The sequence below is a fragment of the Xenopus tropicalis genome, chromosome 8, assembly GCF_000004195.4.
Source record: "Xenopus tropicalis strain Nigerian chromosome 8, UCB_Xtro_10.0, whole genome shotgun sequence".
NCBI classification, from domain to species: domain Eukaryota; kingdom Metazoa; phylum Chordata; class Amphibia; order Anura; family Pipidae; genus Xenopus; species Xenopus tropicalis.
The window spans coordinates 51,061,210-51,133,298 of NC_030684.2; the positions used below are offsets into that span (position 1 = coordinate 51,061,210).

General features: G+C 38.8%; 1 protein-coding gene across 1 annotated transcript; it reads right to left on the reverse strand.

Moving 5' to 3' along the window:
* Positions 1–7,228: 7,228 nt before the first annotated feature.
* gucy2f (guanylate cyclase 2F, retinal) lies at positions 7,229–59,248 on the reverse strand. Its single transcript, XM_002931816.5, has 20 exons — positions 58,650–59,248; positions 45,822–46,662; positions 40,160–40,461; positions 38,721–39,075; positions 31,310–31,394; positions 30,172–30,268; positions 27,994–28,137; positions 27,443–27,523; positions 26,777–26,953; positions 25,784–25,940; positions 25,237–25,386; positions 24,655–24,803; positions 22,061–22,224; positions 21,233–21,425; positions 20,483–20,657; positions 20,172–20,270; positions 16,767–16,861; positions 11,583–11,668; positions 11,396–11,484; positions 7,229–7,827 (listed from the first exon to the last, which is right to left on the reverse strand). Exons 2-19 carry the CDS (start codon positions 46,561–46,563, stop codon positions 11,397–11,399), a joined length of 3,339 nt encoding a protein of 1,112 aa, XP_002931862.2. The 5' UTR covers positions 46,564–46,662; positions 58,650–59,248; the 3' UTR covers positions 7,229–7,827; position 11,396.
* Positions 59,249–72,089: the final 12,841 nt, after the last annotated feature.

The window sequence follows — 72,089 nt, forward strand, 5'->3', positions numbered from 1 at the left end:
ATATCTATATTAATTGTAGATTTTAGTATCACAATAGCCTTGGATACTATGCTTGTTCAAGAACTCATCCAGCCCCCTCTTAAAAACATAAACAGAATCTGCCATCACAACATCACTCGGAAGGGCATTCCCCACACCTCAATGTGAAGCCAAAAAACGTGAGACTTCTTATCTTAGGCGGATATTGGCTACATGTGCCTGCACCAAGCGTATTCCATTCATTCGGTTGCAGGCACAGGTAAGAGCATATGGTGCTATTTTCGGCAAGCGATTTTCGGCTTGCCGAAAATATACGCCAAACGCCACGTTTGACATTAGCCTAAGATGAAACAATATTTCAGGGTGGCTTGCCATTTAAGTCACAAGGACCTTCTTATTGTTGATCCCAGTGAGATGACTGCTCTGTATTGTCCCATAAGAGTACCTTCCTCAACTCTTCCTTCACGTTTTGTTTTCTCTGTTCCAATTTCTACTTCATTCTGTCAGAATGTAGATGTTTTGGTAGTGTGTAGCCCCTTTTTCTGAGTTTCACAAGTTTATTTTATTGTATATTTAGCAGTCAATCACTAATGCTCCTTCTTAATCAATTTTAATTCAGCAGGATTTAATTGCTAATTGATTATTGAATACAGCTATAATGGAATATCCCTGGTTTTAATAGTGTTGATGCTTTAAAGCATTAACTCTCTCTGTAAAAGAATTCCATATTTGCTAGCCTCAACTATTGGCCAGCTATATACATGCTGTTGTAAATTTTGTACCAAGTAACTGTTAAAAAGGCTTTTATGCTGGGACTTTGAATACTAATCTTTAATTTACTGGGTGCTTGTTGCCCTGTTTCTTGCTCTGGACCTGTGGCCACTTTGTTGGCTTAGTCTAGTGGCTGCTGTCTGCCCAAGACCTGGATTCTTTCCTCTTCCCTTTTTGCCATCTGCCACAGAATGGGCCAGTTCTCTGTGATACTGGACACCATTAACCTCTCCTTTTTCCCTGATTCCAGCAAAGATAAATACCCAAATATAGAGGGTGCCACTCATAGGGAAATGTTGCTGTAATGGGCAATGGAAATCAGAAACAAGAACATGGACTGAGAAAAATATAAATAGGTCTATGCATCTGATTGTCCATTTACTGTATTTGCATAAAAATTAATTAAGGACCAATGCAAAAAAAGAAAGAACTATTTATTCATAATATTATTGACAGATTTTGTTCCCACAAGTGTAGACTGTGATGTACTCAGGTCCTTTTGTCCAACAAACACGGTGGTTCTCTGGGTGGCTTCTTGCAGTGCCACCAGTTCCTTTCAGTAGGTGGAATGTAGAGTACCTGTGACAGACACATTTTTCTTTATTTAAAAGAGATATAAAAAAACAACTGGAAAACTTGAAGTTTAAGATTAGAAGCTGCAGAATTCAGTCCACAGAGGCAGCTCATCCCTGTATTGTACAGTAGCTGTAAAGGTTAGCATTTAAGATACACTATGTATGCAGCCAAGAGATTAAGAATACACTAACAGCAAATTACAGGGTGCGGTGTGGACCATCTGCACACAGCTTATCTAAGGTAGTGCAATGTCTGCTCCTTTTAGTGGGATTTAAAGCCATATATCATCTATATTTTCAGTCATATAAGTAGAATAGATTCTTGCAGTTAGAAAAATCTCATTGTTTCTACAGTGTGAGTAGTGGAATCCCACCCCAATATATTGGAGGCCAGGATGTCATAGATAAAGAGGGCATATAGGTAGGAATGAGCAAATGGTGCAGTTTTAGAGGCAAAATTTGCATTTTCGTGAGTGGAGAAAATGTTAGCAAATATGCACTTTTATTTTGCAATGTGTTTTATTTAAGAAACTCCCATTGACTGCATTTGAAATGAGAAAAAAACTTGGGAAAAAGAAATCATGGTGATTACAATTTAAATTGCAGTTGTACATTATGGTGGTAAGTACCTTACCCTTCTAGTTTGGTGTCTGGGAGCAGGGCCGGAACTAGGGGTAGGCATAACAGGCACCTGACTAGGGTGCAAAACTGGTGGGGGAGCGCCAGGCAGGTACTTCTCCTGCCTACCCCTAGTCCGTGCTACCATTCCAACTTGTCTTTGAGGGGCATCCCCCCCCCCCCCCGCGAGGTCACTGCGCATGAGGTGGCCGGCCAGGCTGCCTGGGGTTGAGGGCCCCAAAACATTGGTAAATTGACTGATCCAGCCAAGATATACTGAAACTGCCCTTTAAATAGGGCCTTACTGGGCCCCCTACCCTCCTGCACCCCCCCAACCAGCAGAGTCTGCTTCCTCTGTAGTTATGCCCCTGAACAATAGAAACAAACATTTTGTTCCCTTTATAGATTGTCTGGCTTGAAAATGACACCTGTCACTGCATTTCCCATAATAAATTCCCCAATAGTGTTCATTGTGGCTGGTATTTACAATTATTTTGCATTGGATTTTAAATGCAATTCAATTTCAAATGACACTCCATACCTTTTTCTTGTTACATATTGCAACTGTGAGGAAATTGATTTGCCCCATACAAAGCTTGCCTGTGCATGATATGACAACATAGAACATTGATTGGACTGTTGCATCTGGGTTGTGAGATGCTTTGGGCTTATCCTTCTCTGTTGAGTCAGAGTGTTATGGGAATTTCCCTCTGAGCTGCTCTTCAGGGAAGTAAACCATAATTACCCAATCATCCCGGGTAAAGGAATCTCTCGACAAACATTCGGCTTCCCATCAAACGCATCACAGGACTTTCAGCATCCGTGTAGAGTTGCTTGAAAACACAAACCACCTTTGCATTTAGAAAATGATTGACTTATAGTTTTTGAAGATCCAGTACATACTTAAACTATGTCAAGTCACATCCTGTACAAGCTTTTAGCATCATTAGCAGACTGGAGCTATGTCCCATTTAAATGTGATGAGCCTTTAAATTATTGTTTCCTTTTACAGTGGAATGTGCATTACAGTAAAAATCGGTATGTGCTGGAATTCTAACTTTGAACCCATTAACATATCCCTACAAGTATGTACTTAAGTGCTTTATTGTTCAGGCAGCACATGTTGTTATATATCTGTGTGGCCAGACAGCCGAAACGTGGCACAACCTATGGTCCAGATGATGCTGTAGCCTGTAGGCTGTACTTGGGATGTTGCAGAAGCCTGACCACACACTGGCATAATGGCTGATACAGACTGTGTCCTACAGGGTTGTTTGGTAAGTGTGATGTGCACGCTGGCTGGCCCTTGAAAATAATGTCACTAAGCAGGCGCAGTTCCCTGACATAAAATGCAATGCTTTAAAGCTGCTGCAAAGTTGTCCACTGTGTTATATTTAATAGCCAACCCTGTATCTGTAATGAACCATAAGCCTAAAGGCTAATTACAAGTTAAAAGGATAACTTGTAAGCAAAAAGAATTACAGTCAAAGTTTCCTATACAAAGAAATACTGGCTGCTAAAATACAGCAAATTCTTGTTAATAAAGCAATGACAGTGTTAAAATGACACAGCCCAAGTCTAATAAAACAACATCTCAGACTGTTCAGAAATAGTTTAAGCAAGCACAGGGCACCCTGACCGCCATAGACTAACAATCTCCTAGCAGAAATCCTAATGCATTTTGTAATGTGTCTTTTTCAAAGGAGCTGAAGCTTGATGTGACTTCTTAATGTGACTCATTACAGTGTCAGCTCTACAGCAATATAGCAATATTCATGCTGCAGAATGTAATATATATATATATATATATATTTGATCAGGACATTCATATGACTTATAATTAGACCTTGCAAAGGTCTGTCTACCAAATCCTGTATGCAGGGTTGAGTATTTATGTCAACCTATTGGACACTATTAAAATACATTTGTGCCACTGAAGTGAGTTAAAACCATCGATGTAATTTCACTGAGCTTTGTGCATATTTACATTTTCCTTATGATAAAAACATGCCTGGATTCTTAGTCATAACAATGCAACATATTTATAATCTCTTTTCGCAGTATGGGATTATATGCAGTCAAATTAATGCCAGAAGAAATATTGGTCTATGCAAGCAGAACAACAACTATCATATTTAAAATAAAAAAAAATAAAAGCAAATTACATTTTATTTTTTTTCTTAAGGTTTGGGAGTTTTAAGTGGCATATAAAATGTGAAGTACCCTGTATACTGTATATATATATAAAATGTAGAGCAAAGGACAAATATGCATTTGGGGCATACTTGATCAAAATGCCTTAAACCACATGGCAACAATTTCCTATGACATTCTATGGAAGTCGAGTTCCTATGGCAGGGATCCCCAACCTTTTATACCCGTGAGCCACACAAGCATGGAAAAAGTTCCTGGGGGTGCCAATAAGAGCTATAATTGGCTATTTAATAGCGCCTATGTGGACTGGCAGCCTACAGTAGGCTGTGTTTGGCATTATACTTGGTTTTTATGCAATCAAAATTTGCCTCCTTACCAGAAATAAAAAATAAGCACCTACTTTGAGGCCACTGGGAGCAACATTCTAGGAGTTGGGAGCAACATGTTGCTCACGAGCCACTGGTTGGGGATCACTGCCCTATGGAATGCCACATTACAACACTGATCCAGATTGAAAATAAATATAGGGAATAGACAGTTAGAGTCCTTAATTATAGGTACAGAGGTCTAACGATAGCAAAATTGTAATGTTGTATAGTTGGGCGCTACCCACAGCTCAAACATTCCGAACCTTATAAAAGTGAATAAATCCATCACTGGGGGTAATGTCAATTATTTAAACATTAACAAATTCTACAGGTAACTTGAGCTACAATAGATAGATCAAGGGGGAGAAATACATTTGTTAGTATGAACAGGCGGGAGCAATGTATAACTTTTGTGAAAAAACACAAAATATTACATAAAGCATTGAACAATGATCACTAAACCATCTATTCCATGTCCCACACAAAGCATTATGGGAATAAGTAGTGTCAATTACCATGAACCTATAGGGACTAACAAGCAGGAAATCTCCTGTCTCCAAACCCATAGCTTGTTAGCAAGGACAGGGAATTAATTAAGGTAAGGGTGGTCAAAGATGATGTGGCCTTAGCTGGTTGAGCTCTGTTCCAACATGGAGCCTGACAGGCCCGGTTTCTGGCAAATCCCACTATAGGTCTGGAGCCTAGATTAATAGCCTACCTCTTTTCTGGGGCTCTTTTAACTAAGAATGCTTCCCTAGATAGAGTACACATTGATTATGCCCAGCCATGCCACCCTATGATCAAATTCCTTCCTAGCAGGTCCCACCCATTTTTGGGAGCTACAATATACTACTAAAGAAAATCAACATATGTGTACATACACAAACATGCACATGCATTGATATACATAAATACACACACACTAGGGTTGCCACCTTCCTGGTATTTAAATGGCCTAGCTGGTAAAATACCAGCCAAGATCGAGGTACTACAAATGTACCGGCAAGTATATTTGTAATAACTACTCAATCTGCCCCCTGCTGCCCTCTGATCCACCCCTATCTGCCATTCTTACCAAATCTGCCACCAATCCATGCTTCACAGCAGGACATCATAACTCCCCCCCTGTGGTGTCATAGCTCTACCCATTGACATCACAATCAACTCTTGGCCTGGCCTGCTCCCAGCCCCTCCCGGTACAATTCTTTTAAAAGGTGGCAACCATAACAAACATACATGTACATGGAGATTTGATGTTCTCCTGGAAGGAAAATAAGGTAGAAGTGTTTTTTACTTAAGGGGGAACTAAAACCTAAAAATAAATATGGCTAAAAATGTCATATTTTATGTAATAAACTTACTTCACCATTCTAAAGTTCAGCATCTCATTAGCAGCAATGATCCACAACTTCAAACTTGTCACAGGAACTTCCCATCTTGGAAAGTGACACTCCCGTGCTTAGTGTACCCCGAGCAGCTGCTGAGAAGCTAAGCTTAGGGGTTGTCACAAATTATCAAACAGAAAAGAGTAGTGATGAGCGAATTTGTTGTTTTGCTTCGGCGAAAGATTAGTGTAAAGTCAGAAAAATCGGAAAAACTGTGAAAAATTTGTGAAATGTGTTTGTTGTGTGGCTTTTTTTTTACTCGACTGCACCCATTTTGATGCAACCACAACTTTTTTTGAGGCGCAACAAATTTTTGCGTTAGTTTTGCAAAACAATTCACCAACGGTGAAATGTGGAAATTCGCTGCGAACCCATGCCTGCCAAAAAAATTTGCTTGTCACTAGAAACGTGTCATAAAAGCTGCTACAGGACTGATTATTAAAGTCTGATGCTAATTGCACTTGGTTTCTGAGCTGCCATGTAGTAATTATCTCTATTAATTTATAGTCAGCCTTATATTGTGGCACTTATTTTCTATATATATATATAGTAGATTGTGAGTCTGTCCTTAAAGCTCAGGTAAGTGAGAGCAACACAGAGCATGTGCAGGGAATCAGCAGAAAAGAAGATGGGGAGCTACTGGGGCATCTTTGGGGGCACAGATCTTCCCTGCTAAAGGGCTGTGGTTGCCTTGGGGCTGGTACTGAAACCCAAAACATAATGTGCAACATTTCTGCCCTACTTCTTTAATTAGTAGTACCCCATAAGGTACTGTGTAAATAGTGTTTTATGGTGCCAACTGAATAGCTGCCAGGGTTTAATGCTTGGTTCAGATTTGCCCGTTGTTAGTAAAAGAGCCTAATGTTCCAGTGATGGCCATAAAGCGCAGTGTTTCCTGAGCAACAAGCAAGTGTCACCAGGAAGCTTCTGCCTGTCAGCCAGATACCTGTCTATCAACTATGCTGCAAGCCGCTTACAGATGGGGTACTGCCCAGGTGACAATTTGCCCTTGTTGGTTAAATATCCTAAATGCATGGCATATTAATGCCACAATTTTGAAGAAATATTAAAAACTGGCAAACTGAGCCTGATGTTCTTTTACTAACACAAAGCATACTATAGAGTAGGCTGGCAATACCATCCGTTCCCTCTTGGTAAACTAATTGAATAACAATAATTAAAGATTCATGTTCTAATGAAGATGCAATGGCGCCCTCTTGTGTTTCCCAGATTGAGCTCAATAATCTCTTTCATTTTTGTCTGTGTGTATTAGCGGTAACACATCCCCTTCATTTATTGAACATGTTTACTTTTTTTCTTGTAAATTTTTCTGCGCTATCGATTATGAAAAATAAAAAACAATTCACAAAAGGCACAATTTGTTCCCTAAAATTTATTTATCTAGGAATAATTCCTTGAAGTTTGATTGTATCCATCCTAACAAAATATATTGTCATAAAAATAGCTGCTCTGAATATATGAAACATTGTTGCATTTGTATAAATCCATCATTTTCCATAGACACCCTGGTATAACTCCTCTTACCAGCCGAAGTGGCCTGCATTGCACTGCACAGCAATAGGTTGCAGGCTTTCCCCTTTATTCAGGGTTAATGCATTGATGTTCCCGACCAATTGAAAAGAAGTCCACGTGGTACCAATTTAAATACTTGCAAAGTTCACAGTTTTTGAGGATTGGAAAATACAAGGTTTTTTTTTTTTTGCATAGTAATGATCCATCCGGGGTTGGTTTATCTGGTGTAATATGTAAATCTTGTTAGGGATGACCTCCAGAAAGATGTCCTTCTTAACTGCATCAGACTTGAGTTAATCCAGAAGATTAAGGTCACCATCTGCAGTTGCATTTTACTCACTTTCTGTTTCAGGTGCCATTAGAGAAGTGATGTGTCGGACCTGTGATATTCGCTTCACTGCCGTCTTCAGAAGTTGCTTTAGATCTCGGAAGGCCACTTCATCCCTGCAAAAACAAAAATCATTAGGGGATTTCAAGGCATTACATCATTAAAGTTTACAAATTGTCTCTTCTCGTAGCAGTACAGTCTGTACCAAAACCACATAGAATATTCAAGGAAATGAGATTCCCAAGATGTTTTGTGCTTTGATAAATGTGCTGCAAAGTAACTGCATCAGTGCAGAGTACAGAAAATAGAGGTCATTATTTTCAAGGATGGATTGTGCTGGTTTTGGTAAGCTGGAGGAATTGATTTGCCTATAGACCCACTCCTGCTTCAGCTTAGACAAAAAACAAAGAGCCTATTGAAAAGCAGCATGTGGGGAAACTTAATTTTTGTCAGTCAGGCCAACAATCTATTGCAGTGCTTCTAGTGTTTCATATGCATACCATTAAATACTACAGAGCTGATAAAGGACAAGGTAATCCACTGTAATATTAGTGCAGTGACAGAGACAAATGAACATCTCTGTGTCTATATAGTGCAGCCAAACAGGCAGCATTCCCTTAGGGAATACCCTAGGGCTGTGGTTACACTATGACTTTTGGGGCCTCTTGCTGCACAAAACGTTTGATTGCAAAGGAGAAGCCTTGTGTAAAGGACTGATGCAGCTTCCCACATTTGCTGTATTAAGAGCCAGTCTAATGACTGTGCTTTGGGTGTTTTGGAGCGACACCGAGTCACTATGACCAGGATATGCTATATTGTAACCCAAGTCCTAGGAGTCTCTGGAAATTCAAGGTTGCTGAGTAGCACCTGATCTGCATCATTTGATTTGTTACTGCTGTCTTGAATCTAAGGCTTACTAAAGCAGAAAAATGTAAGCAGAGTAGTCCTTTCTGAAAAAGTTATGGCATCATTTTCTGCTTGCAGTGGGAGAGGAATCTCCTGTAGATTTTCCTTTTAGTAAACTTAGGTAATGTCATGCTTATCTAGAAAAATGATACTTTTATTTTTCTCTGTTGAAGATTACTATTATAAACATTATTTTTAAAGATATCAATGGTTGTCTACATCTGGCATTTATGTTTTCTACAGTTGAGGATTGGCTGAGATGCCTTTATTTTTATTTTCCTATCTGAAAACACCAGAAAACTGTTTGACCTGATTCTAAGCCTTGTTTGTATTTGTCAAGTTTTTTTTTGCTTAATAGCCTTTTAATATGCCCAGTCATAAAATAATTTGAAAAATGGCATGAATGCATTCACCAAAATGTAAAAACATAAAGAACATGTGATTCTTCTGCAAAACCCAACAGTTAATTTTTTATGACAATATGAAAACCAAATCACCCCATTCTAATGCTAGTGAATGGCATCGCCCAACCAGATTTCTCTTTTGCAGCAATTATTTGAATACACAATATTTTAATACACAACTATGTATACTACAACTGTGCACCTAAAAGTCAGCACATATTAGTATAAAAAATATTTCTGGCAACCAGGAGTTGTACACTTGCTGGCTGATTATACAAGAAATGAAAAAGTATACAACCTATAATTATATATTTAAATGGATGATAAACGCAGATTGTATTGTCAACACTGAACAGTGATTCAACCATTGATTTATTTTCTGTTTACATATTTTGCTGTGTTTTACCCAAATATCTGTGGTTGGAACAATTAAGAATCGCATAACAAGCACATTCTAAAACACATAAAGCTTATATACTTGTTATACCTTGTATTAATACAGAAAATGTCAAAATGAAGAAAAATCAATATTTGAGTTAAAGAGAATCTTTGAATAAAATGGGAAAGTACTAATAGAAAAGCACTCCCTAATCCCCCACCAAAAAAGCACATTATACTGTACAGCCTTCTTCCCCTTGTGATCAGCATGCATAGAGTTTTCTTAGATGAACAATATAAAATCTGTAGAAGTTTAATTCTTATAATATAATAACATTTCCTATTAATACTTTCCCTTTATGTCGTATACAGCTGTAAACAGATTTTCGATTTAATAAGCATTATTACCACAAAGAGTCAGTCTGTTTGCTGCAGGATGGCCCTGCAACATTTTGAGCCATATTTATCATGACAAAGCTGCTTCTCCATTGCCAATCTGTCCTCTATGTATATTCATGTTTGTAAATCATCATATTCATTTTAATAGAAACATCTGCACTGCAAAAACTGATTTTGCTTTGCACTGCTAAATATGGCCCTTTTGTGTGGACATGTTCCAGAACTCTCTTAGAGGCACAGTACTGAACATTGCAACTTGCTCACAATGGGGCTGGTTTCTAACATAGGTGCTCCATTGCAACCAATCAGCAATTAGTTTTGAAGAGTTAAGTACAAGATAGAAAATAAAAGCAAATACCTGATTGCTTGCTCTTAATTAAGCACCTATGTTCATAAACCAGCCATAAACCTCTCCTCATAGTCCTACTCAGTTTATAAAGACCATTGTCATACATTAAGGGGCTGATTTACTAACCCACGAATCCGACCCGAATTGGAAAAGTTCCGACTTGAAAACGAACATTTTGCGACTTTTTCGTAGGTTTTGCGATTTTTTCGGATTCTGTACGAATTTTTCGGATCCAATACGATTTTTGCGTAAAAACGCGAGTTTTTCGTATCCATTACGAAAGTTGCGTAAAAAGTTGCGCATTTTTCGTAGCGTTAAAACTTACGCGAAAAGTTGCGCATTTTTCGTAGCGTTAAAACTTACGCGAAAAATGCGCAACTTTTCGCGTAAGTTTTAACGCTACGCAAAATGCGCAACTTTTTACGCAACTTTCGTAATGGATAGGAAAACTCGCGTTTTTACGCAAAAATCGTATTGGATCCGAAAAATTCGTAAAGAATCCGAAAAAATCGCAAAGTACCGATCATTACGAAAAAAACGCAATCGGACTCCATTCGACCCGTTCGTGGGTAAGTAAATCAGCCCCTAAGTCTCAGAATTATATCAGTTTCAATGACAAATGTAAAACCCCAACAACTACTTTTTGTTGATTGAAAACATAAGTCATAACTGGTAGGAACAAAGAAGTAACAAACACTGACATTATGTGAGAAGGACAGCTCTATATCATGTCCATGAAAAGACATTGATATTCTGAGACAATTTGTAATTGGTGTAAATTTTTATGTTTTGTGGTTTTTCAGTTATTTTTGGAGCAGCTCTACAGTTTAGAAAGTTTTCTCGCTGCCAGGGTCAGTGACCCCCATTTGAAAGCTGGAAAAAGGAAGGCAAATAATTCAAAAACTATAAAAAATAAATACCAATTGCAAAGTTGCTAGAATTAGGACATTCTATAACATACTAAAAGTTCATTGTGAACTATCCCTTTAAGATGATATGGTTCAACTGATTTGTTCTGGTAACTGGTGCTCCAGTACTGAGATTTGTTCAATGTCCTAAACAGTTGGTCAGTGCATTTTGGTCATCAAACAGATGAGTAGCTACAGTCACAGGACAAGTTTAAACTGTAACGAAATCAGAACGTTCTGATTATTGCCAAACGATTCAGGGGACGTGTGCCGTGGGATGTGGTTTGAGCATGCAACAGATAAAGCATGTAATGTTATACATTTGCATGCATAACATTACCTCAGTTATTCTTCCTTGCAAGCTGCTTTTCTGCTTTTCTTCTTTTGAAAGCTGTTATCTCATCCTGCAGCAAACCATGACCCATCTGCCTGTGGACGATATCAAAATAGTGACGGAAAAACAAAAACCAGTGAGGTTAGTAGCAAGACGATATCCCGCGCCTTGACCACAAGGTCTCTCCGCTTACCCTGACTTGATCACTGGTGGGACAGGTAACGGTTTTGTAAAACCTTCTTTTCCAACCAGCCAGAAAGTCTCTTCAATACCTTTACCCTTATCCAAAAGAGACAAAGGACATAATTACCATGAGCCTATGGAAGACTTTGGAATGCCACCAAGGATGGACCAAAGAAGTCTCCATTTCGTAAATGAGAAGGCAAACTACAGGGTAGAAGCATTAATAGGAAGATTTGTAACAGCTATTTTCACATCAGACTTTGCAAGATCAATATAGTTTTACTTTATTTTGTTCTACCTTTAGTAATGTAACATCATTTTGGTGGTAGGCAAGAGACTCTGTCACATCTCATATTCTACAGATCACCAAATGGCTCCATTCCAATTCTATTCCAATTTCATATTTCTTCCTACATAGCATATTAAAGAAAGTGCTGTTGTGGCACTTCTCATTCTATATAGGGCAACCTAGAAAAAATATAGATGCAGCATAATGTCATGTGTGTTAATACCATTCTAAGAATCTAGGGGGGGTATTTATTAACACTAGAGACAAACATCAATGTGACCATTCAAATTTAATTGCTGATTGGTTGCTATGGGCAATATCACCGGTGATGTTGGTCTCCAATGTTTTTACCAGTGCTCTGCTTTCCTTTAGGCTGCATGAAATAATACGCTGGAATGACCTGATTAAGAGTTTAGGGGCTGGAAGGGATCTTTTATTAATACAAAAGTAATAAAAAATAGTGGTGCCTTGTGGATTCTGGCAATAATAGTAGTTTAAAAGCTATATTTTGCATATGGGGGGCACTGAGAAATGGCTTGTCCCAGTAACTTATCGGATAAGTGCTTTCCACATCCTTAAAATCCATCCTGGAATTTTTCCAGTCAGCACAAAACATGTCTGGCATTAGTAAAGTAAGCATTTGCTTTCTCAGAAGGCTAAAGGAGTTCTAGGAAACTCCCAGAGGTCTCCATTTCCCAAGAGGAGCCTCGTGGGAAATAGAGATGGAAATAAAGAAAGAGGGTCAGTGTGGGATGAAAGAGTTACAGTACCAGTCTCCTAAACCAAATCTGATTGTCAGGAAGGATTAGGAAGACCTAAGTAGCATAAACTGTGACATGCCTTGTGGGTTTTCTTGCTCCTAACACAACTGACTGTTAGATGTTACTGTGACTCGTGTATGGATGCTGTCAGGATCACGGCAAAAGTGTGAACAGAACTCTTTGGAATCTGTTATGTGAGAACATTGTATTCCCTGGACCCATGAACCAGTTAAGTGGATAAAGGATATCAGGACATATAGTACTGCAGACACAGGAAATCCTAGGAGTAACCCAGTTTTTAACAGATCAGCCTTGGGTTACAGGTGCCTATTATACTTTAAATATGTGTAGGTGTATGTCTGCCAGAATTATTTTTAAAGAGGGTGCCCAAAATTACATTCAGCCATCTATCAAGGCCACTTTGGATGGAGCCATTGGACTGATATACTTAATTTTACAGATTATTGCCACACTTTGGCTATCCAAAGGTTTACATCAATGAGTGAGTTGTGCTACCTTTACATTCTGCCAATTTAAAATTGAAATAATTTGCAGCTCATTTGTTGTTGTTACTACTTTGACTGTGGTACAGGTATGGGACCTATTATCCAGAATGCTTGGGACCTGGTGTTTTCTGGATATGGGATTTTTTCCGTAATTTGGATCTCCATAACTTACGCTTGCTAAAAAATAATTTAAATATTAAATAAACCTAACAGGATTGTTTTCCCTCCAATAAGGAATAATTATATCTTAGTTAGAATCAAGTACAAGCTACTCTTTTATTACTACAGAAAAAAAGGAAATCATTTTTAAAAATTAGAATTATTTGCTTATAATGGAGTCTATGGGAGATAGCCTTCCAAAATTCAGAACTTTCTGGAAAATGGGTTTTCGGATAACAGACCCCATGCCTGTACAAATGTAAAAATATGTGCTAAAGAAGGATTTGCAAATGACCTATAGACCAGTGATTTTCAAATGAGAATTGCTGCTCTAGGGGACCGCTAGAGATAACATTTCCCATTAAATTGCTCAGAAAATTATTAATGCTATAGTGGAGAATGCTTTATGTACAAGAAAGTGATGATGTTGATTTATGGAATTTTTCACACTGCTGCAGTGATGAGCAAATTATTGGAAATGCTGTTATTAAGTATTGGGTTATTGATTCTGAAGATTCTTATTCATCCAGATCATGGTATATCTGTAGTAATAAGTCAAATCAACTTATTAGCTGTGTTTTTCTTGAAGACGTTTCGCCAGTCATCCAACTGGCTTCTCAGTTCTGAATCAATTGTACAAAGATCTTCCTAGAATAAATCCCTGGAACAATGCTGTTTTGGCACCTCTCCCTGGAAGGTTTAATAACACCTCAAAGCTCCAATCATGCTAGTACAATCAACACCTCGTCTTCATGAGATCCCTGATCCCATGCTGGTTATGATAAACAGTTTTTGCTGATTGGAGCAACATTCCAGGGTATTTATTCCAGGAAGATCTTTGTACAAGTCATTCTGAATTGAGAAAGCCAGTTGGATGACTTGTGGAACGTCTTCAAGAAAAACACAGCAAGTCCAGTGGATTTGACTTATTACTACAGATATTGGGTTATTGAGTTTTTAAGAACCCCTAGCACCAATAATTATAATGTTTTACCACTTTCGCAAGTGAACAGCCTCTTTAAAAGAAATAACAACAGTTCACAAATCAAACTGTTTATGCATTATTATGTTTTCAGCCACTCTCCTGCATTTGCTTAGCTGTTTAGGAATACTTAGAAAATCAGTTTGCCTTTTCTTATCAACAAGGTGAATATAATCAGCAGAGGAATTCCTGACAGCCTCATTATAAAGTAAGCTACCCAAACAGAGACCTAGATGTTTCTCTGTACAGAAAAATGAAGTGGTTCACATCAGATCATAATGGCTGGGGAATTACTCAGGAAGTGCCTCATTGTCAGTGATCCAAGCTGAGAGACTTGATATGAAAAAAATTAGACAAGTAACATATCCAATTTAATTGACGAATTAAAAACCAACATTCTTTATAACTATAATAGAAAGAGCATTAATGCTGTGGTTATAAATAACTGGTAACACCACTTTGTTTATTCAGTAGTTCTTGTAATTTTTGCACAAGTAGCAAAACAGTCTTGGGTATACAAATCCAATGTATTTACAACAACAATAAAACCGCAAAAATCCTATTTATGTTACAGGGGTATTACTCAGTGTCTTTTGTAGGCTACATTATAGAGTGGACTTATGCTTTATATAGCCAGATCTCCTGACCAACCCATATAATGGCAGCTGCATTGTCCCACAATCTCTATATTGTTGGCTTTTAAAATCTGATCTAGTTTGTATTTAAAACTTTAACTCCTCACCCCAGCCAGTTGCTGAGTGCATAGAGTAGGTACACACTTATTCTTTAAATCTATGCTGGCTGAGGAATCTGCACGTAAACTGTTGTTAGAAACCCCCCTCATTTTATATATAAATGCTTTAAAATAAAAATTCAGTCCTTCCTGACTTCTATTTTGAATTGAGTGACACAGGGTTCCATTTGCAACCTACTTCATTGACTCAAGGGATGAAACCATAATTTTGCCCCTTTATAGGTCCCTGGTAAGGCCTCACCCTGAGTATGCAGTGCAGTTTTGGGCTCCAGTCCTTAAGAAGGATATTAATGAGCTGGAGAGAGTGCAGAGACTGCAACTAAACTGGTAAAGGGGATGGAAGATTTAAACTATGAGGTTAGACTGTCGAGGTTGGGGTTGTTTTCTCTGGAAAAGAGGCGCTTGCGAGGGGACATGATTACTCTGTACAAGTACATTAGAGGGGATTATAGGCAGTTGGGGGATATTTTTTTCCCATAAAAACGATCAACGCACCAGAGGCCATCCCTTTAGATTAGAGGAACGGAGCTTCCATTTGAAGCAGCGTAGGTGGTTTTTCACAGTGAGGGCAGTGAGGTTGGGGAATGCCCTTCCTAGTGATGTGGTAATGGCAGACTCTGTTAATGCCTTTAAGAGGGGCCTGGATGAGTTCTTGATCAATCAGAATATCCAAGGCTATTGTGATAATAATATCTACAGTTAGTACTAGTGGTTGTATTTATAGTTTATGTATGTGAGTGTATAGATTGGTAGGTGTGGGTTGTGTGTGCTGGGTTTACTTGGATGGGTTGAACATGGACTCTGGTCTTTTTTCAACCCTATGTATCTATGTAACTATGTAATAGGCGCAGCACAAGTAATAGGCGCAGTTTCAAGTATTGGTGCAGACATAATTTGCTCAGTAAATACCAGAAATGACACCTGCAGGTCTTTCGGAATTGTGTTAAATTTTCATTGAAATGCGCTTGCAGTTTGAGTGATTTGGGCAAATTGGCCACAATTTTGGTAGGCACAGCACAATCACCAAGTGCTCCTCCCACTTTTGACTGCAAAAATGAAATGCTGCATTGTGGGAAAACAAACATGGAGATTAAGCTTGAGATTAAAGAGACAGTTCAGTGTAAAAATTAAACTGGGTAAAATATATAGGCTGCACAATATAAAAAATATTTGTAATATAGTTTGTTAAGCAAAAATATAATCTATAAAGACTGGAGTGGACAGATGTCTAACCTAATAGCCAGAACACTACTTCCTGCTTCCAGCTCTAACCTCTTAGTTAGTCAGTGACTTTAGGGGGCACCACACGGGGCATAACTGTTCTGTTAAGTCACTGATTGGTTAGTGACTGCTAACAGCTTAGAGAGCTGTAAAGGACGAAGTAGTATTCTGGCTGTTATGTTAGACATCTGCTCACTCCAGCCTATATAGATTACATTTTTGGCTAACTAAAATTGAAAACATTTTTTTATTTTGCACGGCCTATCTATTTACCCAGTTTCATTTTTACACTGAACTATTCCTTTAATGCAAATTTCATTAGATACAGGTATAGTGGGAAAACAACCAATAGCCAAAGTTCATCATCTTTGTACATATGCAAAGCAGCACTGCAAGTGTTTAAGTACAATTACAACAAGTCTTTTAAAGGGCTTTTCATATAAACCTGATAAATGCGTTGTCCCTGCCTACTTCAATAAACTGCCACAGGAAATTTGACAAGGCATTTCCAAAAGTACTTACCTTTAGCTCAGTCCGTCCTCGTAATTCCAAAAGGTAGCCTTCATTTAAAGACCTAAGTGTTTTAACAGTACTTTGATTGACATGGATTCGATAGGCTGGAAGGGAAAAACAGAAGTTTATCAAGTCTGAAATAGTCAAAATAAAGTTCTACCAATATCTATATCGTAGCATCTTAGTTGATTGTATTGTATAGTGCAAAATTATTTACACCAGTTTCCAAAAGACACAAAATAAAAGTGGCAATAGATTTGTCGGATTTTCCACCTAATTCACAAATCTCTATCTCCACAGATTTTCTTCTAGTAAATCTGTCAGTGCCATCAAACCCAGTCCCACAGCTAAATGAGCCTTGGGGTAAGGATTTTACCTGCAGGATTTTGCATTTCATTTGCTATTTGTCATTTCACTTTGGGGGCATTTCCTGAGGGGTAATTTTAGTTTGCCCAGGGAAACTATACATCATTTTTTTCAGGACAATCTGGGCTTTCTAATGTTTTCTATATTTCTGTGTAATTCCACTTCTGTAACAAGATCTAAGGGTCTAAATACCTTCTTCTCTAGCCCCTACTCATTACTGGTCAGCAGCAATCCGTCCCACACACCAACATGCCTGGTGAAAAGGGGTCCAACAGGACTAGGGCCCAGCGGGTTTTTATCCAGTGCCCTGTTGGGCCAGTCTAACCCTGTACCCCAATATCCCAGTTTGGGTGCCAGTGTGCATGTGCTTCTTGCTGATTACCAATATGGCTGCTGGGAATAGAAGGGACACAGTTAAAGGTGGGGGCCAATGCTGTCAGGCAGCTCTGTAATTCTGGACATGTTATGGGGGCACAAATAAGTTGGGGCAAATGTCAGTGAAGTGATTAAAGGGGGGCACTGCTGCTAAAACTAAAAATTTGCAGGGAGGCTTTACTTTTCCTTTAAATATAAATGAATACAATATATTCACACAATGTTATTATTGTCTCATTCATTAAGCTAAAACTAGCATAGCAATGCAAATGTGAAGCAAAACCTTTTACATAAAAGTTATAAATTTAACTTTTTTTTTCAATTTCAGTGTTTTATTTGTTTATAAAATGTTAATGAGGTTTTTTGCACCTATTGTTCTAGGGTTAGACAGAGACTTGTTCCCTAACAATAGGCTGCTAATCCCCATTAATATGTTAAGGATGCCCTAATAGGGCCATACCAGAGGTGTGAAGTGGAGACTGGGTGAAACAAAACAGAAGACCTTAGAATTGATCTAACAGAGTTACACTGAGCTTTACTCCATTTTGAAAATGTCGGGGAAAATGTAGTTTAAATGAAAAGTGTCCACTATAAAACATTATCAAAAAACAGCCACCCACATAGGGCACTCTAGAAGTAAGATTTACAAGGTATAGACAATCGAATACTTAATGGAAAATGTAGATATGACTTGATGACAGCTTGCCTGAAAATGAAACTGTATAACAATGTAAAGACTAACATTTGCAATGTTCCCCTCCCTACCCCTCCCTTTTTTCCTTCTGTACCCTCTCCCCATATTTACAAAATGATAAATAAAGAATTTTCAAAAAAATGAAAAGTGTCTGTAAATTGTTTTTCTTTCACCAAACACGTTAAAGTGGCAGTTGAGTCGGAATTTAGGCGGATTTCCACCACTTCCAAAAAAGGGCTATCTCCACTTTTGTGAATTTCCCCCATTCAGTGGTCCCCCCAGAGTCAGTGGGCTACAGTAACCAAGAGCAACCATCCTATACTTATGACTGCACAAATTACAGCCAACTTCTGCTTGTTTGCTATGAGTTATTTTACTGGGGCAAAGGGTTTCCATTCATATTCACTATTGCCATAACCATTTTGCCTTCTTTTCTTCCCTTTTGTACTAAAAAAGGAAGATAAGGATAAAACTGATCACATATGAGTTCCAGCCCATCTGTATTATTGTCTGTTCATGAGTAGTACCAACCATCTATTTGGGTGATAAATGTATTACTGGTGTTGATCAGGTTCATCAACAAATCAATTCTTCATGGACCTTCTACATGTAAGGATCTTACAGGGCTGACTAACTGAATATGTAATAAGGCTACCTGAGTCTTTGGCTAAAAGCATAAATTACAGTACATGGCCCACTGGCCACTGGGCTGAATATATATTACTGAGATGGCCTTTGAATCTAAACTGAAAAGAGTGTTGCCTTGTCTAAACCAATCATAATTAAAATAGTTACTACCTATTACTGATTTATTTTAAGTGAAAAATTCCATTTGAAACAACAGTAAATGCAGTTTTATGTTTGAGTTGCGACTGAAATCTTTTGTGCTGTAAACTATTCTACTTCTATAAATGTAAGAAGTTTCTTTCCATTTAAATGCTAATGGAGGGGAACACTGCAGGAACAATGACTTGCTATATAATGGTTTTATTATGATAGATGTTCAATATGTACCTAATATTAAAATAATTTACATAGCACTAAAACAAAAATGGCCATTTGTCTTTTGTTTTTTTCTTTACTTGACAATCCAATAGCCGTAATGTTCTATACCGGAGCCCTAGATCTGTTATGAAGATGGAACAACTGGATTGTAAATGCAACAGCAAATATGGATATATAAGGTAACCAGACTTTCAAAGGGAAATGCGGGGACAGGAAGGAGCTGCAAAATTGTTATATGCCACACCCACTTTTGACCACTCCCCCACTGCCTTACTCCCACTCGAAATTAAAGCCACATATTTGAATCTTAATAGAAAAGCTCCAAAATAATTTTATACAATTGTATACTTCAGCAAAAGAAAAGCTATTGTGGAAAGTTTGGATGTCATGATAGGAGGGATTCCTCCTATCCTGGATTAGCAACGATTGACTGGGGGGGCAGGCCTCTTGCCACGGGGACAGCCAGGAACAGCTTTAAGAGGAAGGGATGTTTGCTGCAGTCTATTTTAAATGGGGACAGGGAATCTAAAAACGGGACAGTCACCCTAAAACAGGGACTGATAGTAACCTTGTGAAATTTAATGTCTACTTCCTGATATTATAGACTAAAATCTCCAACAATCTGGTAGCTTGTGAGCTGAAGTTTCCAAAGTCTGTACAAAATCTGGCATCCACAGAAAGCTACTGGAATATGGTTTATTGTTTAATTTCAGGGATGGATAGCTTGCTGATGGACTGAAAGTCCTTTCTTTTAAAACCGACGAATGGTGAATGCTGTCGAACAGAAATAACTGAGAAGCTTATTTTTAGTATATTTGTATTAACCCCTTTGTTGTTATTTTTTTTTCTTTTCCTCGTTGTATTAAAAAGCTATATTGCAAACATTTGCAACATTTTCCATATCCTATATTAATAACATTAACATGCCCAAGAAATGCTGTTAAGAAACAATGATGATTCTTTTCTCTACTCACGTAACCCAGTGGATTCCATACGAGATGCAGTATTTACTGTATCCCCAAACAGGCAGTACCTTGGCATGGTCAGACCCACTACTCCTGCAACTGCAGGCCCTAGAGGGAGAATATTATAAAGGAATTGTCATGCATTTGTATATTCATATCCAGTGTGCAAAGATTTATGTTCTGAATCTGCTCGAGAGGCCACTGACTTTACATAAGGGCCAAGAATGAGTTCTGAGTTCTTGACTTCAAATTTAAATAAAAGGGATACATTTTTTTTTAAGAATTGATTATACATGTATTTATTTCTTAAAGCCTATTACCTGAATGGAGGCCAATTCGTATCCTTACAGGAACATCAGGCATGTGTCGCATTTTGAAAGACCCAACTGAACTGAGAATATCAAGAGACATGTTTGCAATCTCTGCTGCATGTCTATTTCCATTTCTCTTTGGTAGGCCTGAAGCAACCATGTAGGCATCACCTATAGTTTCTACCTGCACAAAGAGATTAGGGAAAGTGCATGTTTTAATTGAAAACTAGAGAAGACATTACTTCCCACATGAAGCCAGTCATAGTCCTCTGTGTTGATAACCTTGTTTTGCAGGCTTTTGTATGAAAAATGATCTTTCTATTTCAATAGCAAAGTAAAATAGCCTGGGATAATTGCTTTGTAAACAATGAAACTCCGATCCTTCTTATCACATTTAACATGTAAAAATTTTCAGTTAGTCACTTGTTGAACCACTGAGGGTGAATGGAGTAAAATGATAATGTAAAATGATAATGTTGCAACATTGGTAACACTGACCAGTAAGGTTTTGTTAGGAAGTGAATATAACACTGCATTTATCCTCAGCCACCCACACATAACTGACATTAATTCTCTTGGTCAAGAATCCCAGCATTCCTAGGGGTGAAAACCTCAGAACCATTTTCATTCCAAACATATATGGTACAGTATGTATGTCATAAATGAAAAATGATGTAGACTATGGAACTATACTTTTATTACTTAATAGCATAAGCAAAACCTATCCTATAACAATGACTACTGCATCAAATAACTTACCTTATATACATCATGATTTCCTATAACAGCATCAAACAGTGTATACAAGTCATTGAGAAGGTCCACCACCTCAATTGGTTCACTCATAGCTGATATGCTGGTAAAGCCAACTATATCACTGAAATACAAAGTAACTTCATCAAAGCCCTCTGGTTCCACTGTGCAGCCCATCTTTAGAGCTTCAGCCACTGATCTGAAAAGCAGGTAGTGTGAGTAGAGTATACCAAGACTATATAAAGACTATGCTGTGACATGACAAAAAGACAAATTAAACACATCTAAATGTGTTTAAACATGTTAAAGTAAGCTAAAAAAGCTCTCTTTATATTTTGCCCTGAGATACTGTTGCAATCACATTGTTCAGCAAGGGCTTTCTCCCAATAAATCAATAAATCACACATCACCTTCCCAGTCTGCACAGTAAGAATGAATCTAAACTAGAAATTGCATTCACTTATTGACTGCTCCCCAAGAGCATCTTAATACTTTGCCTTTCTCTTTTAACTTAATAGTCATCAAGCAGTCTCACTGGTTATGGGCACTATGCCTGCTATCTCTTAATATCTCCCTCCTGCCCGCTACCCCCCAAAGTCCACAAGTGATTAGTTTAAAGTGCACAAACCAAAACTAAAGTAGAGCTAATACAATAACGATAGTAATGTTTTCTGTCTTCCAATCAATACACTATATGCAAGGAATATACATATTATCCCACTGACATTTTCTCTATAGCAAAGGTGACATTGTTAAAAAAATTTAACACATAACAGTTATCCTTGATAATCACAAGGACATAGACCCACAGGGATGGGCAGAGTATATACTTACGGAGGTAACATTTGTGTTAGGAGTTTCTCTGTTTTCTGTTTTTCTATCTCTAGTTCCTCTGTTCTCTCTCTGATCAAATCTTCCAAGTTGCTTGAATATTGTTCCAACATGCGCAGCATGGAATCAATGATGTTTGTCTTTCTTCCTTTATTGATGTTCTTAAACTGTTAAGGTGAATATTCACATAGTCTTTAGTTGGGTATCACTACAGAGAGATGTGGGGCAACCCATGGAAAATCCTTCATCCACCAGGGTCCCCGTGACAGACCATAAAAGCCCAAATGGTTGGTCAGTATGGTCGAAATCAAATAGGCTGCCTGACAAAATCTAAGCATGTAGAATCTAGGGCAGTGATCCCCAACAAGTAGCTTGTGAGCAACATGTTGCTCCCCAACCCCTTGGATGTTGCTCTCAGTGCCTCCAAACCAGGAAGTTATTTTTGAATTCCTGACTTGGGGGCAAGTTTTGGTTGAATAAAAACAAGATTTACTACCAAATAAAGCCCCCTGTAAGCTGATAGTGTGCATAGAGGCTGCCTAATAGTCAATCTTAACTCTTATTTGGCACCTCCATGAACTTTTATGATGCTATTGTTGCTCCCCAGGTCTTTATACATTTGATTGTGGCTCACAAGTAAGAAAAGTTGGGGACCCCTGATCTAGGGTATATAGAAGGGGTCCCCAACCTTTTTTACCCATGAGCTACATTCAAATTTAAAAAGAATTGGGGAGCAACACAAGAATGAAAAATGTACCTGGCGGTGTCAAATAAGGACTATGATTGGCTATTTGGTAGCCCCTATGTGGACTGGCAGCCTACAGGTAGTTCTGTTTGGCAGTACATCTGGTTTTTACCCAACCAAAACTTGCTTCTAAGCCAGGAATTTAAAAATAAGCACCTGCTTTAGGGCCACTGAGAGCAACATCCAAGGGGTTGGGGAGCAACGAGTTGCTCACGAGCCACTGGTTGGGGACCACTGGAATATAGGGTAGTAACACCCTCACCTCTAGTGGAATAGTATGCTTTACAGACCCTTTTTTCCATTTTCTGTTGAATAACTGTTGAAATATAATATTTTTCCTTGTTATTCAGAGTGCCTATTTGCTTTAATTGTTCTGGAAGCCTAGACACACTGAGGCATATTTACCAAAGTGTGAAACTATTTTTAAGACACTGGCTCCTATGTAATTTAAATTCGGCATTGATAAATTGCTGTAATTGAGTGCTGTGGGATTCTGGGAAAAGGCTCTACATTTTGTCTTCAATATTAATGGGATCTTTCTTTCTTCAAGTCAAGTGAGTTATCATATATACGTCATGAATAATTGTTACCATATAAGCATTCTCCAGCCACATTCCTAATGCCAAGGTTACTAATTTTCCACTTTGGGATTCCGCAGAGCCAAAAACAATAACATCTGAGCATCTTTTCACAGTTGACCTGTCATTAGGAGTCAGTTACTATGACCTTGGGCAGGTGCGTACCCCTAAGTTTTCATGCAGAGAACACCTCTGCCTGGGGTTTGGCTGCATCCTGCACCTCCTGCCAGAATAAGAAATCCAGAGCGAAGGGCAGAGCAAAGAGTAAGGTGCAAGCCAGCCATGTCCTTATGGCCGAATAGTCTGTTTGTCAGCCTGCATCGGTTACTGTTATTTAGACACACAAGTTAAGGGGTGGGAGATGGCACAGCTACATGCCTCCCACCCCTCATGTATACAGCACTGCCAAAGCAGTCAGCACTATATTTATATGGGTAGACACAGTTCATTTAGGCTGGAAGGCAGGGTCTAAAGTGCAAAAAATAGTGGATTGCCTGCTTCCAACTTTATAAAATAGGGCCTGTAATGTGGAGAGTCACCTTTACTTTTTTCCTGCTTACTGATTTGTATGTTATATCTCCAAAGTCCTAATTATACAGAAATGGACAACATTCACTACCAGACCTCATATCCTACCTCTGTGCTGGAGCTGTCTGATGGCATGTGGTAGATAGGGCACAATAAGCATTAAGGCACAGATTAAAGTAAAAATATGGCACCGCAGGGGATAATGTAATGGTTCTGTTCAGTGAGTTATAGTCTGCTCCTTTTCCTTATGCTGGTAGATGGCTGCATGACCTTGACTTAAACTTAGCCCACTGTACTGTGATTCATCTGAAGTGCAGCATGAACTGCACATAGAACTCTATGCACTGATGTGAAAGGAGAGACTGAAGGATTGGAAGGGATCTCAAACTAATGGACAGTACTAACTTGTGATGTCAGTGGCATTGCTAAATAAATTTAGCTATCTGTATTTATCCTGAGGACTAAGAGATTCTTCTTTTTCTTTCAATTGTATATTTTTTGTTACATTTATTTTGCATTATCCTATCCTCTATTCACCCTTCCTTCTTTAAAGCAATGATCACTGAATCCTGCATTGTGTTTGCCTGTGCCTATCCAGACCCTTCTAACTGCTGCCTCTATTCTTGGCTGCCTAGGCTTATGTGAGCTGTGCAACCCTGTGCAACATACTAGTCCTTTGGCATTATTCTTCCATGTCAAAAAATGGCTAATATTCTTATATATATATTAAAATTAAAGTTGTTCACCTGATCAAATATTTCATCAAAGGAGGGTCGCCTGTCTGGCACTTCATTCCAACACTTCTTCATTAGTATGATGCACTCCATTGGAGCATGATCTGGGGACACCATGGGACGGCACAAGGGCGGTGGCTTCTTTACCTTCTGGATGATTTCTGTAGGGTAGAACAGCAGAAATGTTTTAGCTACAATGAAAATGCCGGAAAGCTATAGTCCTAATGTATAATCATTTTATTTCCCTAACCTTTATTATTGATCAATGCTTTGTTTTAATATGATTTCACTCTACAAATAAAATGTCTTGCCAAATCAGAAAGGTCCATCAATAAATGCAAGGACTGTCTGGGGCAAAAAAGGAATATTAAATCCTGTATTTAGTGAACCCATTTAATCTACCACCATCATGCCATAGAAAAGCAAGTGGCAGAATATATGTATACTGTATATATCAATTAAACAGGGGTATTAGGCTTCCTACCCTACTACTATATCTTATTAGGATAGAAATAATTGTAAAAATGCTACTGCTGAATACATATATTAGTATAATATAAACAAAATATGTGTATTATACAATGTTGCTCTTACCCTCTGCAGTATCTTCCACTGTACAAAATGGGGGGCCACGCACCACCACTTCCTGCATGATAACAGAGAAGCTATACACATCTCCAGAGAAAGAGCCATGCACTGCTGAAAGTGGGTCCCTAAGCAATTCTGGTGCTGTCCACAGTAGCTCTGCAATTATGAAAGGAGTATTAGCAGACTCATTTTTAGCCCAACAAAAAACTCTTCTAAAGTGTATACACATACAACTTGCTTTCTATAGCAAAGCACTAGCATCACCATCTATTTGTATATATATTTTTATAAACATGAGTGTATTGATAAACTTGTTTGTAAACTTGTTTGGGCAAGGCCCTCTATACCTCTTGCATTGGTTATTGGTTCGTTTTGTATGTAAATCTGTATGTTTAATGTATACACCATTTATTGAACTTCGCTGCTGATTATGTTTGTGCTTTATAAATGTGTTAATAATAAAATCATATATGCACTTAAGATTATTTGGAGAGGGTGATGGACTTTTGTCTTTCTCAACTAAAATGAACTGTTGCTACAAAAGTTGTTTTACCATATGCAGTTGGTTCTTCATGAGGAATCCTTTGGGCCTCCAGCACTTCATTATAACCATAGTCAGTGACTTTTAAGACAAAACGTCCATCTACCACACAGTTCCGAGATTTAAGTCTCCCATGGACAAACTTTCTGTGGTGCAGATACTTCATTCCCTACACATTAATAACAGATTGAGTAAGTTGGCGCTGACTCAGATATTATATTAGCTGTTTTCAGTTATTTGTCCAAATCAATGTTCTTAGTTCTTAACAAATATAAGTTACTTTGTTTTAGTTCCAGAACACAAAGTGTTTGTTGACTCCATATCTCAGCCTAACTAGCCTCTACAATAAGGTCTCCCCATCCAGTGTTTCGGCCCCAAAGTTTAGGAACCCATGGAGAGGTGAGCCAAGCCAGCAGGGCTCCCTAGCTAACCTAGCCGGCCTCCTTGCCCTTTCCACATGTGCAGTGATGTCACAGAGAGGGTAAGGGAACCGGCAGGGGCAAGAGAGCCCAGATTAGGGGTAGGCAGAAGAAGCGCCTGCCTAGCGCCCCCCCCCCCCCCCCCATCGTTGCCCCCTAGGTAGGAGCCTCTTCTGCGCCTACCCCTAGTTAAAAAAATTTTTTTTTTGTTTTATGAATATTTCTACCGGTATAACAGTTAATTACTAGTTTATCATTACTATGTGTGCTGCAGTTTATTATTACTGTTCTCTCTCCATTGTTGCTTAAACTGTATTAATAAAAATCAAATAATATGTATAATATAATAATATGCTTAATGGTCTTTCTGTAGCCAGCTGGAAGCACAATATAAGATATTAAGATATTTAGGTGTATTCTCTCATTTACAGTAGGTACATAGTCACTATCTGCATACCATCATATCTCAACGTAGGCTAAAAACATGCTGCAAGTATTATACTTGCTTGTAGTTTATTGGTCCTTAATGGCCAGGCTATATAACCAATCAATAGCCAAGTGGCTTCCTCTGAGTGATGGTATTTACCTTGATAAGATCCAGCAGTAAGGAAGATTTGAACATCCAGTCTAGTTTCACATCTTGGTTTCTTAGTAAATCTTCCAAGCTGCCCCTTGAACAAAACTCTGTGACGATGGCAAAAACTCCACAGTCATGAAAGAACCCCAGAAATGGGTTGACGTTCTCATGGCGCATGTCTTTCATCTGCACAGAAATGCACTTCCCTTTAAATTCCTTGGTGTCAGTTAGCAAAAAAACTAAATTGCAAATAGAACATATGCAAAAACCAAACATTCAAAAATGTAACCTGGAGTGACTCAGTATATGTGACCAGCAAATACGACATGGCACCGCAGGGGGATGTTACATCTGTAGGCTGTGGCCCAATTTGGAATGACTGGTTTATTTGCTGTACAGAAGATCACACCATGGCTGACTTTTCTGACCAATATGTTCTGTTGATCAGTAAACAACTGCACCCCTCATGGCTAATGTATCATGTCAGTGGAGCAAACCATAGCAGGTTACTTTAGTCTAGCAGGCATTGCCCTAAGAGCAAACCGCACTGGGCAGCATATTAGCTGTTGTTAAGTCACCAGTAATGGTCGGAATGGAATTCACATGTTGACAATTAGTGACAGATGCAGATATAATATATACAATTTGGCTCTAACACATATATTGCATAGTTACCGTTTCAAACACATCGCTTGTTCCTGGCTTAAGTTCTCCAAAATCTCCAGAAGGAAATTTTTTCATCCAAACCCAGTCACCCTGAGGACAGTAAATCACATGGGTACAGATCAATTGTATATTAACAGTTAGTGAGCAGGGCAGAGGGCCATGATTCCTCTATGCTTTTATTCAATATTTGTAACACTTATATATGTCTTTGTTTAAACTTTATATAGGTTTCAATTGACCAATCCCTCTTGCCTGAGTACCTTTTGATTTCTTGTTAGTGTGTGCAGCAGGAATACCTTTTTAAAAACTGCACACCCAACATTTGATCACGTGTGCATGCAAATAGTTGTATGCAACATTACCTTCTTGATCTCACACTACAAAAACTGTAGTTTTTATTATTTATATTTCCAAATTATAAAATATACAAGAATTATTATAATAGTTTTTAATAGTAGTAAATTCATTTTGCCTTTTTCTGTATTAGAGTATAATTTCATTTGGAGACTAACAATTATATCAAGCACAATACAAAATATATATTTTATATATTTACCTACCTCATATATTGCTACATTGGAATTCTCATAGGTAGCAGGTATAAGGCTTTGAGTTGAACCTGACCTCATTGGAGATTTCATACTCCTGGTATCTGTTAATACCGGGCCACTGTCACTAGTACGACTCCCATCGTTGCTCAGTTTCTTAGTGAAGAATTGCAAATATCAGTTAACAATTGCCAGTATAATTCAGGTTCCAGTAACAATGACCAGTATAGTTGTGATATAGAATAATAATTGAAATATTGATCCCCCGATCCTGTGTTCGGATCTATGCCAAAACAAGCTGCTCGAGGCAGCTGTCAGAACACACTCTGCAACTACTATGGGTATGTACAATCCAACCACAGGCCCGTTACTCTCTAGAAATGGTGTAGATTCGATTCTTAAACTTGTCTGGCCAGATATACAGACCTTCAGCATCTACCCAGTCTTTAGCAAATAAGAAATGTTTTTTTTTTGTTTTTGTTTTTTTTTGCTTTGTGATTTCCCAGTTTTCCTATAAAATTGTAATTCTGAATCGCTGAAACAAGGATAGTTTAACTCATGCATTGACTGAGTTTACATTTTGGCTATCAGAATTCTTTTAAATAGCTGCACGCAATAGAGAATCCAGTGTCTCTTTACTGGAATAGTAATAGTTGTGTCACAAAATGGTTAACACAAGGCAATGTTTCCCAAGGAAAAATTAAACGTATAAATATTTAAAGCCCTGATGAAGTTTATCCACCAGCCCTTAGAGAGCTCAGATCAGTTATAGCCAGTTTTGTTTTTATCTTACATTATTTAAAGTCTTTTATGTGCCAGTAGATCAGAGGAAAGGACTTGCAAAGCAAATGCAGTTCAACAATTCACTTCAAGCAATGCTCGGAAAGCCATAGCTCAAAAAGATTGATCAGTAAGCCATAGTTCAAAAAAATTGATGTTGATAGGTAAGCAGAGAATGAGATTCATTGTGGACAGCATAGATTTAGGTTTTAGCCATAATGACAAGGTATTTAGTGAGAGTGTTAAGCTTTGAGGACAAAGCTTTATGTCCAAATAAAATGCAAAGCAAAAATGTCCTAGTCATGCAGAGATTTATATGACTAGCATTTAATACTTATTAATTGACTAGGGTTTACTCAACATACCATTTACTGGTTTTATTATAAATAACTAGTATTTTTTTTACCCATAATGTAACTTTTCTCCCATAATTCCAGCATAACTGTGGAGGTGCTTCGCAATTGTCTATTGCAATTACACCTTATGGGGGAGATTTACTAATCCACGAACGGACCGAAAGCGTCCGAATGCGTTTTTTTCATTTTTTTGCGACTTTTTCGTTGCGGCGCGAATTTGTCGTATATTTTCCGCGACTTTTTCGTCGCCGTCTCGAAAAAATCGTATTGTCGCAACAAGTACGAAAGTTTTGAATTCATTCAAGCTTCGGTAACGTGACTTTCCTTGGGCCAGGTTGGAGCTGCACAGTGCCATTTATTCCTATGGAAGGCTTCCAAAATCATGCAAAGTCGGAAAGGTTTTTCCGCCATTCACGATTGTTCAATACGAAAAAGTCGCGACAGTGACGAAATAGTTGCGCAAAATACGAAAAAATCAAGACGGCAACGAAAAAGTCGCAAAATTTCCGTTTCCAATACGATTTTTTTCCATTCAGGATTCGGATTCGTGGATTAGTAAATGTGCCCCTATGTGTCAAGTTGGATGCATTTGTGCCTGCTTTTTGACACAATTCCAGTGCAAATTGCATTTAGCATTATAAGAATGGGGGTTGTGCCACTTCTGGAGTTCTAACTGGCATTTGTATCCAGCCTGCTTGAGGCGCCTGTAGTTGGAACTTTGGGCTACCACCAGGTCTATGATGGCAGTAGCTCCAGGGTTCCCCAGAGTCAATAGGCCACCATTCCTCAGAAGAGGCAAACATGTGGAAGGGCATGAACACCCTTTTTTTCTCATTGTCTGTGAGAAATGCAGACAGATACTTGCCACATTAGGACCATCTTATTATCTGGTTACCCTTACCACCATCATTTTCACAAGTGGAGATCTTGAAGGAAACAATCCTGCCTACATATCTGAATTAGCTAGGACCTGAGTAATTACTCCTAAACTAAAATGATGACCTCAAAAATACATTCACAATACTGGCTTCAGTTGAACAACAAGTTTTCTTACCTTAACACTGAGTTGTGGATTAATAAAGGTAACATCTTCCAGAGTCAAGAGAATTTTGTTTGGTCCTCTAACTAGCTTAATTTTATTTATACGGCGCCTGGAGAAGCAAAAACATATATTTGTCAGATGTTGTTTCTATTTGTCGGCAACATAAAAGAATACATAGAAGAAACTACCACTGGAGCCTCTTTAAGGAGTCCACTAAGTTCTAAATACAATATTGGTAATATTATTGGCTAGATTTTTTTTCATGATTTCAGGTAAAATGAGTTAAAAGTACAATATTTTTTAATAAGATGTGTTATACACATGGCTAGTCTGTGTATTTATGGGATAATATATCCCTTACTGTAAACTCTACCAATATTATGAATGAATGTTTCCTTTGTGTCATGTGGTGTACAAATGAAATTAATGCATGCATTGTAGGCATCCCTCTCCCACCCCTTACCTTTTCCCTATTCTGTGCTTTGTTTAGATGTGCAATTTATGGAGCAACAGAGCATTCAGACTGTAATGGAACTCTTTATTTACTGCCTACCTTATGGCCAAAGGGCAGTCTCTAAGGACAGACCTGGGTTGAGCCCCCTAAGATTGCAGTCTGTCTGCACAAGTTGCAGAGACCACAGCAAGATAGGCTGCTTTCATAAACACTAAGGGACACATTCCTTAATACTCTTACACTTCATCCATGGGTCCTTGTAAATGACCACTCATGAATTTCAAAACCAGTCAGGACTTTTCTTGCTGAGTATATAATTGATTATGTTATAAACCAAGCAAGCATTCCAATATTTTTCATAAACTGTTCCACTGGTATACATGTGCCTAATAATGTGTAATAATATAGGGTTTATTTACATTTATGCGCCATTTATTTTGCAAAGCTACTGCACTCTGTGTCCTTGTGCTGTTTGTTCTGGCAAAGCAACAAAGCTACTGACAATACAGAAACAAAAAGGTGCTTTGTCTGTTTTTTTTGCACTTTATTATGAACACATACTTATAAAGGCCCAACATATTCCAAAGTACTTTACTTACCACCTTCCTTAGTAAAAGAGCCCCTATGCTCATAAAAATGTGTAGAAAAATGATGGAAATGTAAATAAATGTAGAGTACTTTGAGCTGAAGACCAACCTTATAACATAAGCAAGTCCATTTAAAGAGATGATGGCAACGACAATGCAGAGAAAGACCATTAGTGCAAAGGCAGGTTCAATACCTGAGGAAGAAAAACAGTTAAAACCAGATAGCTGTTGAAATACCAAACTAAAGCCGATGAACAACAAGCTAAATAACAACAAAACCACAAATAATAAAAAATTAAGACCAATTGCAAATAGTCTCAGAATATTAATGTCTACATCATACCAAAAGTTAATATAAAGGTTAATATAAATCACCGTTGTTGACAGTCAAAGCATGTTACAGTTGCAAACCATATAGGGAATTATTACAAAAATGAAAATTCAAAAGGGGAACTTTAAATAAGCTCTGTCTCATGAAAATAAGAAACTTTCTAAATATAATCATTAAAAATTCTGTACCATTTTTTAAATAAAAACTATCACCCTCTTAGCAATGTGTCACCCTTCATGTAGGAGTCAGTATGTGAGTGTGTGCTCTCTTTGGCTAGCCAATGTAATAAAGCTGACGGTAATGCTAACAAAATAGCCAGTTTAAAGCTACATGTAGAGAGTAAGGTTGCCAAGGGGATAGAGAAGTGTAACAGTTATTTCAGAAGTGATATAAAATTAAATTTTTTAATTGATTCTATTTAGAAAGTTTCTTATTTCCATGAGAAGAAGCTCATATTTCATTTTAATCTTCATGATAGTTTCCCTCTTTTTCCAAACTCTAGTTTGGAAAAAGACAACTGAAAAGCTGCAATGACTACCACATATATATGGTACCACAGATATATCTACCACATATCAAATTTTAGTTGAATTGTCACAGAAATGTACTAATTTGCTCTTTCTGTACATACACATACTTGCTTCCCACTCTATCTATCTATCTATCTATCATCTATCTATCATCTATCTATCTATCTATCTATCTATCTATCTATCATCTATCTATCTATCATCTATCTATCTATCTATCTATCTATCTATCTATCATCTATCATCTATCTATCATCTATCTATATATCATCTATCTATCATCTATCTATCATCTATCTATCTATCTATCTATCTATCTATCTATCATCTATCTATCTATCTATCATCTCTCTCTCTCTCTCTCTCTCTCTCTATCTCTATCTATCTATCAATGTTCCTCTTTCCTTCAAGCGCAGAGAAGTAAGCAAAGACAAATGTTGGTTATCCAAGATACAGCATTTCCTTTATTATACACTTTTTTACTTACTTGTCTACAGGAACAAAAATCAAACAGCTTAAATTTAAGAAGAGAAAAAAAAATCATGGAAAGAAATAGGGTGGATCACATTACCCTTGTTGTCAGGCTTCAGAATTTCCTGCAGAATTCTTGCACAAGGTGAGGGGCATGTGTTTGACCCAAGAATGTTCTTTTTCTAGATAAGGTAGTGGTAATATCACTGGAGCTGAAGGCTATGAATAATAGGGAATAACAGTTTCTCTCAATGTAGGGCTCCTCATTAAAGTGTTAGGCCCATATATAATAAAAATAACTATAATTCCCAGGTGCAGTATCCCATAGCAACCAAGAGGATGTTTGCTTTTAAATAGGTGACCAGTAAATGCTTGCTGCTTATTGGTTGCTGTAGGTGATTAGACCGATAGCAAACTTTGCTCCTTTTATTAGATGTGTCCCCTAGTTCTTTAGTTTTTTGAGAGCAATGATTTAAAAAGGTGCATACAAAGGATGGAAAAAATTCCATGCTTCTTGACAAAGGAGTCCAAGAAAGTTCCCTTCAAATTCCTCTATTGAGAGATGAGTGATACCAATCTGCAAAGGCTCCTTCAATGGAGCTGTAAGTAGTGTCAAAGTAGGAACGAGGGGTCAGTAAAAAAATGGGGCCAGTACCAAATATAGGCACCTAACATGATCTCTCACAACAAGGTCATCTTTCAGTCAATCAGGCAGTCCTTGCCACAAAGCCACAACAAAGGTCTCACAAATTCTATTAAGAATTCTGTTCTATTGGCTGGCAGTATAGTTACCCTAGTAGATCTGTATAAGGCATGATGATTCTGTTACCAAAGGGGAAAGGTCTACTCCATCTGATAGTATGGATATTGAGTGGGTGCAATGCTTACAAGGACCATTGTATTCAGATAGTAGTTAGCTGATAGTTATAACAATAATATAATAATAATTTGCATTGTTGCCATTCTCCCCAACCAAGCTATACAAAAAGGTAACTATTTTTGCGGCTGGATTTTGGTTAGACGTTAAGGAAAACTGGCCTTATAGGTCTCTTGATGGAAATTTTGCTTGATCATTTTATAATATAATGCTTTGCTGAATTCCCGTAGGTTAGTAGCTGTCTAGTGTGTTATCTATTCTGGGTTTCTAAGGGTGAGTATCATATTCAATTCAGTTTTGATGCCACTGATTTTTGATTATTGGCTGATATTACTTGTCAGGGGCTCTAATACTAGAATGGGTACAGTGGCCATGCTGTTGAATGACTGTATAGTAGTGTATATTATAGTATTTTATTGGGCTTATGTCTAAAAAAATGTTGTTATAGAAATCCAGTTTACCCTGTCAAATGCTTTTTCAAGACCACTTAAGCAGTGTTAGGGTTTAAATAGGTTTCCTTTCTTCTAATAATGTAATTGTGCTTCTGGTTTTCTCTGGATGTGTGGGCAATGGGTTACTACTTCATGTATTACTTCAGCTCCAGTAGTACCAGAACAGGCAACCCTATTTCATTTTTATGCAAAACCCAAGGCTTTATAGAGTTATTTCTTTATAGTTTAATCTCTACCAAGCGCAGTTTCTGGTGAAACTTATTTTTTGTATTTGTAGGGATTTTTCAATAGGGAAAAGCACAGGATATACATGGCTAAATGCCCTGCCATTAATGGCTGGCAGGAAGAGATCATTCCCATTAATTATCTTGGCCAATTTCCCAACCTTTCTTAGTTAATGAGTGAAATATCACAATACTATGAAAATCCACTACAGCATAACGCTGCTGATTTTCCTTGTCACACTTAACTGAATAGGCCCAAATTTCAAGCCACATAAATATGTGTTAGTTGTACTTAATATGCCTGTTTGAGGCTTACTGAACAGAATCCATTAATATCAGGGTATCAGTGGATGGCCCAGGGACCTACAATACGACTTATCAAGGTCTGCATAAAAGTTCGATTTAACAGGAGGTTGAGCAAGAAGATTAAACTATTGCATTGTTATGAATAACATTAGATTACTACTGTAATTTACATTCCATATGATATGACAAAATCTATCTTATCATGTGATCTTTAACTATACATTGCTCTACGGCAAAATTTTTGGTGCATACAAAAAAAATCTTTATCTGAAAACCCATTATCCAAAATGTTCCTAATTCTGGCAAGGTCATCTCCCATAGTCTCCATTATAAGTATATAATTTTAAATTTCATTTTTTCTATTTCCTTTTTCTCTGTAAAAATAAAAAAATGCATTGTACTTAATCACAACTAAGATATAATTAATATATATACATGGGGTGATGGCACACACAGGAATTTTCATACAGGAGTCACAGGGTTAAAGAAAACAAAAAGAACTTTCATCAGGGACACCAACACCATAGTGCAGAACAAACATTTTTAAGCCCAAAAAGGCGCCCATCCTGTTGCTAGGCAACACCAAACAAACAGGTACAGAGAAAAAAAACACATAAAACAAACTTGACTTGACACCCTTAGTGAAAAAATACATTGTACTTAATCACAACTAAGATATAATTAATATATATATATATATATATATTTTTTTTTTTTTAATTATATCTTAGTTGTGATTAAGTACAATAGGTATTGTGATCCAAATTACAGAAAGACCCCTTATCTGGACAACCCCAGGTCTTGAGCACCCTGGATAACAGGTCCCATACCTGTACAATAAACTTGTATGTTTAAAACATGAATAGAAGAGCTAAAGAGGTTAATATCAGTATTAGAAAAGGATCCATAAAGTCATAAAAAAATCTTGTTTTTAAAATGTATCAGTTTTAAGACTCAGTGCAGAGAGACAATGTAGAATTATATAGCTGGGGACCAACTTTGTAAGGGGCAGGGCTTTCAAAGCTCAAGTTTATCCTGGGGGTACCAAATAAGGGTCACGATGGCTATTTAATAGCCCCTATGTGGACTGGCAGCCTACAGGAGGTTCTGTGTGGCAGTACACCTGTTTTTATGCAACCAAAACTTGCCCCCAAGCCAGGAACTAAAAAATAAGCACCTGCTTTGAGGCCACTGGGAGCAACATCCAAGGGGTTGGGGTGTAAATTTAACGCGTCGGGGCAGGAGCGGTTGGGCAGGGGGAGCGCCGCAAGGGTCATTTACTCATTAGCCTATTAGATAATTAATAGGCATAGAGGTGGGGCAGACAGTTACTTTCACAATTCAGAGCATCTTAGATGTTGCTGCACCCCTCACATTCCCCGTCCCTCCTCACCATCTTATTGTTTAACCAGTGCATGGACATAGGTATCGGGTCCCCCCATACTGGCACAGAAACAAGATTTTGGCAAGATGAAAGCTTGCCTTAATAACAGTGTCCACAATTGGTGCCTGCCTGCTTGCTGCAATTGTGAATTCCAAGGCTGAAGAAAATAAGATTTAAAAAATGTATATAGTGTAAGTGAAGATGATTTTGCTTGACAAACACAATAGAAAACTATTTGGAATTATTTCTTAGGGTGACAGCTCCAATTTAAAATATTGTAGTACACTACGGACCAGTGATCCCCAACCAGTGGCTCATTAGCAACATATTGCTCACCAGGCCCTTTGATGTTGCTCCCAGTGATCTCAAAGTAGGCGCCATTTTAACATTTTTGTTTTGGAAGTTTTGGAATCACAGAGACACAGTGGCTAGAAGTCCACATGGGGCTACTAAAAAATCGCATCACAATCCTTATTTGGCACCCCCAAATAACATTTTTATGTGTATGTGACTCACCAACACTTTTTACATGAGTGTGGCTCACTAGTGAAAAAGAATGGGGATCCCTGCCAAAGGCACAGATCAAATAAGCAACTCAACACCACTACAGCAGGAAGATACAGAATACACAGACCTCAAGCTATAGACAAGATCAGTATTGAGTTGCATAAGATAAGGAATCCAGCCACAGCATGCCTCTCTCTTAGTAAACAGGATGCTAATTTAAAACTGCTGACCCCCAAATGGTTTACTAAGTTTAGCAGAGATAATAAGCACATAATCCAAAAGTAGTACAAATACCATAGCAAAATAAGCCCCAAGTGAGAAGGGGAAATATGGTGAAGCCACCTTGCTGAACTTTATCAAATTTTAATTGTTCTGGGGATGTGCTGAATTTATCATTACTCTTTGACCAACCTGAGAGCGGAGGCTGTAACAGAAGAAAATTCTAAACAATTCCACAAATGAACATTATGAGCCGTATGGACAACCCAGCTAAATCTAGTTTTAACAACTCTATCATCAACCACATTACTTAAATGAACAGAAATCACAAGAAACGGTAGTGTACTACCATTGCATACTCCGTACATTGCATACTTGCATACTCTGTACAATGGCCAAGTGACCAGTTATTATCATCTCCTCAGTAGGTAATTTTCAAAAATGAATACTATGGACCCTACCTTAACAGAGGTAATTCCTTTTGATTTTCAGTGATAACCAGTGTTATTAATACTCTATACATATTGTTATACCCTTTTTAAGGGGTAACATTTTTCCCATATACAGTAAATGTTATCACATGGCCATATGTGTTGGTAGATGGCCCTTGATACTCCCTTGTTAAGCTATTACTTTGAACTGTTTAAAATACTGGTACCCCTGTTGGTTGGAATCATGGGTGCCATGGCAAAACATGTCCTTTGTATAGTAAAATCTCAAAACCTCCTGGCACATTACCCAAATAAACACATTCTTAGCAACCAATCAATAGTTAGTATTTACTAGTCAAAGATCTCATTGGTTGCTTTCAATTAAAGAATTGATGCTTCAGGCAATGTGATTAATGTTCTAAAGTTTGCTACTTCTCTGATAACCCACAGCAGCCAATCAGCAGGTAGCATTCTTTGGTCAGCTGTTTAAAAATACACATCAGATTGGTTGTTATTAGTGATGAGTGAATCTGTCCCGTTTTGCTTCGCCAATAAATTCGCAAATCTTTCAAAAGATTCATGAAACGGCGAAAAATTTGTGAAACAACGAAAATGTCTCACGGACGCCTGCGACTATTCTTTTGAGGCCTGCGACTATTCTTGTGACTATTCTTGCGACAATTTGGACGCGCAACTATTCTTTTGATGCCTGCGACTATTCTTGCAACTATTCTTGCAACAATTTGGACGTGCGACTATTCTTGCGACAATTTGGACGTGCCACTATTCTTTTGACACCTGCGACTATTCTTGTGACAATTTGGACGTGCCACTATACTTTTGACACCTGCGACTATTCTTGTGACAATTTGGACGTGCCACTATACTTTTGACGCCAGCACCTATTCTTGCGACAATTTTTGGACGTGCAGCGAATTTTTTCATCTTTTTTTGCGAAACAATCCGCTAATGGCGAAATGCGGAAATTCCAGCGAATCCAGGCCTGGCGAAACATTTCGTCCATCACTAGTTGTTATGACTTACTAGATGTGGGCAAATGGAATACTTTTCATTACATTACAAAAGGGTCTAATCAGCTTGATATTTGATCTGGCTCTACAGCACGGGGACGCACATTGTACAGAAGAGCATCATTCAGCTACATGTTTTTGCACTGTAGGCTGCTTGACAACACCATTTAGGAATCATGGACTATTTAGATTCTTCTCTGAGCATTGCATTTAACATTTAACACAGCACAGTATTATTACATAATTATATCAGTCTCTCTTACTGTATCTTGTAAATTTGAACTGAATTTTACTCTAAACGCACCTTTTTTTTCTGGTTTCAAGTTTTACTGATGTTGCATGCAGTCCCTTTGGGGTGTTTATTATAATCCCATTGTGAACAAGAACATTCATTCGTGATATCCACATGAGAACCAAGTTGCTTTTCTACTAAAAAATCATTTAGACATGAAATAAACCCAACAGGATTGTGTTGCCACCAAAAATTTGCAAAACAACGAACATGTCATGCTCGTCATTTTTTTTGACAATTTTTTTTGGCGTGCAACATATTCGCCGTTTTGCGAAAATGTTGCATTGAAGCTGCATTGTGCATTGAAGCTAGGTGCAAGCAAACATAGGCGCTACCGCTTTGTGTATAACTTCTCAACACAAGCAAACCTACAACACTTGTCTTCACTAAAACAAGAAGTAACCAGGAATGTGACTTTACCCTAAACTGTATAACTGTATATATTTAATATAAATATGAACTCACCGCCTGTGCAGATTTTTCCATCAGAAAACCAGCAGTAGGAGTCTGTCTTTGGTGAGACCCCATTTGGAAAGTGAATTGGCCTCCCCATGTATCGGACCATATCAGTTTCCATATCCACTACATAGGTGCGGTGTAGCTCATTTGTCTTCATGTCAGCATCCAGGATTACATAGTCTGTGAAGCCATTGCCGCTCATATCTGTTTTAATCCATTGGTTAAATCCATAAAACTGCATGTTTTTTGAATGCTTAACCAAGCTGGAACCAGACACCCATGTCCCCTGCCTTCTGCTGCTGTTCATGGCATAAGCAGTGAAATATATTGCATTGTATATGGTTCCAAATAATGGTGACACCTGGGCAAACAAAATAATTGGAGTTACTTTCAGTGACCTTTTGTTTAATAGTTGGGAATGTTGGCATTCCAGTGTACATGATCAGACCCTCACAGGCAATGTGTGGATTCTGGCAAATGCCAAAGGGGCTACTGTAAGATGCCATAGACAGTCACTAATTATAGGGCCTGTGGGGGGCTGAAATGACAAAGCCTATTTTGAATTCTTGACCTGCACATGATGTTACATATATTTAACATCCTCTAATATAACTTTCATAACTTTACAAATTTAATTCTGTGATTGTTGGCAATTCTGATAGACTGTTATCCAATGAAAGGGTAAATTTCCAAATTTCTGTTCAGTCTGGCACTTTACACAAAAAGAGAACAGTCTGAAGGCTTCATATAACAATACTGGAAGGACCCCACAAATATGAGCAATTAACTTACTTTTTAAGTGTGCATGGCACAACATGAAATATTCCCCAAGGAAAGGGCACAATAAAGGAAGGCAAGGGGGTTATGTTTTAAAAGGCACAAAGTTTGCCTAGGTGCAGTAACCTATAGTAACCAATCAGCAGGTCAGATTTTCTGGTCACCTGTTCAAAGGCAAGCATCTTATGGGTTGTTATGAGTTACTGCACCTGCGCACACTAGTACCTTTTATTTCATAACCCCCAAAAATGGAAAACAAAGAGATAGTTTGATAAATAGGAAATTGAGAATGGATATATCCACAAGGATATATAAATCTTAAATAAATCATACTTTAATAGTTTGGTCTGGGTATCTAAATGTATACTCATGCCTTGGAATTCAGCTTTCAATAAATAAATAAGACTGTAAAGGAGTTACCACTTTATTGTTTCACTTTAATACCCTCCTAGCTTGGGGATTAATTTAAATCCCTTAGTCTCACACACTGGCAAAAGCAAGTGAACTTCTGTTTATACTGGTTATTCAAATGTCAGTTACACTGTAGTGTGCTAGAGAGTTATAGTATTATATATGTCATTGCATGTGGGCTGGAAGTATAGCAAGGTTCAGCAGACTAATGCAAAGTCCTATTAGACATTACAAGGCAAGTGTGAAGTTTATATTACCTGACTTGGTTTTATGTTAGCATTCATCTCCCCGCTCTCCTGTGCTTCTTGGAATGCTTCATAGAAGGTTTTGCCTTCAGACTCCACTGTGATTGTAAGCACAGAATCATAGGCAGCTGTGAGATTTGGGCTGTTCTTCAGCATATCATATGTGGTCTTATGATATGGTAAACTATAGTAGAGTGTGTCATAAGGAACAAACACATAAGTGCCATCTGTCATTTTCAAGTCATGGGCCACTTCCAGAAGCCGCTGTTGTGCCTGTCCCCCAATTAGGACAGAATGCATGCACATAATAATCACTGTAATACAAAGCCAGGAAAAAATATGAATTTGCTAACCAAAATATAGTAGCCATCTAAAAACTGCTGTCAGTCCATATAATAATTAAAACAATTGCTTAATTATTCTGCTTTCAGGACCAAGCTGGTTATGGAAGTGTTACATTGGTCCAAAACTTGCCGTTTTGGCATTAGTCATTAGCTATTAATATGTTTACAGCACCATGAACTAAACAAACATACATCAAATGGAACACTTTCTAATTAGACCAGTTTTGTTAGTACCACAGGGGTCGGTCCTTGGTCCTTTGCTTTTTAACTTGTTTATTAATGACCTGGAGGTGCACAATGAAAGTACTGTTTCTATCTTTGCTGATGATTTTAAGTTGTGCAAAACTATAAGTTTCATGCAGGTGCTGCCACTTTGCAGAGCCATTTAACTCAATTGGCAGCAGAATGGAAAATGAGGTTCAATGTTGATAAGTGCAAGGTTATGTTTCTTGTTAAGTTATTCACTAAATGGTAGTGTGTTTAGGGGTATCATACATTGAGAATGATCTGGGTATTTTTGTAGATAACAAGTTTTCTAATTCCAGGCAGTGTCATTCTGTGGCTACTAAAGCAAATAAAGCGCTGTCTTGTATAAAAAAGGGCATTGACTCAAGGGATGAAAACATATATATATATATATATATTTGCACTGGGGTTTATTTAAGGGGTTGAACGTGATAGACTTTGGACTTTTTTTCACCGAACTTAACTATGTAAATATATGTTCCATGTTACTGAGGGTCTTCCATCTGAAGAGTGAAAACTCCATGATTATTGCGCACTGTGGTTCCGAATAAGCAGGAATGGCAGCAATAGTACATTCCATTGCATTTACTGTTTGGAAATTTCAAACCTAGCATAAGTGATTTATAACTGCTTAATAAGAATAAACAATGCACTCAAATGGAACATGGATAGTTTATTTAATGTTTACACCTATATAATAAAAAAGGTAAATCTTACCACCTGCCTTCAGAAAATGCACACTTGATAAAATGTGTTACAACTGTGGGAAACTGAAGAAAGCATTGCTGCACTACTTTATAATATTTTGGGCTCCTTACAGCACTTTATTTTATCGAGAGCAAAATCTACCAAGATAAGTGATTATGTGCTAAAGTATGCAGATTATTCTAAGAAATACTGCAGATAAGTAGATTATAGCAGGGTTTCTGAGCCAGAGTGTCAAGACACCCAAAATGTTCACAGTATTTGTTCAAGTGCTTGCATGATTGAATAACAAGTAGCTGGAATAATGACACAGAAAATGGATCACAAATTTCCATCTCAGCTGAATAGAAAAGTCTTTTAAGTCAAATTTGAAGTAGTGTTAGCATAAGCGGAAGTTGGATATATTTTCTGCAATACCGAATGCCTAACTCAGTTCAGTGCTTTTGGGAAATGAATTGAAACCAACTGCTGGATACCTAAAGAAAATCATTTCATTAGGTGATTAATTATCTGATCAGATTTCTATGCTTTGGGTTTGAACTCACTGTGGTATTTTTTTCAGGTTCCATTTTCTTATCCCCAAAGTTATATAGAAAGAATTGGGGGTTGGGGGTTCACAGTACCATAACGCCCTTGTGAATAATTTAGGGAAACCTTTTATGGAAGTTCAGTAAGAATCATTGTTCTGCTAAGGTACTAAAACTGGCAATCTGTTATGTATGTGAATAGATTACACATTAACCTGAGAATACAACCACAAAACTAAGATTTTCTCCAACATCCAGTTACAACTTACTACTACGGCCAATAGCAGAACTATTCAAGAAGAGTTGTGCTATAATAGTCCAGGTTTATGAGTTTTGTAGCAACAACAAAGGAGCACAGTACTGAGGGAATTATTAATTGACCATCCCATTTGGGTTTCTGAGTATTTTTAGCAAACACAGGCTATGTGGGTTTGAATCAAGGACAGGATTAAAACACAGTACTGTGGTTATTTAGAAACCCTGGGGATACTTGGACCTGGGCAGAAAGTAATACCAACCAATCAGTGATTAGCATTTTTTAGCAAACTGCAGGTAGAACAATGAAAACAAACAAATTGCTTGCAATAGGTTACTGCCCAGGGGTAAATCTGCCCAGTGTTCATAAATGAGCCCTATAGTGTTCTCTTTTGCATGTCAAAGCTCATTTGTGATGTTTCAGGTGGAACCAGAGCATGTAAATCTTAGGATCACCTCTTAGCTAGATCTGCTATCAGTGCACTGACCCCTGAGCAGCTTTTTGTTTATAACAATATGAACACCCCACAACTTTTGAATTTCTGTTAAGCCGGCCATACAGTATCTAATTATGCTTGTTCTTTTTGGTTAATCGCTCTAACTCAACTATTGCAGTAAGCTGCTTGTCTAAGAGTCTGATCTGAAGACCCCTCAGCGTTTACACCTGTGATTAAGTACGTCTCAATGTCACCTACCAACTTTACACCTCTATAGCAATGTAATAATATTAATAATTAAAGTGCAATCCAATCTCCATTCATGCTAACCCCAATCCCTATCACAACTGCTACATACCAAGAGATTGGGCAATATGCCATATGCAAAGAGTACAGGATACCGCCATAATAACTGAATATTTTATACAACTTATAAGAACTACTTTCCCAAATACTTATTTCTTCCCTACTGTACTCCTGCCCTCTATTACTGTACTATAGTACCAGCTCTATCTGCACTAATAAGAGTGAATAAGGTATCCTGTTCTATCAGTAACCGCTGTCCTTTTACCACTCCTTGCCAAACACAATCATCGCTGTTTATTAGAATGAACATATTACACAAAAAGACTCTACTGTGTAATGCCAAACATTTTCATTTGTGTTACATAAAATTGACAAAATTGATTAAGCTTCACTTAATATGCCCCTAAACTGTTTAATATATTACACCCTAAGGTTTTTTTTTTAGCCAGAGATGCAAGTGCAGATAAGGGAATAATAAAAGCAAATCAGTATTAAGAGGTCATTCAGATGCCACAGACATGGACAAATGGACAGTAAAAATGCTCTGTATGTAATGTAACAAGGCACTGTTGCCACTGTATTAATCAATTACTACAATGAAATGTGTTGTTATAGGAATTAATTGTAAGAATACAGGACTTTGATATAACCCCTTCCTCTGTTGAATTATAGATATCAAAGTTACTGGGCTTTAAAATCGATAACTGTGTTATCATTCTCTTACTATTTGCACATTGATACAATTAAAGGCTGAACATTTTGTAACTATATAACTATGTAACTATTTTGTCGCATGAAACTACAAAGAGTTAAGTATTCGGCTATATGGCCAACATAAGGCTTCCTACAGTATCAAGCTTAGTAGAGGGAATCCCCATGCTGGCTTTGTTTTGGGTAACACTCTGTACAGTGTGTGAGGGAACTTGCATTTTCTGGTGTTTCTGGTTGCTTACTGAAATCATAAATAATAGCTGAGGTCAGTATCGGACTGGGGTGGGCTGGGCCCACGAGAAAACCTTAGGCCCACTCTCCCCTTCTATGTTCCCTTACAATCTTTAGTCTCTTAAGTAGTCTCTCTACTTTTTACATACTATTATCTATCCTTTCCTCCATTTCTTTTGTTTCTTATCATATAGAATTGAGTAATGGGCATGGTATAGGCATACAAGGCAAATGGTTGGGTGACAGAAGGGCCACTGACACTTGGGCCCACCGAGAGTTTTCCTGGTATCCCCGTGGGCCAGTCTGACACTGGCTGAGGTGGAACAATATACAGGGCCATCAAGTTCAACCTTTTACCAAGGTAAATCCTACAATGCAGTACCCCCCTAACTTCTAGCTTATGCTGAAGAACATGAAAAATCCCATCTGAAGATGTCTCCAGTTTATCAAAGAATGGTAAAAATGAATTCCTGATGGCAAAAAAGTGGAATCAGTTGCCTTCAAATTTCGTACTAGCTAAAAAGGTATCCAAAGCTTTATTAATAGGGATATATTGTGTCAAAAAAATAAATGTGCCAGTGCATTGTGTTGCTTCATATATAGAGGGAATGTGCTAGGAAAAGTTGTGTTTTGGGCTGATTTGTTGAAATTATTTCCAGCAACTTGGTGGACCCTCCTACCCCTTCTACTGTGCTTCTGGTAGGGACTGTTAGGGCACTTCCACCCCTCATTTGAGAGGATCTATGGGAAGCTCCAATAATAGAGCCATTTTTTAAGTTAATGTTGTTTTTTGCCCAGTGTGAAAGCCGACACATATTATTAGTCATTATTGCCTACAAGATTTTTTTTGGGGGGGGGGAAATAAAACTAACCACTTACCATCTAACCATTTAGAGGGAGGGAATTCCACCAAAAAACTTTTCTGCAACACAGCATAAAAATCCTTTCTTTATGTCCTCTGAGAAGACCTACAAGTGACTAGGGCACCAGAAAGTTTATTGTAAATTGTAAAGAATCCCAACTTGGACAGACCTTCCATACACCTTTTTAGCTTACTCACACTGCTCTGGAGTGTCTCTCATTTATTTTTCATCTTGGGTACTGGAAACCAAAGCAGAACCATATGTTCTAGATGGGTGTTTACCGGTGTATAATAAAACATTTGCAGCTGTATTTTTGGAATTACTCTTTAAAAAAAAGATAACATGCTAAGACATTATCTGTGTTGCACGCACACAAACACACAGGCACAGAGCCTCCTATAACCACTTGTCTGTGTGAGAGAACATAGTGGGAACACAGCATAAAGCAGGGATATATTGTGGTGTAATTAAATGAACACTCTAAGCAAATACTCAAAGCCAACGTGTGTAATATTGGCTAGTTCTCAGTATCAGTCACTGTAGTAACTGGAAATGTGCAATGTTAAGAAGCTATTACTATTTCCAGTTTGTTTTTTGCTGAGAACTATGAAATTCTGATGCTAAACGTAGTTTTAAGGTATGAGAGGATTATCTGTTAGGAAGCCTAAGGTAGGGGGAAAGGAGGATTATGGGATAAACAAATAAGACATAACTGAGACAAGCATAATCTAAAAACAGAGCCAGTAACACACTTATAGAGGTTAGAACATTTTTAAAATTCAACCCCTAGAAGATTTGATGGAAAAAATTAGTGGTGTTTGCTTGAAGTAATTGTTAAGGCATAAACATTGACATATTTATTTTAAAAATATATGAATTCCTTAAAACAGTGCTGTCCAACTTATTACATGTAGTGGGCCAATCATTTCTCATGTAGCATGTTGGAGGGCCAGATTGTATTGTATATTGTTGGAGGGCCTCCAGTTGGACAGCCCTGCCCTAACAATTACCCATTACTAAAGCAGGTACGATGGAACAGGCAAACTTACTGCGTATGTTGTCAATTTTGCGAACCTTCTCCAGAGCTTGCTGGGTGCTCCTAATGTCATCTCCCATGGAGACAACAATTCCCACTGGTAAACCATTGCTCCGGAGGGCATTAGCTACCTTTCTGCCAGTGTCCCTCCAGATATCTTCATTAGATGAAATGACTCCAACATGTGCCCACTGGAAATATTTCATCACATTAAAAAGTACTCGGGTGGGGGAAGGGAGAGTCCTAGCAAAGGTTGGGTAACTCTTAACATTGTCCAACTCATAGTTAATGCATGCCCAGGAAAACACAGCCTTGTTCCAGTTCTTTCCTAGCAGTGTAGCTGCATCACAGTATCCTGGATTGGAAGGGCCAATGAAACCTGAAGCAACTCCAGAGTATGTAAGGAAGGTTGAAAGGGCCTTGGAAGTTTGGCAATCTTCTTCAAGTATCACATAATTAAAAGAGAGTCCAAGATCTAAGGACGCATCCTTATTGATACGTTCAATGGCTAACTTGGCAGCAACGTTTGGAAGTGCTTTGGAAAACAAGGGGTCACAAGACCAAGGTCCAACAACTCCCACTTTGTATGGAATACAGTGTACAAACTGTGGAAAGCACAGGATTGCCAAAAGCGACCCAAGAAGGATTATTTTAGATGGAAAAGTTGAAAATAGGAGATAATCGCTTTCAGTCCATTTTGGATAGCTTGTGCATTTTAATCCAAAGCTATAAAAAGGCCAATGCTCCTTTGGCATTGCACTCTTGCGGGTAACAGAGCCAGCTGATAAAGATGTACCTCAAGCTTCAGTCTATAGAGGTGTAAAGATGATTAAGACAGCATTGTCAGTTTAGTCCTGGAAATAAAATGGCAACATGTAATAAACATATTAAAATAATTCTCAGATAAAAACATTATCTTGGAAGAATGCTTTCTTTGATAAATTGCTATTTTTCAAGGCTTTTTTTTAGTGTTTGCCTGAAGCTGTAAAACACATCTAAACAACTGATTATTCCCATCATGAAGATGAAAATGATAAGCTGTGCACTCAACACTGGTCTAGAACTGATATTTATACCATTATATAGTTAATAGTGTACAACAAAACTACCAGAAAAAAAAATCCTTATGTAAATCTACACATAATGCTCCCTTCTGCATCATTTCTAGATATTATGACATTTAAAGGGGTTTTAAAATCAAATACTGTATATACCCAAAATGTGCTGAAAAAGTCACCCTCAGCTTATACTCGAGTCGGGTGCCATGAGTCCCTCCAGACCAGCACCCTCTCTCCTTTGTGTGCAAATTAGGCCACCCGCAACCAGACCCTCCAGTGCCCTGGCCTAGGCTCCCACTAGCAATACTTATTTCCCCTTACATCTCCTCCGGGACTGGGTCTGCTGCCAGTTTGCCAATGTGCAATGAGCGTGGGGTAGTACTCATATTGTTTTTGTTGACCCTCTTCTCCGCTTACAGAGCTAGTTTACTGTTTTTCTCTGAAATAAATATTGAAAAACATATACCCCACTGATGCCTCAATTAATGTAATTTTATTGGTATTTATTTTGATTGTTAAAACTTAGCAGTAGCTGCTGCATTTTCCACCCTAGGCTTATACTCGAGTCAATAAGTTTTTCCAGTTTTCTTAGGTAAAATTAGGTACCTCGGCTTATATTCGGATTGGCTTATACTCGAGTATATACGGTATGTAAGATAAATTGAAAGTTGCTCAGTGATTATTTTTCTTTGCTGTAAAATTGTATTTAATCTTTTACAGACCTTTGCTGGCTCCGCAGCTTTCATTCAGAGCTGCTGAGATAATGGCCTAAGGGTTAACTGAATATGCAGGTAGCGTCTTCAATGAGATGCCTCTCTGCATGTTGCTCTCCCAAGGGCTCATTTACTGTTGCACAGGACACAAGTATAGAAGTACTAATCATAACCAAATTGTACCACTTAGGCCCCATGAGCAGAGCACTTGCACCTTATGTAATACTCTGAAATTCGCTATTGATTAAAACTCATGTGCAAAGTAAGAAGAACAGCATTGTTGGAAGCAAGGCAGCCTTGTACTTAATGCCTGACATGGGTGCTAGAGGTGGGCTGACAGCTGGAGGGAAGGAAGCACTTCCTATTAAACCCAACTCCGCCTTCTAAGACCAGACACAGGGTTGTACATTAAACCCTTTCCCCAATATGTAATAAAATGCTCTAAGTTTGCCCAGGAGCAGTAACCTATAGTGGCCAATAAGATTTTACCTTTTAAACAAGTGACCAGTAAATTCTACCTTCTGATTGGTTGCTATGGGTTACTGCACCTGGGCAAACTTAGTGCCTTTTATTACATAACCCCTCGTATGTTATCTAATAAAGTCCTAGTAAAGGTCTGGGAAATTAGATCAAATATGTAACGGATTAAAGAGGCTAGGAAAAGCAAAGATAAGAACACACCGGGTTAAATTGTCAATTTCCATCATGTATTTTGTATATAAGTGGCAGAGAATACTGATCGCTGTAGCTTGGAGTGGTGTCTATAAAATGCACTCTACAGTGAATGCCTAACTATCCTAGTATTATTTTGAAAGATTTATCATTGCGCACAAGTGCCAGGGAACTTGGCAAAATATTTTAAACAGTTCACCTTTAATTTTACTACTATGTAGAAACTGGTGTCCTTTTTTTACAGTTTGTCTGGTTTTTTAATTATTTACATTTTTGTTATAAGATGACAGGTTTGGAATTTGAACTGGTTGGTAGGACGTAATAACCCTTAATTACTTTGCAACCAGGCAGAAGTTTGGGAGTCAGAATCGAAGATCAGTTTTTGGTTGCCAGGGTTAGTAAGCCTGACAACCAGACAGCATTTTCAGTTGGAAGGAAAATAATAAAAAAAACACTAAAAAAAAAACAGTTGAAACGTTGCTTAGAATAGATCCATCTACAACATGCTAAAAAGTTATTTCAAGGTGAACTTCCCATTCAAAATATATTAAATGTGTTTCTATAACCCTCTCGGCTATCTATGTTTTAAATATATGCTGCCTCTAGGGGTAGGTATCAGTTGCAGTCTATAGGCTAAATAAAGATAAACATATAATATAGGCAAGATAGTTCTGGTAGGAAGCTGCTTCCATGTAAAGGAGTGTCTACGCTCATTTGTCATCTGCTGTAGGCTGGACATTGCTGATTTGTAATGTTCTTGTATTAATTGTACTCTGGCCACAGCAAAAAAGAAAAATGGTAATGCTATTTCTCCTACACCAGGTCATGCAACCTGTATGCTTTGGTTTGCATAATTTAGGATTTATAGATGACCCACAGGGCTACCATTGAAATAATGATCCAAGCACTATATATTACTTGCAGAATACTACATACCAGAAAGTGCGACTAATGTTCCTCCAGGGAGTGTTTTACCCAAGAAAAAGTAATTTAAGTGCTGTTTGTCATGTGTTTTGTTGTCTCTGTTTGATAAAATGCTGTATTATATCACTGAGGACAGTGGTGCTAAACGGCATAAATGCCGTTGCCCATAGCAACCAATCAGAAATTTGTTTTGATCAGTCTACATAAAAAATAAAAGACCTAATTGGTTGCCCTAGGTAATCAATCCTACTAATTACATTTGTATAAGTGTCCCTGCTTTCCCAGGTATTTTGGAATCTTTAGACTATGGCTTATGTGCATTGTTTTCAACCTCTGACTCATTAATCATTCATTGGGGAAGGAGCATAATGCAAAAAAACTTTGTATGTCAGGCACCCAGCGGCTGTCTTTCCTCTCCTCACAAGGACCTGCATCTCACCAATGCATACAATGCTGACTGTGTTCAGTGTAAATGTATTTATGTTGAGCAATCTGGAGGCAGCACCTAGTCACCTATTATCCCACCTCCCCAACTTGCTCGTCTGAATAAACAGGTTGCACTGATGGGCACATGATGCTTCTGGACCCAGCTCTGATCCCCTCCCCTATGGCAGGCATCAGAGCTGGGCCAAAAGGTAAGGGTGTCCAAGGCAAATACCCTGCATTCATTGCCCCCCTCAACTCAATCCACCAACAATGCCCCTTTCCTCGTCGTCACTTGGCTGTTCACTGATGCATGCCTCTAGATTGCCTCTAGACTCTAAAACACAGTTAAGGGCCAATCAGATTCAGGCATTGCTGCTTTTTTTTAGCATGTAGAATCTAGTGAATTGGGCCCATTCTGAATACAAGCAGGTCACTGCTGCATAAACTGAGGGACCATGTTCTATAACCTTTACTGACTTGTCTCCCCCTTTCCATACGAGGCCAGTTTAGTTTTATCTTGTAAACATACTAGCAATAGTATTATTAAAATCTGCTCTTAAAAATGTTGGTTTCTTAATAATCTATCATTTTCCCACATATAGAGAGGAAGGCAACTTAAATTACACTGACATTTTCCTATTAGCATTTAAATAAAAAGCTCATCAGAATTCTTGTCTTAAAAGCTCAGATTATGCTTTCCATGTAATTTCTGCTGTGCTATTCCTCCTAGCTCTACTCAGTATCACCGTCATGCTTCCATGCCTAGAAATGGCAGAGTCCAATGGCCCATAGGCCTGGGCTCCATGATTTCCCCATTTCTGTCTCTTGTGCATCTGCTCCATATAACACAGCTTATTTATTTAAGTCTAGATTATTCCATTAAAATGTAAATTTCCTTTAGCAAGCAAACATAAAATCTCAGGCCTCTGAGTCAATGAGACCCCACAGCACTCAGGAATCTAATGCAAAAAAAAATGTATGGGATAGAATTCATACAACGATGTGTCTTTAATCTACTAATCATCATATCACTGCTCATCATATGAGTGTACCCTGTTGTTATTTATTTACTGAGGGCTCTTGGCCTGCAAGGGGCTATCTAATCTATGGAACATACTCAGCGATCATTGACCACCAGGATAACGAGATGCATTTGATCAAAGCACCGTGTAATAAAAGGATTTCTCCCCGCAGGTATTAAGTATTAATACTTTTATTGCAAATTACAATCAGTGAACATTTCACTCTGTGTATGGTGTCCATTTTAATACACCTTCTGCCAATGTTTGAGCGCGGTCTTGGCCCCCCCCCCAAAAAAAATTGCCTTTTAATATGAATGTTGCACAGATTACAAGCTCCATCCTCCCTAAATCATTTACTTTACCCTGGCTCATTCTCCATGTGCCATGGCCTTCCCTCCTTGCTCCCTCCATACCCTGCCGTTAGCCTGTCCTCCGAGCCTCTTCAACCACCCCGTTGTTTCGCCTTCATCCACCCTAACCGTAATGTATGGTTACACTTTAGGGTTAGGATTTGGGGGGAGTTTTGGGGTGAGGAGGACACATAATGCATGCATGAGGGCTGACAGCTTATAGAGGAGGGAGGATGGAGGAGGTCGGAGCCCTGATAACTGGAAGCGAGTGGAACATATCAAACTTTGTGCGTAAGTTTCATGTCCATTTGTCCTAAAAGCTGACATCTCTCATACTGAAAGTAACATGAATGAAATGCAAATTGCTAGAGGATGTTCTAAATGGACATTTGTCTATTGCCAGGTTCTTTTCTTAAGGGTTCTAGAAACAAAACAAAACGTCAATTTGCCATTTTTGAAATTAAAGTATTTTTAAGTTCTCAGAAGTGTACTTTGATAAGTACAGGTATATGAGGAGATGGGCTATTGGTGGCAATGGGGCAGTCGGTTCGGGGACCGCATCAACAAGCCGATGCAGTCCCCGATCCGACAGAATTTTCTAACCTGGCCGACCTTAAGTCTGCTAATAAAATAATTTAAACAGTAATTAAACCCAATAGGATTATTTTGGCTCCAATAAGGATTCATTTTACTGTATCTTAGTTGGGATCAAGTACAAGGTACAGTTTTATTATTAGAGAGAAATAGGAAATCATTTTTAAAAATGTGAATTATTTGATTAAAATGGAGTCTATGGGAGATGGTCTTTTTCGTAATTTGGAACTTTCTGGATAATGGGTTTCCAAATAAGGGGTCTAATACATGTATGTATGTATTATTATGTATTATTATTATGTATTATGTATTATACATGAAATTGTCACTGTATTTATCTGTTTTTCCTGCCATGTGTCGTGGTAGAATTATACATGTAGTTTGCACTGTATTTATCTGCCATGGGTTCTGGGTAGTGATGGGCGAAATGTTTCGCCAGGCATGGATTCGTGGCGAATTTCCGCGTTTCACCATTGGCGGATTGTTTCACGAAACGGATGAAAAAATTTGCCGCGGAAAAATTCGCCGCACGTCCAAAAATTGTCGCCGGCGTAAAAAAAGAATTGTCGTGGGCGTCAAAAGAATAGCCGCGCGACAAAATAATAGCCGCGGGCGACGAAACAATAGCCGCGCGACAAAATAATAGCCGCAGGCGACGAAACAATAGCCGTGCGACAAAATAATAGCCGCGGGAGACGAAACAATAGCCGCGTGCGACGAAACAATAGCCGCACGACAAAACAATAGCCGCACGACAAAACAATAGCCGCGGGCGACAAAACAATAGCCACGGGCGACGAAACAATAGCCGCGCGACAAAATAATAGCTGCGGGCGACTAAACAATAGCCGCACGACAAAATAATAGCCGCGGGCGACAATTTTTTTTTGTCGCACGACATTTTCGCCGGAACAGATTCGCTCATCACTAGTTCTGGGGGGTATAAACTTTGAACAGGCACTTTATATGTCATATATTCTATTGCCATTATGCATGAAAATGGTATTGTGTTTATGCTGCAATTTATTTAGGTAACATTATTAATGGCATCAGAACTGCATATTTTCTACTACCTATATTTTACTATATGTTATTCAGTATTCTAGGGCATTATGCAAACGTTGTTTATTTTACATGTACGGTGGCCATTTTAGTACATAGCTGCCATAAATGCGAGTGTGCCAAGTGTTGTCCTTGTAATTATCATTGTGATGTTGCAGCAGATTGCTGTACTCCTACGCAGAGCTCGCTAGTTGTAACTATCCTCTCCCTCACTTTCAAAGTCACTTGTCATAGAAATATACACCTCTGTCTTCTGCCCACAGCTATGCAACATTCCCCCTCAGGCATCCTTTCTCAGGTATCTACCTTCAACCTTCAACCTCCCTCACGTATCTGCCCTCAACCTTCAATCATCCTCCCTCACGTATCTGCCCTCAACCTTCAATCATCCTCCCTCACGTATCTGCCCTCAACCTTCAATCAACCTCCCTCATGTATCTGCCCTCAACCTTCAATCAACCTCCCTCATGTATCTGCCCTCAACCTTCAATCAACCTCCCTCATGTATCTGCCCTCAACCTTCAATCAACCTCCCTCATGTATCTGCCCTCAACCTTCAATCAACCTCCCTCATGTATCTGCCCTCAACCTTCAATCAACCTCCCTCATGTATCTGCCCTCAACCTTCAATCATCCTCCCTCAGTTATCTTACATGCTCCCTCCCTATATTCATTTTTCACTCAAATTCCTGTTAGCATGCGATTGTAATTATTTAAAGGATGGAAATGTAAGTAAACCTTTATTTAAAAACCCAAAAACTAAATGTAATTAGTCCAATGCCCTTATCTGCAAGTTAATGATTTCATTCACGCTTCTTAATATGTAATTGTATGTATACAAAGGTAAACGATCATCTGAAACAGACCATTAGAAACACAACAAATGTGAATAAAATCATTAATTTGCAGATAAGGACATGGGACTTAAGCATTGGGGTTATTTTTAAATAAAAGTTTAATTACATTTTCGCAGTTTGTATCATTTAATTTGCATGCTAACAGGGATTTGGGCAAAAAAAAAGGAAAGAACAGCTGATAAATTAGGGAGCAGGGAGGATGACTGAGGAAGGATATGCAATGACTGAGGGAGCAAGAAGGATGACTGAGGGAGGATATACAATAACTGAGGGAGCAGGGAGGATGACTGAGGGAGGATATCCAATGACTGAGGGAGCAGGGAGGATGACTGAGGGAGGATATCCAATGACTGAGGGAGGGCTGAGGTGCGACTGAAGATTTGTGTGAAAAGGGACTTTAAAAGCAATGTACAGAGCAATGTAACAGTGCATGGCATACTCGACGTTTGTAGCAAGAATGTCCTGAAATGCCCACTGTATACATGGGTAAAATTTCTTGCAGTGTGTTAATAAAGCCAACAGTAGAGGATATCTTCTAGCATCCCCAAACAAAAACTCACCCACTGCTTATGATTAAGTCCTGTGAATCTGTCACAGTAATTTCCAACTTTTTACAAGAGCTGATTAGGCACATTTAAATTGCATACTGCATTCTGGTTATATGTAATTGCCCAGTGATAACCTGCAGGGGGTCTTGCTTCAGATCTTTCAGCTGTACTCTACAGTATGGGTGTGGCCTAGTAAAAGTGGGCATGGCCTAAAATTTTACTGTGTCACGCTTAGCACGTTACCTGTTTCTTTTTTCAGACCCCCCCCCCCCCCCCCATCATCTGCTACCTATGGTTAGAGTGGCACCCAGGCTTTTTTAAATATCCATAAAAACACAGAAACGTGCCACGTACCATCACATTGTATATTGTCAATATGGTTGCACATATTGGTGTGCCTGTGCCTTAATGCCTATTATTTTTGACTGAGGAGCAAGGTAGAGTGTTCAGTACTGTGGGCCCAAGGGAACCCTGTCATTTGCATATAGCAACAGAAATAAATATAAATGTATTCAATGTACAGAGCATTTGCACCCCCCAAACACACTTTGCATGTAAATGCACTTTGGCCAGACCCTGCCTCACTTGTGGTGGACTCATATTTAAATGTATTGTTCCTTTACTGGATCCATTCTCTGTGTGCAAAAAACAGACATTTCATGGAAACTTGTAGTGTTTGTCAGTATTTTGATTTTCTTTATAGGAGGCACAAAAGCATGGTATTTTCCTTTCAGAAAGCATTTTGTACTTCTATTTTTGCTTCTTTTCTGTCACAAATTCAGCTCTCATGAACTATTGGTTCTAATCATGGTTGATCTGATTGCTTGTTCTCTTGGTAGCAGATAATTCTGAAGCAACAAAAGAGTCAGTTATTTTTAGGAAACTGATATTTATAATTAGTACTATAGAGGGCCCTAGTGTACAGGGAGTGCTGCAGCCAGTTAGACAGTGGGAATGCGCAAGGACAAGCTGTAAGCATTGAAAAGTTATAAATGGGAGCTTGTTTGACTCTGCTTTTGCAGGTATCTCCGTTCCAGTATTAAACTATATAGGACAATTCCTGCAATGTTTGTAGTCCATAAAACAGTTTCCAGGGCCATGAGCTCAGGGACAGCTTCTGATTCATGTGCTTCCAGCATTAAGAACCTATGGGGCCCAAGCAAGATGCTCTGGGGAAGCTGATCCTTATGGTGTCAAACAGTCTTCTTAAGCTGTATTTGTTCCTTAATGCTGTCCATAGCCTTAAGCCTTCAGGAGCCCTTGAATTGTATTCTGCTATACTAGGGCAGTTAGCAAATGCAAATGGATTTAAAGTAAAGCTATGGGTTGGTTTATTGTGTGCTAGAAAAATAATGTAGGTATGGGCAGTTGCTGGTAGCAGCCATTCTCTGTTAGGTATAATGAATTACTATACAGAAGCAACTTTAATAGCAGTTCTCACGCATATCTATAATTACATACACAAAGAGAGGTTAACTTAAGCCTCACACTTAACTGCCTATTACAATGAACGTGTATGGGAAGAACCATTTACTGGAGATTATTGATGGAGTATCATGAATCAATGATAATAAGCTTGAATAGCTATAAAACTTCTGCTTTATACAGTAGGGGTCATTAAATAGGTGGGAGCAGTGTACAAAGTTGCTATGCCAAAGTAACTGTCCAACTGGCGGCCCATGGCCCCCCCTATCTGTCTGGCTGCTGTGACTATTTACCATTGTGTAAGCTTTATATTGTATCCATACTGAGATTAACTGGCCCCCTGTATTGTTCACAACTCGGATTCATGCTGTAAACCCCTGTATTGGTTACACCTTTAAGACCCTGTATTCTTCACACCTTTAGTTCCTTTATTGTTCACACACACACCTGTAATCCCATGTATTGTTCACATCTTTTAGTCCCTGAATTGTTTACAACATTGTTCACCTGTTTACACCTCAGACAGACTGTAGGAGCAGTGCCAGCATTGTGTCACTGTATGTACTGGCTGCCCTATGCTGCCTGTGTGTGCTATACTCTGCCTGCCCTATGCTGCCTGTGTGTGCCATACTCTGCCTGCCCTATGTTGCTTGTGTATGTCGTACTCTGCCTGCCCTACCCTGCTTGTGTGTGCCATACTCTGCCTGCCCTACCCTACTTGTGTGTGCCATACTCTGCCTGACCTATGCTGCTTGTGTATGTCATACTCTGCCTGCCCTACCCTGCCTGTGTGTGCAGGGTACACACACTCTGCGTACTCTGCCTGCCCTATGCTGCTTGTGTATGTCGTGCTCTGCCTGCCCTACCCTGCTTGTGTGTGCCATACTCTGCCTGCCCTACCCTACTTGTGTGTGCCATACTCTGCCTGCCCTACACTGCCTGTGTGTGCCATACTCTGCCAGCCCTATGCTGCCTGTGTGTGTCGTACTCTGCCTGCCCTACCCTGCCTGTATGTGCCATACTCTGCCTGCCCTATGCTGCCTGTGTGTGCTATACTGTGCCTGCCCTATGCTGCCTGTGGGAGTTGAACCTGACAAGAGTTTGTTCTGGGAGTTTGTTAGCATTTGGAAATAGTCATTAGGTGATCCTTAAGGTGTGTAATTTTGTGCTGGGGGTTGCTGTCCTATGTACAGGGGAGGCATAAGGATTTAAGTGTATGTCCTAATATGACATAATAAACTTCTTTCACTTATTAAGGTATGATATCCCCACAGTGAGCACCAACCATTTGTGTTTTTGCTGCGCTACCACCATTAATGTGGGTATGGTCTTAAAAGCTCTTGTGATAACATGGGTGTGGTTTGAAGTGGGTGGCCAGCATGGATGTAGGTTAAGTGAAGAGGGCTAACTACCAGGAATTCTCTTGTGCAGCATTTATAGCTACTAACTGCCTCATGATAGAAGGTAACTGTTGGGTTCTGCAGGCATGGAATGTGTTTCCTGTAAGGAAGAAGCTAAAGCTGCTGTACAAGAGGTTTTTGCATTTATTGGCCTTCTCTTGGTCAATATTCCTTCTCTGTATAGTCTTACTTGTAGGTATGAGGGGCAGCTCAGTCACACTGCTTTGCCTATGCAGAGGTGAACTTTAATCACTTCTTATCTCACACGAACAACAGCATCCCTAGTGGTCAAAAATAGATTGTGCTTTGGCAATAGCTATCTATTAAGGTTTTGATCAGTTACAGCCATCAGAAAACAGAAAACTTAGGCCACTTTGCATTGCATTTGATTTTCTAAATAACTAGACCACCCCATGTATATTCTTGTTATTGTTATACCAATGGGCCCAGGGCAAGGAACTCAATGGTAGCCCCCTGCAGGCATCCCAATAAATTTGGGATAGTTCTACACTTAAGCATATGAACTAGAATATAAGGCTGGCAATAAAGAGATGGTCTATGTTTAGCTAAGTAAAATTGGAACTAACAGCCATGGGAGGCGATAAGCCATAAAAACAAAATGGGAAAGCAAAATAAAATGTATAGATATCATATACAGTAACAGGTTGTACTCTTCCAGTAAATTAAAATGAGGGGTCTGCTGTTTCAGGGGGGTGCTTCAGTCACAAATAAAACCAGATCAAATGTCTGATGGTGGACCCTGAGCAAATGCCTCTTTGTCCCATAAATTAAAACACCACTGTTTAGTGAGTAGGGAGTTGTTTCTCTATTGGGGTTCATTGACAAAGAATCAAGACGCTATACATTTTCCAGGGTTCTTTAGGGTGGGCCAAAGAATTAATGGTAATTGGCCATAAAATATCCTTCAGTACAAAGTAATACATTGTATATTGTATATGTTGTTTAATTATTAAAAGATCATTTTTAAATTACTCAAGGGACTATGACTATGACTATGTCAGAATCCTGTTGTACATAGGTCATGTTACTGTATCAGTGGAAAATTGTTCCAGTTGAGTCACCTAATACATGTACTCTAACATATTTATACCATGCACCATCAGAGACCTGTGTGTTGCTTTTTTTATTACATTGTGGTCCGGTTGTGCAGAATGTTCCTGCCCTACGCGCTGAGGTGCAAAGCTCACTTAATACTCACACTGAATCACTTCATTACCTTTTATTCAGATGGCCTAATATCACTTATCCTGGGCAAATTAAATTGAGGGTGCAATCGATATGTACAAATTAAGGATGTAGAAAATCAAGGCCTCCGATAATTAATGTTAAAAGCAAATCTTGGCAGGAAAATCTATTCATTTAGGACTTCCAGAATTTGAAAAAAGGTTCAAATGTGCAGCAGCAGAATAAATCAGTCTGTATTCATAGTTGTGTAAGGAGGCAGGGAGGATGATTTATCCCTTACAAGGAGACAATGTATGCTTCATGTTTCATTGCAGCAAAATGAAGTGTGTTGACAGTTTTCTAATAATAAAACCGGCGATATTCCCTGTTCTGCTGGAATAAAACAATAGTCACTCATTGTTGTGATCCCTGGAATTACATTTACTCAGTGAGTGCTTTATAAACACACTGGAAAATAATATTATATTTCTTAAAATCCTCACAGATGGCAAATTAACCCATTGGAAGCACAGCTATGGCGGGGGGATTTGGATTTTATTGATGAGCTCCCTATGCAGGGCATTTAATAACGCTGAAGCACTCACCCTTGTACGTGCTGAATCTCTGTCTCTTGGCAGACTTTGCAAGATTTCACTTCAATCATTCCAGCCTGTGAACATCAATCTCAATAACCGCAAGAGGCCCAGTCCCCATGATATTAGCAGCAGTAATGCTTCCAGGTCAGTGGCATAGAACGGCCTTTACATTTTCTGCCAACGGTCCCCTGGCTCTCTTGCGTTCAACTGAAAGGAGTTGGTGTACATAATGGAGACGTGTCATAAACCTTCCAAATCACTGTTCTGCATGTCCACCGAAGGACCAGATTAAGATTTACTGGACAATGACGCTTTAAATCCGTTAAACTGATCTAGCCAATTAGGACTCACTAACGACCTATATATGACCTGTGGTTGGATCAGCTTCACTGCTCTCGCTATTAAATAAAGTGTTCTTCAAGGCTCTCACTATTAAATAAAGTGTTCTTCAATGCTCTCACTATTAAATAACATGCAGCCTGAGATTCCAAATGCTGCTTAAAGTGACTGCAATGCTATACAATCTAATGGACTAAGATGGCAATGCCTACATTTAAATGTTTTTATTTGCTATTGCTAAACGTATCTGAATCATGCATATCATTCTATGTAATAAATAAGTACTGTCGGACTGCAACCCATACCCGGGATGTAGCCTGCCAAGGTTTCCAGCCAACACAAGGGCAACATTGTATGGAGTTGCTTTTTTAAGGGTAAGTAATATCAGGTGCAAAGTGAACTCTTGATTTTGTAGCCCTAAGCCACCAATCAGGTTGCTTTCATACAGGAGCCTAGTAAATGCTACAGAGAATGCTGTGAGTTACAAGCAACTGGTATGTACTGGGCACTTTATATTATATAACCCCTGCAGCCGTCCCAGTTGTCTGCATATCTAGAGTGTGAGATAGTTAGCAACATAAATACACATCCCTCTGCATTATTTTCCAATATTTTTCAGCCAGTAAGAAGTATTAGGAAAATGCCTAACTCTCAGTAGGAACCATTTATGAATGAAGGTGTGTGTTCCCCACTGGGATACTATTAATTACTTGCTTTTGTGACACATATCAGGACTGCACTATACTTCACCTGTATCCCAACTTGGTGCAAAGGAAAACCTGAAATTACTATGGACAGGACAAGTGGTGGAGGCAGGGTCAGATTAGTGCACCAGGTGGTGCTTGCCCTTGTGACTAAGTAGTTAATTTAAAAGCAGTGCCACCAAATTATGTAACAATATCCAAATGTATCCCAAACTCAACACAAAAATTCAAAAGAAATGTCACATTTTTATTCAAAAATCCATACACAAAGTGCTGCCTTACACGTTTTGTACCCTACCAGTACTTAGTCATAGGCAGTTGTAACCCCATGGGTTCCAAAGCACATTTTTGAGCACAAAATTGCCCCACCCATCATTAAAACCATTATTGATCAAAGGGAGACACCACTCCCTACATCCCAAACATTTTACAAATACATTATTTGTCAGGATTTTATGGCTTATAAAAAATACATTATCAGGGTTCTGTATAATAAACACTAGGTCAAAATCACAAAAAGTAAAAACTTTTATCATTGACTGTCCATTGACTACACTTTATTAAACAACATAGTCATTTTGTAAAATCCAGTCATATGTTCTAGTTTTTTATGATTCTTAATGTATGTGATATGTATTGTGTTAAATTAATCATAGGGCCATAGATGTGAGGCTGGCCAATGGACAGTCTTGTATGGGGTAGTTTAAAGATGCCTGCAGGCATAAGACACTAAAAATCAGAACGGTACCCTACAATATTGACTACTGAAAAAAAGCATAGGTTCATAAAGGCACAAGTTTAAAATTTTAGCTCCCCCTCGCCTACCACATACTATAGATATAGAAAGCGGCATATGGGTGAATTTGCTACATGGCCACCCCACCACTCTTGCTGACCTTGCTTAAAAACTTGACCAAGTTTTTTATGGACAAAGGATGTATGAATAGGGAGGGGAGCTAAGCACCGGATGAAGATTTTTATACTTTTTATACTTTGCCCCAGCTTTTAACATTTGTATAATGCAGAACAAAGTGTTGTGTCTCACTCCCCCAGCCTTTACCCCAGCTGACACTAACTGCACCAGACCTGCATTAATAAGCCGGACCAACCTGATTAAAATAAATGGTCCTTACTTTAGATCCTGGTGCTTAAAGTTTTATCCCCGGAACCATGATGAGCAACATTTGGTTCACTTCCATTGCTAGATTATAGCTAAAATACTGTAGATTAAAATGTATTTGCTACTGCTTTCCAGTGCACTTGGCTCATCAATCAGCAACACTGATTTAGACTGCACAGAAGGGAACTCAATATTAAATACTCTAATTTTTATCCATTCTCCAAAGCATGGCCTTTTTAGTGATGTGAAATAATGCACCATTTTTGTGACACTCACTGTAGATGACCAGTCACTGGCTGGGTGCATTCCTAGCCACAGACAGTTCCTTACATATGTCACCAATGTATAGGCCATTGGGAAAGCAGCATTGTGCCCTAGAGCACCTGCTTAACTACATTATCACCAAATATAAGACTAATTAGCCTTATAATTAGTGCTGATATTAGAGATAAGCAAGCAATTAACCCCAGTGATGTATTTACAGCGGAATTAGGCTATCATGGCACTGCTGTATATATTACGTCATTTACAGACAATTCGCCTAATTGATCATTCTGCCTTTATATTAGGAAAATGCTTTAAAATGTATAATAATATATATATTATATTATATATTATATATATATATAATATAATAATTGTTGTACTTACTGGAGTGAGAATGTTTTGTGTTATGGCATATATTTGTGGGAGAAAGTATACTTACAGAGTCACCTACAGTATATTGGCCTCAGAGTATTAATCTATATTTTGTAATATATTACAGAATGGTTCTCTTGTATTTGTTGCCTAGTTACTTATTAAGCTACACATGTATGTTTATATATAATCAAGATGCACTGATGATTCTCTTAATATTGTGCAATGGTTGGTTTGGTCATGCTTTATTCAGTGAGTCAGTCAGCTTTTTTTCTCAATGGTCACTATTCAAATAGGTGAATCTACACAAAACATTAGAAAGACCCATAGCTTCCCTGTGGTCTATATAGCTTTCTCAGCAAGAGATTGTGAATTCTACAGCACCATCTTGTGTACAATGAGGTATTTTCAGCCGAGTCATTCTTCCTGCTGCAGTAAATTTTAATGCCACTAGAGATAAGTTTACCTATACATATAAACCCATTAATACCAAAGACTTGTATTAAATCATAAACTGTAAGGGCCTATTAACATGGCCTGAATGGCTGTTCTGCTTTTCATATTTACAGTGTCTGACTCTTAACTCACCTTCTTTATTCTCTTTATCACATCTCTGTACATATTATTACCTATCCTTCCTTTCATTTCTTTTCTTTGTTCTCATATAAAAATGAGGAATAACCATGGTATAGGCATACAAAGCAAATGGCTGGGTGAGCACAAAGGCCCACTGACCCCTGGGCCCACCGGGAGTTCTTTTGATAGCCTAGCGGGTCAGTCCAACACTGCATATTTAGCAGCCCTATGCCACTTAACTCAGAGTTCCCCAAATTTAGCTTCTTCCTGGGGTATAAGGTACTGGATGTTCACCAGTAACCTACTCCCAAGGGCACCACGGTGCAAATGTTCAGTGCCCTTAAAGACTTGAAGAATAGAGCTGTAAAGGAGGCTCAAAGAAAGCAAGGCATAGGGCTGCTAGCCCTGGGAAACAGTAATAGCCCTATGACCTAAGACTATTAAAACTAGATCACATTAAATTGGGCATTTCATTTGTTGTAGTATAAAACTTGTGCTGTTGTAAAGGCATTCATCTTTACTCCAGATCTCTTCTGTCTATAGGCAGACTGCAGACATTTTGCCCAACCTGGCTAGGCCAAATCAAGATTTTTTACTGTAAGTAATGTATGAACAGGACCCCCCTTTAATAAGTTTTTGGTTGATTTGTATGTAAATCTGTCTGTTCAGTGTATACATTGATTTAATGTACAGCACTGCGGAATATGTTGCCTTCAGTTCAGAACTGCTAACTGGATTTTTTTAGACATGTCCCTGAATTTTCAATTGATCTGGTCACCCTAATATGTTGGCACTTTAAACATACATGCGGATAATAATTAACAAAAAAGTGAAAAACAAAAAATCCAATTCTGGCCACATGAGGGTGCTAAAGAATAGCAGATTAACTAGAATGTTTTATTCGTATTACTGGATGTTGTTGGAGTTTATTCATAGGCTTAACTCAACTGGCAGCAAGCAGTTCATTAAAGGGGATATAAACTCAGATAGAAAAGGTTATGTAAATAAAGCACCTTTGCAATATATATTAATCCTATGCTGTTCTATGCACTGATGGCTGCACTGATGGCTTATATGTACTATTGATACAATGGGCCCGATTCACTAAAGTCCGAAATAAGGAGTGCTATTTATAGCATGCGTTAAAAATCTTATCACTTCTTATTTTTCGCTCGATTCACTAAAAGGACACTTGTCATAATTAAGAAGCGATGTTCTTGGCGTTATTTATCTTGCGACAACATATTTTCAAGCAATATATTACGCAGCGCACAACATATTACGCAGCGTGCGATATTTTACGCAGAGCGCAATATATTACCCACGTAACCATTACTTTCTGAAGACTACCGTTCTGAAAATTTTGCACTCTGCGTAAAATATCGTGTGCTGCGTAATATGTTGTGCGCTGCGTAATATATTGCTTGAAAATATGTCGACGCAAGATAAATAACGCCAAGAACATCGCTTCTTAATTATGACAAGTGTCCTTTTAGTGAATCGAGTGAAAAATAAGAAGTGATAAGATTTTTAACGCATGCTATAAATAGCACTCCTTATTTCGGACTTTAGTGAATCGGGCCCAATGTCTGTAGCAGTCAGCTTCCCTCCAGCCAAGGCTCCAGTTAGCTTCTCCCAGCTGTATTAGGCTAGTGCCCCGCACTGCTCCATAGACCCTCTGTACAGGCACCTCACTGCCTCCCTCACTTACAACACTACTCTTCTTTCCAGAAGACAGAGAGTGGTGTATGGTGAGCAGAACCCTCCTGCTTATTAAGTTTTCTAACAAGCCACTAGTGACATTAGAGAGCTCATTTATGAGAGCAATTGCAGTTTACATAATGCATAATGTTGGCTACAAGGTGGTGATTCGACACAATTGCTGCTGGTGCATTTAATGCTGTATTTTGGTCCGGTACTGCTTTAAGCACTGGACCTCAGTGTGCAGCATTGGGGCATGTGTAGTATGGAAATTATGTGATGCATATTAAATAAATCTTGTGAAGTGTAAAGGTGACCATACATGTGATCATTTGGTGAAGTTGCCAATCTTATCAGACTGCTAACAGAATAGATTCTTGTAATAAATTGGATCTAGGTATAGTCCCCACCTTCTCCCTAATTCTTTCCAAATTTTGAGGTTTAATATCCTTTTTCCAAAAATGTATCAACTATTTCATCTGACTTCTTTTTCTATAACTCATTTATAGAGGTAATTTTTCTCTCAAAATTTGACATTTGCCCCTTTAGCTAATCTTAAAGCAAATGATGATTTATGCGAGTGCCATGAGGTCTCAGTGTTGGTACTGTATTAGTTTTGTCTGCTCCTTTAGACCAATATAGGTAGATCGTTCATTGTATGTTTTATATCAAAAGGTGCCTGTAACGATCACTGCACATTTAACCAACTGCCCAAGCAGTGAGATTGAGAGCACTGGTTAATGTCATGTGGAGAGCTGGCAACCCTGGGAGACTGTATCCTGGGGGACCGTACGGTGTGCGCAGTGGGCCACCAATATGATGTCATTGTGCCTGTGCAAAATTGGCATGACGTCACTGAACGCTCAGTGCGCACACTCAGTGTGTAATATAATTTCAGTATATATCTTAGAAACATGTCAGGTTATAGGGAACCAGAGAATCTTTTTTGTTGTGAGGGGCAGTAACATTTTAAACCGACTATATTAAACTACCCACTGAAACTTGAGCTGTAGGATATTTATCTTGGTGCAGATTGGGTGCATTATGGCTTCAACTCTTGATAAAATTCCTGAGTGTAAGATGTACAAGCTTGGGGGTTACTAAGACCAAGTGTAAAAGCCATGGTAGTGAGAGGGGGTCTCTGCATGCTGTATATGTTCCTCTTATTTTTTTCTTTAGACCAGTGGTTGTCAAACTTTTTCAGTTCCATCCTCACTTAAATTTCCATCATTTGACCTTTCCTCATGAAATGATTACAGATGGGGCACAGGAGGATAGATGTTTAAAGAATGTGCAGCCCGCTGGATAAGGATTTTTTATTGTAATCTGTACTAAGGTATTGCTGCACTCGAAATAATGTTTGCTATGGAGAATCCCATTACAGCCCTATTAACAGAATAATAGCCGATCTTTAAGTGGACCCAGGGCAGAGTGAAAATTACCTTTAGTCCTTTCTTTTTTCACCACAAACCTATATAACTTGACTACTTGTTGCACAGGTATTGTGACACAATAATGGAAAGGGATGCAGATAATTGTAATCTTACGTATTAATCTTATTTAACTGGCTTAAAGCCCTTTACCAATAATGGTCCAGGCCTTCCAAAGTTTTAACAGCAGCTGCTCGTCACCCTCATTTTGTTTGCCCTTTTTGGGATTGGTGACATAGCAAAGGCTCAGGGTGCTATTCTAAGAGATCATGCAAAATCAAAATAATGATCAAAAAATTAGTTTTTGTCAGTCAAAGGCTGCAGTGTTTCTATACTGCCATATTATGTTCATCTGAATTAATTACTAATCAGCATTTGTAAAATAGGTTTTGGGTTTAACAGAATAGAGCCACCCGATCATCTCCTTAAAAGCAAGACAGGGTTGATCAATGAATAGTCATAATAAAGACTTTGTTGTATAACTGGCAAGCAGCCATTCAAGCCACTCATAGCAGGATGACATTATTCTCTGGGCTAAATTTGGTGGAGCAATTTGTAGAACTTTGAGCTTGCCACATAATAAATAATACAATCTATTTGGCCTGTAGTAAGGCACTGGAAACCCCAAATAGGATATATATACTACATATAATGTTATGATATTAGCACCATTAACACACACTGCTAATTTCATGAATGTGTTTTGTGATACTCTCTGCTGTTTTGTCTGGCCTGAGAAATGCTGAGAAATAGATTTGAGGGAGGAAGGAAGCATCAGGGGATGCTGTTCCCACTTATACTTCAGCATATTTACGGATATACTTCCACATATGTGCCTTTGCATATTAGCCATATACTTTGTGGTACAGAGGTTAGATAGTTACAGTGTGTTTGTGCATGGGGGCCGGAGAAACATATATTAACAATGTTAAGCATACCCTTCCTGCTGATGAACATGAAAATTGGTCTTGTCTTGTCTCCAATAGTGAAACATGATTTATACAGTATGGGAAGACTCTGAGTGGCAGCTACATCACTGCAGCAATATATTAAGTTAAAAAAAAGTTCTATAGAATCCAAATGTATATGTTTGTTATAACAACAGGGCCATTTGCTTTGGTGGCCTCATGGCTACACAGTAAAATGATGAAGGGGTATAAACTTTCTCTACTTGCTTCCATATTTAATGCCTCTGACCCCAAAACACTAGCACCAAACATCCCCTTTTTCTGGTATTTTGAATCTTGCCGGTTCTGTTCCCTAAGGGCCCCGATCTCAGGTGGCACTTTTCAAACCAGACACTTTATCCTACCAAATTCACCCAGTTATTCATCACATATTCACCATATATTTATAGGAATTTTAGCAAAGCATGTCCTGCACTCTCTCCCTTAAAATGAAACACTAGTTGCCTTATTCAAGCAACTGAATCATTTCCTTTGGCATTGTAGTGAAATAATTTCCAAGAACTGCTGGTTACAGAGGAGATGTGACATCATTATGTGAGTCAGTTTTTTCTGGGATACATTTGCAAAGGATTGGGATTGTTAACTCTACATGATGCCTTTAGGCTTCCTAGCTACTTGCTGTTATAAATGGAAGTGAAATTATTTAGTATCTGAGGACTAGACAAGCGCCTTTGTGGCTCTATTGCCCATTATCAGGTAGTTGGGAGGAAGCAATTATGCAAATATATGGTTAGTTGTGCATGGCTCCTTTGCTTGTAGTCCAAGATCCTTTGTAAACTGTGAACATTTTAGCTCCAGTATTTGTGTACTAATGTGTATAAAGCTGGCCATACACGTGGCGATCTGACGATGTTTTGTGTGACCATCGGTCGCACAAAACATCGTCAGATCTGCCACACACCATTCAGGGCTGAATCGGCAGGTAAGGAGGTAAAAACAATAGGATTTCTACCTCCTTCTGCCGATTCAGCGCTGAAGGGAGATTTTGGTCAGGTGCCTTCTATGGCGCCCGATCAAAATTTTCAAACTGGTCCGATCGGCGAGTCGGCCGATATCAGCAGCTTCCTGCGATATCGGTCGACTCGCCGACATACCATACACGCACCGAATATCGTACGAAACGAGGTTTCGTACGATATTATCGGTGCGTGTATGGCCACCTTAAGACAGAGTAAAGGTGGAACAGAACCATGCCTGCAGAATAACAAGTGGACCTGGGCCAGAGTTATAAAAGAGGAAGATCTAGGTTATACAGGAAAACATGCCCAAGCTGTTTTAGAACTCCCAAAAATCATCTCAGGAGGGCAGGAGGATGCAGTGGTGTTATGTAATGATTTATTACGAGATTATTAAGAGATTCCATTCAAGATTGTTATTTAGGAATAACACTATTTGTAAGGCACAAACCTTAACAAACAAATGTCCAACCTACAAGCAGTTCAAGAATATGTGTGCTAGGTAGGTTCAAGAACGTTTTCCACTTCCATCACATGAACAATGGCTAGACTCATGTTCTCTTGCCTATAAATCAGTTATTATTGGTGGACCTGTACCAATCCTTGTGTAGCCTTGTACACTAACATACAGCATTGATATTAGTGTTAGTAAGGGCTAGGTGTTTGGGAGTGTTAAGTGATCAGTGCTTAATAGTGACAACTAGCATTAACTCTCCCAGCTGCAACACTAGGGGGTCCATGTATTAAAGTACAGTTTTCTTCTTGTACCCAGGTATAGAAGCCGTTATCCAGAATGCTTGGGACCTGTGCATTTTCAGGTAAGGGGCCTTTTTTTAATTTGGATCTCCATAGCTTAAGTCTAGTAAAAAAAATAATGTAAGTGTTAAATAAACTTAATAAGATTAGTTTGCCTCTAATAAGAGAAAAAGAAAATCAATTTAAAAAATCAAAATTATTTGCTTATTATGGAGTCTATGAGAGATGGCTTTCCAGTAATTCAGGGCTTTCCAAATAATGGATCCCATACCTCTACAAGCAAAACAGGATAGCTGAATATATTGAATAACCAGGACCACAGAGATGAGATTTGTAACAAACACTTAACATGGTCCCAGTCAACTTGTAGAATCATTGATGTATCCTGGAAGTAACTAGTTGAAACAAGACCATCAGCACCTACTGTATTTAAGTTCCTCTGAAGTATGGAAAGTTTACTTTCTCACTTAACAGCAGTTTTAATGTTATTTTAAGTAACACAATGCAGTACTACTATGGCAATGTGGTTTGCAGTGCAAACATGTCATTTGGATAATGTTTTATTGATGTTGACTGATGTTAGGGTTATCTGCTGTACAGCTTTGAACTAGACCGGTTTTGGCAGGAGTGGTTTGGTTCTTAAAGGTCTGAAAACCAGATACAAAAATTGTAGGTAACCACAGTTGTGTCCCTCTGCACAAAGATAATAGTACTTATTTCCAGTACATCAGGGCAGGAAAGTGGAAAACACTAAAGCTCCATGTTTTTTGCCCACAATGCATCTTGCCATTCCCGAGTTGTGCCTTCTGCTTACAGGCACCCCTATATCTACTATTTCTATGTACTGCAAAAAGTTGAACCTACTTGCATGTAACATACACAGGGGGGCCATGGGTGTTCCCTGGCAAACCACTTCTTTTGAATTTATTTAAGGAAGAAGAATCAGACAAGGTGAGTGGCAAATAACATTCAGTAGCTCCACAGGCAGGCATTCATTAAATACTCTCTTTTGCTTCATCCTGCATTTTGCCCTGAATGACCAATTAAAGGCACAACTGACACAAATGCACTAAAGCTGGCCATACACGGGCAGATCCGCTCGCTTGGTGATGTTGACAAGCAAGTGGATCTTCACCCGATATCCCCACCTACGGGTGGGCGATATCGGGGAGGCATGTAGGCGAATTCGATCGTTTGGCCCTAAAGGCACACACGGCAATGGGGCAGTCTGTTCGGGGACCGCATCAACGAGCCGATTCGGTCCCCGATCCGATTGGATTTTCTAACCTGGCTGATCGATATCTGCCCAATTTCAGACCAGATATCGGTCGGCCAGGCCCCTCGCTTCTGTCCCTACACGGGCCGATTAGCTGCCGAGTCGGTCCAAGGGACCGATATCGGGAGCTATAATCGGCCCGTGTATGGGGACCTTAAGGGTCCAACTGACAGCCAGGGGCCAACCAGAAAACTTTACCATGGGCCTGCTCTCCAAGCTATTTTTATCTTTACTCCTACTCTCTTTTCTTTTCATAATCTTTTCTATACGCTTATTATTCTATCCCATAAGGCTCTTTGTTCCCATAGAAGCATCAGTAATACATAACCTACAGCTTAAACTGAACATTCATAAAGTCTGCAGATTCCAGAAAAATGCTGACAGAAGTTGCTCAGTGTTACTATTCTGGTTTAATCAGAAAAATGTCTGTATGGCTGCAAGTCATCACGGTTGGGTGATATTTTACGCACTGTTGATATTTTGACTGTTCCTTACTGGGTGTCTGCATCCTCATGATAAACTATATCAGCAGAAGGCAAGGAAGAAAAAAAATCATACAGGAAATGGGCATTGAGAGATCTTCTGAAAAAAGAAAAGCTGGAAACATAAATGTTGGCTGAGAAAACAAAACTCCCAAACCTTTGGGAGTTCTCTTTTAAGGGGCATAGTGTGAATAAAGCAAATGATGGCTGTTTCTTGGAAGTATTTACATAGAATAAATTACCTCCATATTCTGTGGAGGTAGCTCTTCCCTAGCAGCATTCTGTAAGCCACTATTAAAGGAGTAGGAAAGGCTAATAAAGAGTTAACTCAAGCTGCAGGCATTACATTACATTACATTAACATTTATTTATAAAGCGCCAACATATTCCGCAGCGCTGTACAATAAGTGGGTTTCATACATTGGACATACAGAGTAACATATAAAGCAATCAATAACCGATACAAGAGGTGAAGAGAGCCCTGCCCAAAAGAGCTTACAATCTACAAGATAGATACCTTCAGTTGCCTCAATAGTGCCCTTAAGTCTCCCCATATTTCACCTGTTCAGATGATCAGAAGCCAAACAGGAAGAAAAAACACTAAGCTGCGTAAAGAAAGTTCCCATAATGCCTCGCTCCTGCACAGACACCCAGACCAAGTGAACTTGCTGATTGGCTCAGATCTACATTCCTAAGGAAGGGGGAGAGTGAGTTCTTAGCATTCTTGAGGGAGTGGGGAGCAGGAGAGAGGAGACAGCAGAAAACTGTGTGTCTCTGGCACAGGAATTACAGACACAAGAAATCTTTTCACAGAGAAGTCACGGCAGCATTTCTGTGAGTGCTTATGGCTGTATTTACATAGAGCTTTCTGATAAAGCTTACTTAGTTTTTACCTTTTTTTCTCCTTTAATACAAATATGATCATCTTTCCTAATGTCTGACAGGGGCCCAGGATCAGACTGGGGGATGAAGGGCCCACGGGGCCGCACCACACCGTAGGGGCCCCCTAACCCCCCTCGCAGGGCCCCCCGCCCGACATCCTCCCCTTTTTTAACGCATCAGGGGAGGAGCCGTCGGGCAGGGGGAGCGCAGGTAAGGGACGGGTCTGGGCCACCGGGACCCACTAGAGCCGGGGGCCCAGTCTGACCCTGCAGGGGCCACAAGCCAGTTGAATAACTTTATGTTTGGAAGTGTCAGGTAAGGTTGGCCACCTTTGACCTTGGCAAAAACCAGACAAGAGAGTGGGAAGATGACAACGAGGCAGAACAATGACATATGGGGGTAAAGTCATGACATTTTAGGGCATGGTTGTGGGGGCTTATCACCCCGCAATGCCATCCCACCAGCTAGAATGTAAATCGCCAGTTGGATGACATACACATCACTGCAATGTCCTGCAGCTGCCCGAAGTTTACTATCAAGACAACTGCAGGACATCTCAGCGACGTGTATGTCATCCTACCGGTGATTTACATTCTAGCTGGTGGGATGGCATTGCTGGGAGATTAGTCACCCGCGACAATGAAGATTTGTTGTGGGGCGACTAATCTCCCTGTGTACCACTGGCCTTGGGGTTAAAATGGAACAGGTGGCAACCCTATGTCAGGCACACAAATATTCTAGACTGATGGCTATTATATAGGACTATGTTGTGCAGAGCCCCTGTAGGATCTGTATTTAGAAAGGTTGCTCTGTGAGCCAAGTACACTGTAGCATTTCAACATTTCTGTTCCAAATAAAGATTAATGGTGCAAACTACATTCTTCTCATTGTTTGTCATCCAGGTCCTGTGTTCTGGGCATATAAGTAATGATTGCGCACATCTATGAATTATTAACAAACAAGTTATTCTGTTACCACTATATGAAAACATGACTTTAACAAGCACTTTGAGAAGCCCAGTGTTTATTAAGTTTGCCAGCTAAACCCAAAAAGACGACAGATTAGTTGACCTCCTGGGTTTTATCATTTCTAAGGGACTATTAACTAGTGCAACTGACCCCCACCAACTAACTGCCCATTAAATACCTGCCAGTCACTGAAAATGTAAATACATTCCACATGAAAACAACAAAGTTTACTCAAATCCTTGCCGTGTTCTTAGAAGTGTAATTTTTTTGTGCAGAACCATTACATATGGAGCATTCTACATGCTGGGAAAGACAAGTACTCCTCTGATATGAACAGCAAGGCAAATCATTGGTAAGAAGATGAAAGGAGGTTTCAAGGAAGGATTTAAAACAGTATGAGAATTAGCATCTGATCTTCTACGTAAATAATCTGTTATTCTTCATTATATCAATTCTATATTTCCATTTAGAAAATGTTATCTTCAGTATACGGTTCTACAGTACATGCCTCCAATTAACAGAGCGTTGCTGATAATGTCATGCCCACTGTTCAGTAATCTAGTATCTTTATTTCTTAACCTGTACAAATTCCCATTAGGAATCCAGTGAATCACATTTAGGGGTTTCAGGTGTTTTGACCACTGGCACACAA

Excerpts from the sequence above, each read along its gene's own strand:
- gucy2f (XM_002931816.5), bottom strand. The coding sequence starts at position 46,563 with ATGCCAAAGGAGCATTGGCCTTTTTATAGCTTTGGATTAAAATGCACA. Across the intron at positions 31,395-38,720 it reads TGGAAAAATCTGCACAGGCG|GTATTGAACCTGCCTTTGCA; the intron begins GTGAGTTCATAT and ends TTTCTTCCTCAG. Across the intron at positions 20,658-21,232 it reads GAAATCATGATGTATATAAG|GTAGAAACTATAGGTGATGC; the intron begins GTAAGTTATTTG and ends CTCTTTGTGCAG.